The sequence below is a fragment of the Agelaius tricolor genome, unplaced genomic scaffold (assembly GCF_023055355.1).
Source record: "Agelaius tricolor isolate 1412-34295 unplaced genomic scaffold, bAgeTri1.0.p SCAF_30, whole genome shotgun sequence".
NCBI classification, from domain to species: domain Eukaryota; kingdom Metazoa; phylum Chordata; class Aves; order Passeriformes; family Icteridae; genus Agelaius; species Agelaius tricolor.
This window is the reverse complement of record NW_027269290.1, coordinates 2,900,099-2,959,444: the sequence shown is the minus strand read 5'-3', so window position 1 is coordinate 2,959,444 and position 59,346 is coordinate 2,900,099. Positions and strand designations below refer to the sequence as shown.

The following is a 59,346-nucleotide window of genomic DNA, read 5'->3' as shown; positions in this document are numbered from 1 at the left end:
AAAGCAGCCCAAGGGGTTTAAACTGATTTATTCCTGCAGCTCTTCAAAAGGCCACTACGTTAATTTGTAAAAACTTGGAATTTTATCCAGCAGCGGCAAATAAAAAAATGTTCTTTGGATACTGGTTTAAATCTAATAATGTTTAAAGAGGGGGCATTGCATGCTCAGACCCCTCTGTGCAGAGCCAGCCCCTCACAGGATTCTGAAGGAATAATTTTGGGTCCAGGATCACAAGGCAGCATTTCCCACAAATGCAGTTTCCCTGAGCAGGGCTGGAAAATGCAGCTGTGATTAACACCACAAATCCACCACTCCTGCAGCTTTCCAGTGACCAAACAACACATCAACCCCTGCCAAGACACAGAGGTGACATTTCTATCACAGACTCTTTGAAATGAGATTTTCTTGTGAGTCCAGATTTTCACCGTGCCTGGGTAACAAAGTCCTGCCCTGGCAGCAGCAATGACAGCATTAATGTTATTTATGGTCAGTGTTATCCCCTTGTTCTGCTATCTACCATCCCACATCTGGGATCCCCCGGGTTCCTCCCCACCTCCTTTTGCTGCTCACATGCAGCTCATGCCCTCCCACACCTGCAGGTTGTTTTTTCATACACCTGGAGCAAGGAGTGGTGCCCAAGAATGAACTCAAAGTGTTGAAAAACAGCAAATGAAGGGGTAAAACTTAACCTTTCAAATTTCCAGTTAGTTCTTCAGGCCCCTTATTTAGTTCCTTCTCCAAGCCTTTGAATTTCAGATCTTTCCCCTCATTTTGCACACAAACACCCCCAAAGCCAAATCCTCCCCCAGCCAAGCCAAACCTCCAGCCCTGGTGAGCAGAGGAGCAAAATGCAGGAAAAGGGGGAGTGGGGATAAAGAAATCCAAGCTCTGACCCACCCCAGTGCCTGATGCCAAAGCCAGACCCAAGCTGGGATGAGGGGATCCAAACCCTGGGGGTGGAAGCACCAGCAGGGACCAGGGGGAGCAGGGTAGGGCCCCCTTGGGGCTGGGAGCCACCAGGCACAGCAGGGCCTGCTCCAGGGACACTGTGGGATCCTGGGGCCACCATCATCCCTGAACCAGCCTGACCCGGCCCTGGCTTTGGTTTTGGGCAGGGAGAGGCTGCAAAGGGACTCTGTGGAGCTTGTGAAGGGGCAAATAAACCCAGGGAGCGACAGGAAAATGGAAGTTTCTGCCCTGCCTGGTATTTCTTGCTGCTCTCAGCAGTGAGGGATGGAGTTTGGAATCAAAGAAGAGCCCAGGGTGTTCGGTGTAGCTGGAAGACCCTGGGAGAGCGGGGGGGGGCACGGCTCGCCCTGCAGCGCCTGCCCTGGGGGGATGTGACCCACGCGGGACAGGGTCCCCAGCAGGGCAGGGTTTGGGATTAGAGGGTTAACGAGAGCCCGGGAGGACGCACGTGACTGGCTGGGGGTTGGGGGTGTGCGGGCTGGGGGGGCTGCGGGCCGATCCCTCCCTCCCCATCACCCCCGTCCCCCTCCTCCCGGTCCCCCCGCACAAAATCCCGCGGAGCGTCCCCGTCCCCTCCAACCTGCGCCATGGACACACCGGGCTGCCCGGCCTTGCCCCCGCCTCGCCGGCCCGGGGCTCCCCCGGGGCTCCCCCGACCTCCCACCGCCTTCGCCCTCGGTGCTCCGGGGCCCCACCGGCGGCCGCCGCCGCTCAGCCCCCGGCCCGGCCGCTGCCCGCGGTACCCGGGGGTGCCCAGCCCGGGCCCCCCCGCCGTGGCCGTGCATGGGAAGCCCCCGTACCCGGCCGGGGCTGCAGGTACCGGGGAGCGGCGGGTGGATGGGGGGGCCGGGGCCGACCCCTCCAGGCCCCTTCTGCTTCTCTTCCCCCCTCTCGGGCTCCGCCGGGAGCCCCAGCCCTGACCCCCCCTTCCCCCGAGGGTGTCATTGCTCTGACACCAGCAATCCCCCCAGGGCTGCTCCGAGGCGGCGATGTCGCGATATGGCCCCGTCGGGGACAACCAGGGCGTCCCCCGACGGGAGCCGGAGCCGGGAAGGGTCGGTGCTGCCGAGTGTCGGCAGCTGGGGCCGTGTCGCGACAGAACCGGGGTCTCCCGTTCTTCAGAACCAAGGGGGGAAGGGGGAGAAAAAGCGGCGGGAGAGACCCGGCCCGGCTGCCACGACGGCGGGGACCGGCCCGGGCTGGGGAACGGCCGCGCTCCCGGGGGAGGCTGCAAAGTCGCGTCCGGCCGCCGACTCCGCTTTCCGGAGCCACCGGGCAGCACCGGCGGCAGAAACCGCGGTGTGGCCGCACGGACGGGCCCGGGGCTCCGGGACCTGGGGGAGGCCGGATTGCGGGGCTGGCAGCGCTGCCCGGTGCCCGCTCCGGAGCCCCAGCGCTGCCCGGTGCCCGCTCCGGAGCCCCCCGCTCCCGGTGCCCCTCTCCGAGACGGTACCGCTCTCGTTCCCCGGGCTGCGGCGCTCCCGGTTCCCCGGCTCTCCCCGGAGCTCCAGAGCACCCGGTTCCCCTCGGCCCGGGTGTCCCGGGGCTCCGTGGCCGCCCCCAGGCTCGGACAGGACCGAGCTCGTTCCGGGGCTTCTCCCGCCGCTCCTTTGCGCTCTCCCGGCCGGGCCCGTCGGGGGCTGCTCCGGGCTCCCACTTTCGCTTTAATTTTATTCCCCCACTTCTGCTTTAAAAGAAGAAGCAAAAGGCAGAGCCGCGGGGGCGATGGGAACCAGGTGGGATCTGGCAAAGCCGCTTCGGGGAACAGGTAGAAAAAACCCCAAAAAGCCGGGAGGGAGCAGCGGGAGGGCCCCGCTGCAGCGTTTACCTGCTCCAGCCGCGGCAGGGGGATGCTGCCGACCCACGGGTGTTTCCTCCGGTTCCTGGGAGTCCTTTCCATGCCCCCATCCCTTCACTAATGATCCTTTGGAGTTCCTTCCCCTCCCCATTACCCCAGGAATTGTGCAGCTGTTTCCCAGCTGCCGCCTTCCCCAGCGCCGCCAAATCTTTCGGGGGGTGTCAGTTTAGGAAGGAGTGGGAGAAAAATATCTGGATCTTCCCTTTGTCCCCCGGTGCCGCTGTGTTTGTTTAGTTACGTGCCTGTATCCCGCTCCTTCCTGCCTTTTCCTTCTTTCTGGCTCTTTATTTATTTGTCTCCAACACCAAAACCCGTGGGTCACTTGGAAATGCGCCGTGTTGCCTTTGAAAAAAGGGGGGGAAAAACCCCAAACTCGATGCTTTATGCAGCAGGATTTTACTTTGGTCCATTTTTTCTTAGTTTTGGTTATATCTGGGTCTGCTCTTTGGTGAGATTTGGTTTTGAATCATTAAAACCCTCCAGGCCAGCGGCTGAGCCCTTTGGAGGCCAGAGCAGGGAGGAAATGGCAATTCAGCCTCATTCCTTTGCCTTATCCATGACCAGACAGGTCGGTACTGAGAGGGACCAGGAGCAATCACCCCCCAAACCTCCCCCAAATTACAATTCCTGATTAATTCAAAACAGCTGGATCAGAGCTTGGCGGCTCCATAGCCCCCAAATTGCCTTAATTAGAAAAGAATCAAAAATCCAAAGTGAAAGGCTGGAAAAGGCCGTGGTGGGAGCTGCTTTGGGGAGCCCTGGGTGGCTCTGCAGGGATGGGGACCCCATTTCCCTGCTCTGCTGGGATGTGGTGGGGAGGAGGATCCATCCCAAAGGAGGCATTTCCCCTCCTGGCCCTCTGAGGTCTCACCTGCAGGAACCCCAAATCTGCAGCTGGGGACTGGGGTGGGATCAGGGCAAATCCAGCATTTCTATGTTGTCTTCTCCCCAGGTGACACCTCTGTGTCCCCTCAGCAGATGGGGGTACCCAAGGCACCCCTCCCCATCTGCTAATTCCTCGCTCACTTCCCCTTTCCCTGCCTCAGCCCATCGGGGTCCCAACAGCACCCGGAATCTTTTGGAGCTGCCAAGCTCTGGGTGTCCCCATATGGGGACAAACGACCCTCTGGGGGTACAGAGGTGGCCCCCAAAATGTGTGGCAGGGCTTTTCCTCCTTGATCCCATTCCATCACCCACCCCAGCAATGCAGCAGCACCAAAGGGAAGGGAGGACCCCCCCGATTTCTTGCTCTGGTCCCAGAGGAGGGTGAGCAAAGGGAGATTTCTTCAGCAGAAAAAGCAGGGTGGGAATTTTCACTCCTTTCCAAGAGTTTTCCTGGGAGCTGCAGCTCCAGGGAAGGGCTGGCTCAGGGGCACAGAGCCCCCTGAATGATCTGGGGCACGGGGGGCTGGATATGGCCCAGAGCTGGGGTGGGTTTGGGGTCACTGCTGGGCCCTGGGGCTCTGAGCTGGGCTCTGAGCTGGGCTGAGGCACCAGCCTGGGCAGGGAGGGAGTGGGAGGAGAGGAATGAGGAGAATGGAGCAGAACTGTCTGCAAAAAACCCCTGTGCCCCGTCCTCTGCCCCATCCCCAGGCAGTCACAGCATCCCCGTGGGACCCTGAGCACCCACAGCTCCAGCCAGGCTGTCCCCACCCTCCAGGGGCTTTTCCTGCCCACAGCTCCTGCAGCAAGCGGGGATCGTGCCCTTCTCAGGGGCGGATTTTTGCCCTTCTCAGGGGCGGATTTTTGCCCTTCTCGGGGGCGGATTTTTGCCCTTCTCGGGGGCGGATTTTTGCCCTCCTCAGGGGGGATTTTTGCCCTTCTCAGGGACGGATTTTTGCCCTTCTCAAGGGTGGATTTGCCCTCCTCAGGGGTGGATTTTTGCCCTTCCCAGGGGTGGATTTTTGCCCTTCCCAGGGACGGATTTTTGCCTTTTTCAGGGGTGGATGTTTGCCCTTGTCAGGGGTATTTTTCCTTTCTCAGGGGTGGATTTTTGCCGTTCTTAAGGGTGGATTTGCCCTTCTCAGGGACAGATTTTTGCCCTTCTCAGGGACAGATTTTTGCCCTTCTCAGGGGTGGATTTGCCCTGCTGCATGTCCATGCTGAGCCCTTTCTCCTGGGAAACTACTATGACATCCCATGGGATGGGATGGGATGGGATGGGATGAGAACAGGGATGGGATGGGATGGGATGGGATGAGAACAGGGATGGGATGAGAACCGGGATGGGATGGGATGAGAACAGGGATGGGATGAGAACAGGGATGGGATGAGAACAGGGATGGGATGGGATGGGATGCCAGGGCTGTGGCACAGACAGTTCTGGGCTTCCTTGGCACTGTTAACACCCCCTGGTGCTGTGCCTCTCCCCCCCAGGTGAAAAGGGCTGCAAAGGTGGCTTCCAGGCCATTCCCACAGCCTGCAGGATCCCCCCAAAAGCTCCCGAGGACTTGGGGTGTCCACTGGCCGCACCCCTGGGCAGCCTCCGGGATTATGGGATCCCTGAGCTCCCCGAGCCCCTGGGCAAGAGCAAGAGCAAGAAGAGGAGGAACAGGACGACCTTCAGCACGTTCCAGCTGGAGGAGCTGGAGAAGGTTTTCCAGAAGACGCATTATCCCGATGTGTACGCCCGGGAGCAGCTGGCACTGCGCACGGACCTGACCGAGGCCAGGGTGCAGGTATGGGCACAGAGGGATGGGCATGGCCACCCTGGGGGCTGCCAGGAATGGGCAGGTTCTCCTGTCTGCAAGGTGGTGCTGAGATAGAAGCTGATTTCCCATGAAAATGTGAAATCCCAGATGGAAAATCTCAGGCTCTGCACCCTCTGCTGTGGTTGGGTGTTGGTTGTCTCTGAACCCTCTGCACTCCCCCCCTTGGACAAGCACCCAAAGGGTGGAAAGAGCCAAAATTTGGTCAGCCACCCCCCTGAGAATGCCCTAATCATGATGGCCTCCGTGCATTCATCATTCCCAGCTGGGGAGAGGAACCCCGGGAGCTCCCATGGGTGGGGCTGGGGTGGCACATCCTGGACCTGGGGCAGGGTGAGACCGACCCTCCCTCCCCAGCTCCGCTGTCCCCGTGTGGTTTGAGGTTCCAGGTGGGAAGAGGCAGCTGCAGGGGGCTCCCAGCAGGGAGGAAATGAAGGTGGAGGGTGAGGAAGTGAGCAGGGAGCAGCCGCTGGGAGCTGCCATCCCCAGGAGCAGGAATTGGGGACACGGCACAGGCAGGGCGAGTGTCCCCAGGAGCCCACGGGAGCCTCCAAACCCAGATTTGGGGTGGATTGAGATGAACCCACCCGTAGCCATGAGAGCCTCAGGCCAAGTGTCCCGGCAGCGCATCCTCCTCTCCGGGAGGGGCTGCGGGAGCTGTCCCCACCCCAGCACAGAGGGGACACGCAGACGGGACACCAGCACCCAAAAAGCCTCATTCTGCAACAAAACCTGGGATAAACAATCCCAGAAGCAGCAGGGAGGCGAAAGGGGAGCAGGACGGATCATTTTTGGTGCGGGACAAGATATTCCAGGTGTTGGTAAAGGTCAGGGAGCTCCAGCGCAGAGCAGCTTCCCTTGTCCGGCCCCTCCTGCTGCTGGGAGGAGCGCAGAGCTCGGCAGGAGCCGCAGTGGGCAGGGGAAGGGTCCCCACCCCTCAGCCCCCCCCCTCCATCCCCAGGTTTGGTTCCAGAACCGCCGGGCCAAGTGGCGGAAACGGGAACGCTACGGGAAAATCCAGGAGGTGAGAGAGAGATGGCTCGGGAGCTGCTCCGGCCCTGCGTGCCCCCATTGCCGGGGGAGGGGTCCCTCCAAGGCACTGGGGGTGCCCCACATCCCCCATTCCTGCTCCCCCCCACATTCCCATTCCTGCCCCTTCTCCCCCACATCCCCCATTCCTGCTCCCCCCACATCCCCCATTCCTGCTCCCCCCACATCCCCCATTCCTGCCCCTTCTCCCCCACATCCCCCATTCCTGCCCCTTCTCCCCCACATCCCCCATTCCTGCTCCCCCCCCACATTCCCATTCCTGCCCCTTCTCCCCCACATCCCCCATTCCTGCTCCCCCCACATCCCCCATTCCTGCTCCCCCCACATCCCCCATTCCTGCCCTTCTCCCCCACATCCCCCATTCCTGCCCCTTCTCCCCCACATCTCCCATTCCTGCTCCCCCCACATCCCCCATTCCTGCCCTTTCTGCCCCACATCTCCCATTCCTGCCCCTTCTCCCCCACATTCCCCATTCCTGCTCCCCCCCACATTCCCCATTCCTGCTCCCCCCACATCTCCCATTCCTGCCTCTTCTTCCCACATCTCCCATTCCTGCCTCTTCTTCCCCACATCTCCCATTCCTGCCTCTTCTTCCCACACCCCCCATTCCTGCCCTTTCTGCCCCACACCCCCCATTCCTGCCCTTTCTGCCCCACATCTCCCATTCCTGCCCCTTCTCCCCCACATCCCCCATTCCTGCTCCCCCCCATATTCCCATTCCTGCCCTTTCTCCCCCACATCACCCATTCCTGCCTCTTCTTCCCCCCGGTTTTCCCCACCTTTGGGAGAAGTTTGGCCCGGGATGGAAAAGAGGGAGGATTGCATTTTGCCACATGCTGCTTTATGTGCCACTCCATTGCCCTTTGGGGCAGGTTTTGGGGTCCTCCTCCTGAAGATCCCCTTTAGCTCTCTCCGTGCTTCTTGCCCCTTTTTCTGCAAAGCTGCCTTTTCCCCCTTAGTATTGAAAAGCATAAAAATAATTTCAATAATTTAAAACTCAGCTTCATGCACATCCCTGAAGCCAAATTTTCCCGCGGGGGGGGGGGGGGGGGGGGGGGGGGGAAATAATTCAAGCAGGATTCAACCCCCCCAAGGGCAGAAAACAGAGCAAAGGCATCGCTCCCTCTGTACCCTGAAGGGGATGAGGGGAATCCAACAGGGGTGGGATAAGAGGAATCCTGAAGGGGGGCAGAATGGGGGGAAAAACTGGACAGGGTGTGATGTCCCCACCCTCATTTTGCCCTTTTTGTTGTTGTTATTATTTCAGCTACAGAACAACCTGTGGCCGAGCCCTGGGAGCCCCCCGGGGCTGCTGCCCCCCGAGCCCATCCCGTCCCCCTGCATGTCCCCGTACCCCCCCCGCTGCCAGCAACGGCTTCGTGGGCATCCCTGCATCCCCGGGCCCCCACCCTGGCATCAACAGCCTCTACCCCCTGCACGGGCTGCCCCCGCCGGGGCTGGCCCCGCACCCCTTCGAGCCCGCCCAGCACGAGTACAAAGCTGCCCCGCTGATGGCGCTGAGGATGAAGAGCAAAGAGGGCGCCGGGAGCCTCCTGAACTGGGCACATGATCCCCAAGGGGATGGACGCGGATCCCTGCTCCCCCCGGGGTGTGTCCCCCCACCCCAGGCAGGGGGGGTCAGGGTGGTGGGGTCACCTTCAGCCCCTCCTTTGCACCCCCTGAGCTTCCCCCTGCATCCAGCGCTGCCCTCACCCCACTGAGAGGGGCTGGGGGGGCTGTGGGGAGGAAAAGAGGAGCCCCCAAAGCCAGGCTGCCCCACCGGCAGCTCGGAAATGGCTCCCCCAATTTCCTGAGCCCACCCAGCACCTTCAGGACTGGGTTGGATGGAGATTCCCGGTACTTTCCCACCCCTGTGTGTGCCGGGCACTGGGTGGGGCTGTGGAGCACCAGGCGCAGCAGAATTTTGGGGGCAATTCTCCCCTCTCCAGCTGAAATTTGGCCGCTCACCCCCCTGCCCAGCAATGGCAGCAATTGGGCTCTTCCTCTCCCAGTCCCATACTGGGAAGACTGGGCTGGGACAGCTGCTGGTCCTGGGGGTTACTGGGGGCAGGGCCAAGGAGCCCCAAAGCCCCCCCAGAGCATCACAGCTCGTTCTGCTCCCTCTTGGAGGGGAAATAAGGCCCTGGCTCAATAAAGAATCCCAAATTAAGGCTGTTCCTTGGGGGGGGTCACCCTGTTACCCCTCAGGAAGGAGTTTGAATTCCAGCAGTGGGATTAAATTCCAATGGAACCCAGTAATTCCCAGTGGGAACCCTCCCAGGAGCTCCAGCTGAGCTATTGGGGCACAAATGGGCAATTTGGGTGGGAAGGTTTCTGCATTTTGCAGGGTTCTGAATGTTACTGGTGGTACCTGCAAGGCCAGTAATGAGGGGGCACCTCATCTGTTCTGGGGGTCCCCGGGGGGCTCCCCAAGTCCCCCCAAGAGCCAGCGTGTCCTGTCCCCCCCTTCACCCCCTGTGACCTCCCTCACTGCAGGAAACACCAAAAAGTGAAGCCAGGAGCGACCCTGCTCAGCCCAGCACCAGGCACACCCAGGGACACTCTGGGGCCAAGCCTGCAAATTCTGCAATGCCCCCTGCCCCAGCCCCACATCCTGAGGGGGGGACACCCCTGTGGGGCACCTGGATCCCCTCAGGAGGCACCAACCCTGCAGTTCCAGCCCAGGCTGGAGAAGCCCAAGGTTTTCAGGCACAGTGGGTGCCACAGGAGGCAGCCCAGGGCTGCCCACCCTCACCCAGGACAGCTGACACCCCCTCCCACCGGTGGGCGTTTTGTTATTCATTTCTAAACAATAAACCACATTTTTCCTAAGTTAATTATGGCTCCAGCAGCCCTATAAAGCCAGGGGGGATGGGGATGGAGACTCCCAACAGGCTCCTCAGGCCTGTTCTGCTGCTGGGAGTGGGGTTTGGGGGCAGGATGGTGCTGGAGGCACCCAGGTGGGTGCCAGGGGTGGGTGCAGCCCTGACAGGACCCTGGGGGCACATCCAGCAGTGCTCTGTGGTTCAGGAGGGCAGTAAGAAAATTAAAAATAAACAAGTAAAATCCCCATTTGAAACCTCTGTCCTAGGGAGGATAAAATCCATGTGTCCCCACTGAGAGCTGGGCTTTGCCAGGACCTGATGCTCCCTTGCAATGTGGGATGAGGGATGAGGTTTGGGCTGCTGAACAGCCCAGCCACAATCACAGTGCTCAGTCCTTGGGGCTGGAAAAGCCCTCTGGGATCATCCCAGCCCAGCAGCACCACAGTGCTTCCCCCTAAACCACATCCAGGGATTTACTGGGGTGCAAAGTGCTGCTGATGGAGCTCAGGGAGCTTCGCTGGGTGGGTTTGTAGTGTCCTGAGCAGGGTGAGCAGGGATTTCTGGAAGTTTTACTCATCATTAAACCAAGCCAGGGCAGCTTTTCCTCCTCTGGGCTCTCCTGGAGGCACAGCCACACCTGGCTCTGTGCTGCCCACGGGCTCAGGGTGCAGCACTGGGCATCCAGATGGATCCAGAGCTCCAGCTCAGTGTCACTGCTGGCTGAGGGGGAAGAGGGCACGATGGGGACATGGATTAAGGGCATGTTACCATGCTGAGCCCACAGAACTTCTCTGATGGCTCCTAAGGCTGAGTTTGCTGCTTCCAGGGCTGGGGCTGAGCATCCCCACAGCTGGATTCACTCCTGGAGCTGCACAGGCTCACAATCCCAGCAGGTGATGGGGTGGAATTGGTGCTGTCCCAGGCTCCCTCTGCCCACAACCATCTCTGCAAATCCCTGCCTCAAATGAGGGTGAATCCCCTGGGGTTTCATCCCCCAGGGCTGCTGCTGCCCCTCTGCCAGGGAAACTGAGGCCAGGCAATGTGCAAGGCTGAGCTGTGGCAGGATTTGGTGTCAGGATCCTCTGCTGGAAGCAGGGACCAGAGAAAACCCCAGTGGTAACAGGACAGTGGTGTCAGAAACCCCAGCACAGAGCTGGGGGGGGGTTCAGTGAGTGGGACAGGGAAGGAAGGCACAGCCTGTGAGAAGCTGCTCCCCCCAAGCAACAGACAGGGTGCAAGGTAAGAGTAAAGCTGCTGGTGAGGGGCCTTGTACCCCTGGGGTTGGTGGGGACAAGGACATGAGATGAGGAACTCTCATCCCAGCCCAGCTCCAGGCAGCAGGGACAGGGACAGAGCCCAGGCACACTCAGAGCAGAGGTATCACCAAATATATATAATATATGTACAGCTCCTGCACCCCTCGTGGGGTGAAGGGAGGCCACCCCAGCCCCTCAGCCCCCACAGGCCCCCAAACCCCCCAGAGGGGCTGGGCAGGGCCAGCCTGGTGTCCCACCCAAGGACCCCACTCCCACACTGCCACCTGCTCCCCCTTGCTGGCTGGGGGGCACGAGAGGGGGGTGCCTCTGAAAGCATCACATGGGGTGGGCAGAGATCCCCCCAAACAGGAAACCCCCAGGACACCCCCAGCTTTGGGATGAGCCTGGAAGGAGGCTCAGAGAGGGGCAGGATGTGGTCTCAGCTCCTTCCTCTCCCCAAGCCCACCACAACAGCACAGCCACGCAGAAACCCCCCCAAAACCTCGCTGCCCTGCCCCGTGAGCCTCGAGCTCTCCAAGCAACCCATCCTGCCTCCCTGTGTCCATCACTGCAGCAGCTCCTCCCACGAGATGGGCCGGGAGAACACCTCCCTCTCCAGCCAGAGGTCGTAGTTGAGCTGGAAGTCCTCGGGCAGCTCCACCCTCTGGCCCAGCACGCTCTGCAGGCAGTTGTCCACCGGCACGAAGTCGGGGTTGCCGTGGGCGCGGTCGTAGCGCCGCGAGTTGAAGCGCTCGATGCTGGCACGCAGGGCACACTCCTCTGCCTGGAAATCCCAGGGACGGGCATCCAGGTCTGGGAACAGGGATGAGAGGGGTCAGAGCAGAGCTGGGGACTCCTCAGGCAGCCCAAAGGCCTCGGGGTGATGGTGTAACCCCAGCCCCATGCGGCTGCTGCTCATTCCCCCAGCAGCTGGAGCAGAGAAGAATCAGGAGGGCAAAAGCTGGAAAACTGCTGGGTTAGGATAAAGAATAATAAAGCTTTTGCTTCATAAAGAAAGCAAAAAATCTGTGCAGCACAAGGAATGAATTCCCCACTTCCCATGAGCAGGCAGGTGTTCAGCACCTTCAGGACAACAGGGCCCCACCCCAGGGAATGGTGGCTTGGATGACAAACACCATCACTCCCAACATCCCCCAACTGCTCCTTTTTCTCCCCACTTTGTATCCTGAGCATGGTGTTCTAGGGTCTGGAATATCCTTTGGTTCTGTCTCCTCCCAACAATCCATACACCCCCATGTGGGAAAGGCCTTTGTGGGTACTTAAACAAAGCACAGAGCCAGGAGCCACCAACAGCTCCATCACCACTTCCCACCACAGGGAAACAACCAAAGTGAAGCCAGGAATGGGGGCTCCCTTAGGCCCACTGGCCTCAGCACCAGGAAATGCTGGTACACCCCAAAGGACATTCCTGGGCCAAAACAAACCCCCCAAAACTGCAATGCCACCCTGTCCCACCTCCCTCATTCTGATGGTGGGCAGGGCACACCCCTCTGGGGCACCTGGACCCCCCTCAGCCTCAAACCTGCTCTTCCAGCCCAATTTAGGCCAAAAAGGGTTTTCAGCCCAGACTTGACACCCCTGGCAGAGCCCTGATCTCTGCAATGTCACCACCCAAAATCCCTCCACACCCCAGACCTCTGGCTCAGCTGGAATTTGTTTTTTCCCACAGGAGCCCTGCTGGGCTTTGCAGTGGGACCTGGGAAGGTTCTGGGAATCCACCAGAACCCACCCCACCCATTCTGGCTCTACCAGCACTGTCTCCCAACACTCCCACCCCATCAAGTGCATGCAAGTGGGCAAGATCCTGGGAGGGGACATAGGCCAGCTGACCCAAATTAGCCAAGGGAATATTCCAGAGTCTGTGATGTCAGATCAGATATAAAAGCCAAGGAAAGGCGGAGGAATGATGGGGCATTTGTTATTTAAAACAGGTGCTGCAGCCTGGCCTCCCCAGAGTGCCTGAACATCACTTGCTGATGGGAAGTAGAGAACAAACCCATTTTTTTTTCTGCTCCTGCTGTACTAAAGAACCTTATTTCAACCTACAAGTCATTCCCCAGCTGATTTTCTCTGCCCTGTCCAGCTGGGAAAGGACAGAGCAGCTCAGTGGGCACCTGGTCAAGCTCAACCAGCCAAGCTCCACCAAGGTCAACCCAGCAGACCTGCCCAAACCCCAGGCAGCAAAGGGCGAGCTGGGGCACAGACCCTGGAATAGGAGGGCTGGGAATGCCACAGACCCTGGAACAGGAGGGCTGGGAATGCCAGGGATGCCACAGACCCTGAAGCAGCAGGGCTGGGAATGCCACAGACCCTGGAGCAGGAGGGCTGGGAATGCCAGGGATGCCATTCCCTGGGAATGGAGCAGGAAGGCTGGGAATGCCACAGACCCTGGAGCAGCAGGACTGGGAATGGCACAGACCCTGGAGGAGGAGGGCTGGGAATGCCACAGACCCTGGGGAAGGAGGGCTGGGAATGCCAGGGATGCCACAGACCCTGGAGCAAGAGGGCTGGGAATACCACAGACCCTGGGGAAGGAGGGCTGGGAATGCCACAGACCCTGGGGCAGGAGGGCTGGGGATGCCAGGGATGCCACAGACCCTGGAGCAGCAGGACTGGGAATGCCAGGGATGCCATTCCCTGGGAATGGAGCAGGAGGGCTGGGAATGCCACAGACCCTGGAGCAGGAGGGCTGGGAATGCCAGGAATGCCACAGACCCTGGGGAAGGAGGGCTGGGAATGCCAGGGATGCCATTCCCTGGGAATGGAGCAGGAAGGCTGGGAATGCCACAGACCCTGGGGAAGGAGGGCTGGGAATGCCACAGACCCTGGAGCAGGAGGGCTGGGAATGCCAGGGTGCCACAGACCCTGGGGCAGGAGGGCTGGGGATGCCAGGGATGCCACAGACCCTGGAGCAGGAGGGCTGGGGATGCCAGGGATGCCAGGGGTGCCAGGAGGTACCGTTGCCGTAGGCCCAGTCGTCGTTGAGGCGGTGCCTCACTTTCTGGTAGATGGCTGACATGGTTTTCATGTTGCTCTTCCTCCACTGCCTGCCCAGGTACTTGGTCTGCACCTTGAGCAGCTTGAGCACGTAGAGCTGCATCATGGCCTGCTTCACCTTCAGAGCCCGCTTCAGGATCGGCGCCGACTTGAACACCACCAGCATCTGCCAGAACATTCCCAGATCCAGCTGGGATGGACCCCATGGCCAACCCCTCCTCCATTCCCCTGCTCAAGCCCTGGCTTGTCCCAGGTTATCCCCAGTGCAGGGGCCTGGCCATGCTGAGTTCCAGAACAGTCCCAGGGCTCACCATGGTGCGGGAATGCTTCCACTTGGTCAGCTTGTTCAGGATGCGCAGGAGGTTAATGCAGGAGAAGAGGTTCCGCCAGCAGAACTGGTTGTTGTCTCCAGCTTCCTGTGGGGAAGGAGATGCAGGGTCAGGCAAGGGATTGGAGAGGGGATGGGGAGAGGCTGGGGTGATCTGAGGAGCCACTGGACATGGGGACAGCACGGCATGTGGGCATGGGATCCTCCAATCATGGAATTGTTAAGATTGGGAAAGCCCTCTGAGATCAGCAAGTCCAACTGTTCCCCCAGCACTGCCAGGGCCACCAGTAATCCCTGTCCTCAAGGGCCACATCCACACCCACACATGGTCTCAACACTTCCAGGGATGGAGACTCCCAACACTGTCCTGGCCAGCCTGTACCAGTGCCTGACCATCCTTTTCACAAAGAATTTCTCTCCAGTATCCAACCTGAACTTCCCCTGGCACAGCTTAAGGCCATTTTCTCTTGTCCCCTGGGACCAGAACCTGAACCTCCAGCTCCACCCTCCTGTCAGGGAATTGTGCAGAGCCAGAAGGCTCCCTGGAGCATCCTCTTCTCCAGGCTGAGTCCCCCCAGCTCCCTCAGCCACTCCTGGTGCTCCAGCCCCTTCCCCAGCTCCATTCCCTTCTCTGGACACGCTCCACCCCAGCAGACACCTGCCATCCCCATCCCCAGAACCCCAGGGGCTGAGCACAGGAGAGCTGAGGGTGCAGGGGCTGGGTGCTGGAGCCCTGCTGCCTCCTTACACCCCAAATTCCCCCAGGCAGCACCCCAGGTGCCAGGAGTGTCACCAATAGCAGGAGGACTCACCAGGCTCTCAGCTGTCAGCTCTGGCAGCTCATGCACCACACAGTAGGGGTAGTCCAGCACAGAGATGCTGCAGGAAGAGAGGGGTGCTCGTGCTGTTCCCCCAGATCCCCCCTGGCCTGGGGCAATGCAGCCCCCACCTCCCACACACTGAGGATGGGCTCTGGTGGGAACTTTCCAGCTCTGCCTGAGCTTGAGCCACTGCCAGGGAGGGACTGCAGAGAGGCCAAAGAAACAGGGACCCCTCCCCACATCCCCCAGGAATGCAGGTGTGTGTCACAGGCATCTTTTATGGAAAATCCTTTCCTTAGGATTTTTCCTCCTGAGAAGCTGAGAGGCCTCAGGAACAAAATGTAACCAATGGTTATCTGCTGCTGTGGAATGCAACAGGTGCATCTGGGATTGGTCTCATGTGGTTGTTTCTAATTAATGCCCAATCACAGTCAGCTGGCTCTGACTCCCTGTCCTTGTTATTCATTCTTTCTTTTTCTATTCTTAGCCAGCCTTCTGATGAAATCCTTTCTTCTATTCTTTTAGTATAGTTTTAATATAATATATATCATAAAATAATAAATCAGCCTTCTGAAACATGGAGTCAGATCCTTGTCTCTTCTCTCATCCTGGGAGCCCTGCAAACACCACCACAGGTGTGCAGCCTTCTCCTCACCTGTTCTTGGCAGTGATGTAGGACATGATGTTCTGGTTGAAGAACTTGAGGATGAGCGGGATGCAGTTGGCAAAGACCAGGTGCTGAGCCATGTACTCAAACTGGGGAGGAGAAACTTGAGTAAACAGGGACTCACTCGGGGCCCTGCCATGCCCAAAGACCCGTGGGCACTGCTGGATCACCTCACCTGGTAGATGTGGTTGAGCTTGAAGTGTTTGAGCAGGAGCAGGAGCACAGCAGAGATGGCTTTGACAATGATCTCCTTGTGCCGATTGACATCCACGCCCAGCTTCATGCTCTGCAGCACAGTGGTGCTGGGGGACACAGAGGGACAGTGTCAGCAGGAATTCTGCCCTCTCAGGGGGGCACAGGTTGCCCAGGGAAGCTGTGGCTGCCCCACCTCTGGAAGTGTCCAAGCCTAACCTGGTCTAGTGGAAAGTGTCCCTGCCAATGGCAGGGGGTGGAGCTGGATGAGCTTTAAGGTCCCTTCCCACCCAAACCATTCCATGATTCCTCAAACCTTCCCAGAGTGCACTGCAAGGGAGACCACAGCATGCTCAGCATGACACAGGGGGGCTCCAGGGGCATCTACACCTGCCCTTCCCAAACCCACTCTGCAGGATCACAGAATCATTCAGGTTGGAAAAGCCCTCTGAGATCATCAAGTCCAACTGCTCCTGCTGCAGGAGGCCACCAGCTCCTGCAGGGTGCAATCCAGGGCAGAGCAGGGTCACGTCCCCCAAGGAGCCCCAGCTCACAGCAGGTCACTGCCCCAGCTCCCTCCCATCCCTCCTTCCCTCCCCACCCTCAGCCAGCTCCTCTGCTCCACAGCCACTCACGGCATCTCCTCGGGCAGGACATCTGCCAGGATGTTGATGGAGTCTGTCTTGGCTTTGGAGGTGGGGGCTGCAGCCAGGAGGATCTTCAGCAGAGCAATCTGGGAAGGAGGGACAGATGGAGGGGGAATGGGAGCTGCAGGGGACTGGCAACAGGCCCCTTCCCCACTGCAGGAGGGAGGAACAGGGCAGGGCCAGGGAATGAAGACTTGGGATGCATCACTGGAAAGGGACTGATCCAGGGGATCCCAGTGCTCCCCAGCTCACCATGTACTGGGGCAGGCTGGGCAGCAGGCCCTGGTACAGGATCTCTGCAGGGACTTGTTCCACTTCCTCCTCCCCCTGGTGCCAGGAGAGACCAGAAAACCTCATCCCAGGAGCTGCCACCAGCACCCAGGGGCAGGATACCCCCGACCCCTCTGCTCCAGAGAAACCCCTCCCCAGCAAAACAAACCCCTCAGCCCTGCCAAAAAACCAGGCAGGACCAAGTGCCCCCAACTCCCAGCCCAGCATCCCCATCCCTATCCCCATCCCATCCCATCCCATCCCATCCCATCCCATCCATCCCATCCCATCCATCCCATCCCATCCCATCCCATCCATCCCATCCCATCCCATCCCATCCCATCCCATCCCATCCCATCCCATCCCATCCCATCCCATCCCATCCCATCCCATCCCATCCCATCCATCCCATCCCATCCCATCCCATCCCATCCATCCCATCCCATCCCATCCCATCCCATCCCATCCCATCCCATCCATCCCATCCCATCCCATCCCATCCCATCCATCCCATCCCATCCCATCCCATCCCATCCCATCCCATCCCATCCCATCCCATCCCATCCATCCCCACACTCACTCCTGAGAGCGGGGAGCGCAGGTACTCCTCTTCCATGTGCACCTGCACCTCAGCAATGGACGTGTACTTGTGCTGCAGGGGGACAGGGTGGGGTCACCACAGTTCTCCAGTGCTGCCCCCAGCCCCAGCCTGCTCCCACCACCCTGTTCCATCCCTCCCAGATCCCTGTCCCAGGGGTGACCACGGTAGATGTGCAGGGTGGGAGCTGCTGGGCTCAGGTCTGGGACAAGGCCAGTAGGAAAGGGATGAAGACATGAAGAGAGGGATAAAACCTCCTAGGAAAGGGATGGAACCTCTTAAGAAAGGGATGGAGCCCCCTAAGAAAGGGATGAAGCCCCCTAAGGAAGGGGTGGAGTCCCCTAAGGAAGGGATGAAACCCCCTAAGAGATGGAGCCTCCTAAGGAAGGGATGGAGCACCCGAAGGAAGGGATGGAGAACTTTAAGGAAGGGATGGAGCTCCTTGAAGAAGGGATGGAGTCCCCTAAGGAAGGGATGGAACCCCCCTAAGAAAGGAATGGAGTCCCCTAAGGAAGGGGCTCAGAAAAGCTGTGAGTCCAAGATGAGATGAAAGCTTAAGGCTGCTCTCCCATCACTAGGTGGAGGAAGGGGAAAATGGTCAGGAAAATCCACCCTGAGCTGTGATGGGAGCAGGGAGATGGGCAAGGGGCACCCACACAGCAGCAGGGGCTGCAGGAATTCCTCAACTCACCAGCTTCAGGGTGCGGATGCTCTCATGGATGGGCCTGGGCAAGCCCACCACGGTGTTGGTGTCACTGGAGGAGGGAAAGAGCCAGGCTGGGAGCAGGGCTGAGCACCCAGGGGTGGGGTAGAGACCACCCAGGGATGAAGCTACAGATCAGCCAGCCAAGGCCTTCCCTGCTGCCACATAGAGACAAAAGCAGCCCCCAAATTGGCCTCTTCCACAGGCCCCCATGATGGCAGCACTGGGCTGGCTCTGCACCCACCTGCCCAGCGTGTAGCCGATGAATTTGCTGCGGCTGGACTCCAGGAACATCTCAATGTCCTTCTCCCTGCAGCAAAGGGAGAGGGGAACAGTCACACCCTCCAGAGCATCTGGAAGATGCCCAGCCAGGCACAGAGAAAGGCACAGCCCAGGCACAGGGAAAAGCCTTGTGGTCAGATAAAGGGTACCCAGCCAACCCTATAAGAAAACAGCCAACAAAGCAACCATCCCCATCCCAAACACCTTCCCTACATCCCTGCTGAGATTCCCAACATCCAACAGCCTCCATTTCCCTGACCCTGCTCCAGTTCTCCCAGCAGGGAGACCCCAGACTCACCGGACCTTGGGGGCCCAGGGCAGCCCTTTGGGGCAGGTGATGCGGTCGCTGGGGGGGTGCTGGGTAGGGGGGGGCATCACTTCATCCCGTTCCAGGGGGAAGGTCTCTCCCTCCAGGCTGTTGTCATCATCATTCTCCTCTTCTTCCTCGCGGGAATCATCAGCTTTGTACGGATCCCGCTCGTTGAAGGCATCCAGGTTATCCTGCTTAATGAGGGCCTGGAGGGGAGAGCAGGAAGGGAATGTCCCAAAAACAAGCCCAGAGCCTTCTTGGAATCTCTGCTGGTCACAGTGACCCCAAGATGCGTTGGAAAGTCTCTTTTCCCAGCTCAGCAGTCGAAGAAGGGGTCAGAACTCTTCTATTCTCCTTCTCAAGGTTATTTATTGTATCTTATCTATAAAATTCTTTCTCCTGGGCTGCCGAGGTCTGTCTGGCAGGTTGGGTTGAGGCACACTGACCACCCTTGGGGTGGTGTTATCTTTTTATACTAAAAACCACGTGTACATTATTTACAGTAACTTCCCAATACCTATCACCTATGTTAGACAGTGAGCTTCTACTCTAAACCAATCTAAAAATGCCAACATCACCCAGAAGATGGAGGCCAAGAAAAAGAAGGAGAAAGACTGGACATGCCCAGATTCTTCCATCTTACCTCCTGAACTCCCATTCTAAAAACCCCAAAATTCTATTTTTCACCCCATGACAAACTAACTATCATTCTACTTAAACTTTTTTGACTTGTAATTTTTCATAGAAGGTTGCTAATTGTTTTTTCCAAGGGCTAAATCAAAGGCACAGGGGTCCTGGGCTCTGTGCAAAGGTCTCTGAGCCCCCTGGGCAGGGGCTCAAGCCCTTTAGGACAGCCAGAAGAATTTCCTGGGTTCTGACAGAGCCTGGCAGTGCCCTCCCTGATGTCCCTGTCCCCACCTTGTGCTCCCTCCGGCCGCGCTTCTGCTGCTGCTCGATGAGGTCGGAGGCGGAGGCGGGCGGGGAGGCCGCCCGCATGTTGCGGATCACCTGGATGCTGTCCTCGGGCAGGGGGGGCAGGCCCAGCATCTCCCTCTTCTCTGCCTTCATGCTCTGCAGCTCCTCAAACCCTCCCAGGGTGCACTGCAAGGGACACCACAGCATGCTCAGCATGACACAGCAGGCTCCAGGGGCATCTACACCTGCCTTTCCCAAACCCGCTTTGTAGGATCACAGAATTGGTCAGGTTGGAAAAGCCCTCTGAGATCATCGAGTCCCACTGCTCCCACAGCACTGTCAAGGTCACCAGTAATCCATGTCACCAGGTGCCACATCTGCGTGTCCTGGAGGTGGTGACTCCAACACTGTCCTGGCCAGCCTGTGCCAATGCCTGACCACTCCTTCCATGAGAAAAACTTCCCAATATCCAACCTAAACCTCCACTGGCACAGCTTAATGTCATTTTCTCTGCCCTGTCACTGTTCCCTGGGACCAGAGCCTGATCTCCACCTGGCTGCCTCCTCCTGTCAGGGAGTTGTGCAGAGCCAAAAGGTCCCTCCTGAGCCTCCTTTTCTCTAGACTGAGCCCCTCCAGCTCCCTCAGCCACTCCAGACCCTTCCCCAGTGACATTCCCCTCCCTGGACACACTCCAGCCACTCTAAGTCTCTCTTGTCCTGAGGGGTCCAAATAATTCCCCAGTTTCAAATAGGAGCTGCCTGTCCTGTGCTCCTCTTGTCATTGAGAGAGGCAGGAGGGACAGGAGGTGTCCAGGCTTCCACAACTGTTCAGAACTTTCCTTTCCCCAGCCAGGGACCTTGCTTTGGGTCTATCCTCAGTATCCAGCTCCACACACCAATATGCAATGCTTCCCTGTGGGGAAAAACTTGGGATTGGGTTTAAAGGAAAACTGAACACCAGAAAAAGAGGATAGAGCAGTTACAGCCAACTCTGAGAGCAGAATTCCCTCCTCTGCCAAGTATCAAACCACACATCCCATGGCCTCTCCTTACCAGCACAGTCTTCCAGAGCAGAAGCAGCACCTTCTTCATGGGGAAGTGTGGAGCATGGCCACTGCAGAATTTGGTCACCATCCCAAAGAGCATGACAGAGAAGGGCTCATTGTTGTACAAGGGGGCTCCTGGAACCAAACAGCACCATCAGCCAGGAACTCCTCATCCCTGACCTGATCCCAATCACCACCATCACCAGCTCCTACACCCTCCTCCCCATTAGCTCCAAGATCCTCACCTCACCCCAGACAACTCCCTCTCCCCTTCCAAGGCCTCATAAACACCATCATTTCTTACCTCTATGTTTAAGAGGAAACAAGAGCTCAAACATTCCAGTTTTCTCCCAGGGAGAGAGCACCCAGCAGCAGCAAAGGCTGGAAGGCTTCCCCTGCTCACCTCCCTCTGCCCCACAAGTTGAGCAGAAACCAACCCAGTGCTGCCAGTCCCTAGAGCCAAATGCCATGTCACTGTCTCCAGCCTGGCAGCTCTATCCTGGCTCCTGGTCCTCACCCAGCTCTGCTCTGAAGGTTTGCCTCATGCTCTTCCACTCAGGCTTGTCCCCCTCAGCCTCCTGGCGCACAGTCTCCACAATCAGGTACATGATGTTCAGCAGCACCCTGCAAAAACCAGGGCAGCTGAATCCCTGCCAGGGATAAATTATGGAACCACTGCCAGCACCCAAGGAGAAGCTGGAGCAACCCAGACCACATCCACAATTCATCTGCTCCAAACCAGCACACAGGCACTGGGGGAAAAGTCTCTACAAGTCCCAACAGGAAAAAAAAATCTGCTTTCCCAAATTTTAGTGCTTTCATATCCCCAATCTGTTCCATTCCTGCTGTGCAGGCTGAGCACAATGGACACCTGCAGAAACTCTCAGAGCTGGGACAGCTGGGACCCCTTCCAGTGCCTGCCTCAGGCTCCCAAAGCCCCCAGAAAACCCTGGAGCCCCTCCTGGTGCCCCCATTCCCACTGCCTACCTGAGGTCGGTGCTGTCAGCCAGGGAAATGGCAGGTTTCCTCACGGCACTGGAACAGGCTGCACTGTTGCTGCAGAGGGAGAACAGCTCAGAGAGAATTTGGGGGAATTCAGACTCTGCCATGGGCACTCCACGTGCCAGCTCCAAACCCTGAGTCAGACACTGCTGCCATGAACTCCCTGTACCCAGCACAGCCACATAAAGAGGAGCAGAGCTGCCTGTTTGCTGCCAGGCACTTCGATTCATGGGGAATTTCAGGAGAAATCAGGTAAAATCCTACATTACACATCCACCCAGAACGTGTAATGTGGGATTATACCTGGACAATGGGAGCCACTGTGGTGAATTTCAGAGCCACTCCTGAAGTGTTTTCCCACAGTACTCACTCAATCTCCATGTTGAGCAGCTCCACCAAGGCGTTGAAGGTTCCCACTTCCAGCAGGAGGAAGATGTTGTACCTCATCCAGGCCTGGACCTCGGCCTCGGAGCTGCACTCGCCAAAGGTGCCTGTGAGGAGACCCTGCTGATGCCAGCCCCAGGGGCCCTCCCACAGCACCTCGTATGGAAAACACACCCACAGCACCTCATATGGAAAACACACCCACAGCACCTCGTATGGAAAACACACCCACAGCACCTCGTATGGAAAACACACCCACAGCACCTCGTATGGAAAACACACCCACAGCACCTCATATGGAAAACACACCCACAGCACCTCGTATGGAAAACACACCCACAGCACCTCGTATGGAAAACACACCCACAGCACCTCGTATGGAAAACACACCCACAGCACCTCATATGGAAAACACACCCACAGCACCTCGTATGGAAAACACACCCTCCCAACTGAGGGAAAAATCAGCATGCAGAGCATGGAGCTGCCCTCTTTGGATAATGAATTCCAGGTCTGCAGAACTGGGGTAACATGGGGAAATCAGCCACATTTTGGGCCAAACTGCTCTAAACTATCTGGTCTCATGAGATTCAGCCTGGTTCCAGACATCCCAGGCTGAATGAAATCCAAAAGGGATGAAAATTCTTCTAAATGTTATATATTAAAAATAATTTGTAAGTATCGTATCATATTAATACTATATATTCATTATATTATAGATTGATGTTACATATAATATATATAACATATTGTGTATAATGTATAATATATATATTATATATAATATATATTATATATTATATATATAATAATATATAATATGAATAACATAAACTATATATTACATATAATATATAATAAAATATATACTTATATTACATATTATAAATATATATTTTATATTATATATTATACATATTATACTTGTGATTCATTATGTTATTCAGCATTTCATATATAATGTATAAATATATTAAATACACAATACATTATATATAAGACATAACATGTAACATAATATATGTAATATATAATATACAATATACAGTATATTATATAATATGTATTGTAGAGTATATTGGATTATGTATTACATGTAGTATACATATTAATTATTTTTATATATATACTATATATGAGATTATATTGTACTATGTCTCACACATACATAAAAATGTTACATATCGTATACATAATAATATATTTTTATGTATATGTATGACATTATATTGTGCTATGTCTCATATATATAGTATACACATATAATTATAATATGTATTCTACATGTAACAGCACAATAGAATTTACAACACATATTATAATACAATATACATTATACTATACATAATACAAAACTCTATATTACCTATAGTATTATATACAATTGTATTATTGCATATATTGTATTATATATTATATACATATATAATTCTATTATATAGTACATATATTGTATATAATACCATTGTATTATACAGCATACATACTATATACACTATATAAAATGTATCAAACATTTATAAGATACATATTTATATATAAAGACATATATATCTTGTATCTTATATATTTAAAAGATGCCTTATATCTTTCATATGTCTTATATATATCTTTTATCTATATCTTATATATATCTTATATACAACTTATATATACATCTTATATATATCTTACATATACCTTATTATCTATATATCTTATGTCTATATCCTATATATCTTATATCTATATCTTATATATAACATATATATTATATATAACTTATATATATCTCTTAGATACATCTTACATATATCTTATATATCCTATATATATTTTATATATCTTATATATATCTTATATATAACTTATATCTATATATCTTATCTATATCTTACATATATGTTATATCTATATATCTTTATATATATACCCTATATATATCTTTTACATCTTATATCTTATATATATATAAACGTTATGAACATAAAAGAGTTTATATTAAATATTTAAATATACACACTATATAAAACAGTTAACATACACAACATAACACATACAACTGTCTATCTAACTGTACAACTCTACTGTACAATATATATAATATATTATATATATAATATATATAATATTAGATATATATATATTAGATATTGTACAGTAATATATATTATATATACATAACTGTACAATATCTATAGTATATATAACATACACATTACAGCATAACCCATTTCCTGGAGCCAGCAGGGAGGAAGCAGGGGCAGTGTCACCTTGTGCCACGTAGAGGATGGCGCGTGCCACGCGCAGGCGCCTCTCGCGCGCTGTCACCTCCAGCCCGTCCAGCAGGCGCATGGCGTGCGTGCGGTGCTGCGTCCGCTCCAGCTCCGGCCACTTCTTGTCCCGCACTGCAAAGCACAGCAGGGCTCTGGGCACAGCCTCAGCGGGGCACAGCAGAGCCAGGGAGAGCTGGGGATGGCTGAGGGCTGAGGGATGGCTCTGCTGTCCAGCAGGGGATTACAGCAGTTGTGGTAGCATGGAAGGTTCTGAGCTGCACAGCACCCTGAGGTGTTTGGAATGTCCTGAGCTGCACAAGGATCATAGAGGGCAACTCCTGACACTGCACAGGACACCCCAAAATCTCACACCGGGTCACTGAGAGAACTGTCCAAACACTCCTGGAGCTCTGGCAGCCTCAGGGCCATGCCCATTCCCTGGGGAGCCTGGGCAGTGCCAGCACCCTCTGGAGGAAGAACCTTTCCCTGATCTCCTCCCCTGACACAGCCCCAGCCATTCCCTTGGGTCCTGTCCCTGCTCACACAGCACAGAGATCAAAGCTGCCCCTCGGGAGTAGCTGCAGAGCCCAGTGAGCTCTGACATCAGGCTCCTCTTCTCTAGAGAAATCCCTGTGCCTCCCCAGGGGAGGGGAATGCAGAAAAAGATCCAGCTCTTACTGTGGATCCTGAAGTCCTCCTCGAAGCATTTTCGGTTGAGCAGGAACTCTGGCCCCTCTGTGTAGCTGTACAGTTCTGTCAAAAGAAAAGAAGCTCCAAAAACCTGCACCGAGCTGCAACTCAGCCCTGGGAACTGCAGTTTTAGCAAAATATCAAAACTTAATAAAACCCCACCCAGTGTAAGGCCAAAAATATGAACTACACATATCCTGTCCCTTTTAACATCAATATAGCTTTTAAATATAATAATAAAGCAATACTGGAATTGACAGAGTTCATTTAATTCTACCAGGAGAGGAAATGATGGTTGATTAATTGACCCATCACAGAATTATTCCTTACCTGATAGCTCTGCAGTCCATTTATCTGTGTCTGCATATTCAAACTCCAGGTCTGGTGACTCTGAATAGCCCTGAAAACACGGGGGAAAAATCAATTCCATTACAGCATATTTTAGGAAAACCAAACCCCCTGAAAACACTCACAATTCACCTCATCCTCCTGCAAATCCAGGGCTGGTCTTCCTGGTTTAGGGACCAAAAACATTCCTGCAGCAGCACAAACGTTACCCAGGCAACTCCAGCCCACCTCCTGCGTCTGCACGGGCTGTGCTGCATCCACTGCAGCACCCCCAAAGCACGGGGGGAGCCCCCAAGGCACAACAAACACGGCAGGACACAGGGAGAGGGTTCTCTGAGATCAAGCAGCACTCAAAGCTCACCCATTTCACACAAAATTGGGAAAATTTGGGCTATCCCGTTGTGCTATCCCAGCAGATGGGATTAGTGAGGATGAAATAACTCCAAACAGCTTTGGAGAGGCTGCAAAAACAGCCAGGAAAACCTTTAGTGCACAAAATAACAGTTCCCTTTACAGAAGTCAAGAACATCAACCCACAGCATTTCAGGGTACCCAGCCCTGAGTGGGGCAGGTGCACAGCAAGACTCACAAATTTCAGGATCCTGAAATCCACACCAGAACTCTCTTGAATTATGAGGCTCCCACTCCTGAGCACAGGGAGGATCCAGAACAGAATCCTCACCCACCCCTGAGTGAGGACAAGCCCATACAAGAACCATCCCAAATTTTGGGGCACCCACTCCAGAATGAGGGGCAGAACCAGAGCACAATTCTCCTGAATTAGGGAACTCCCACTCCTGAATGAGGGGCAGACCCAGAGCAGAATTCTCCTCAATTATGGGACTCCCACTCCTGAGTAAGGGGCAGATCCACACCAGAACTCTCCCAAATTTTGGGGCACCCACTTGTGAGTGAGGAGCAGACGCTGAGCAGAATTTTGGGACACATGTACACCTGAGCACAGGGCAGACCCACACCAGAACCCTCTCAGGACACCCAGCCCTGAGCAGGGGGCAGAACCACAGCAGAACCATCCCAAATTTTGGGGCACACATTCCTGAAGATAAGGAACCAAACCCACACAAATCCTGGGGCACCCACCCCTGAATGAATCCACAAGCAGGACTCTCCTAAATTTGGGGGCTCCCACTCCACTCCACATCAGAACAATCCCAAATTCCAGGAGTCTGAGAGAGAGGTAGCTCCAACCACCTCAGCTTCTCCAAGATTCCCCCTCACATCCCTCCCCTGGCATTCCAGGGACTTTTCTGAGGAACCGTGGGAGAGAACGGCTCTGGGGCCATCCCAGGAATGAAAGGCTTTGGAAAAGCCCCGGGACACCTCAGCTGCACACAATGCTCCGACCCCAAGGCTCAGGGTGATCCCAGCACCGCGGGGTGGCCCTGGGGGAGTTGGTCACCTCTGGCTGGAACCATCCCTGGTCCGAGCACGGCAGCGGGACCCGGACCCCACCCCGGGCTGGAACCGACCGGCAACACCGAGAAAACCCCCGGATGGGCTGGAGACTCCCGGGCCAGCCCTGTCACTCCCGTTTGGGACCGGCCGACCGAGCCACCCTCCCGGCCCAGCCCGGTCACAGCGGCCCGGACCCGGGGAAGGGATGGATGGACGGAGGGAAAATCGGCACCGACCGGCTCCGGGCAGCCCAAGGGCCGAGCAGGGAGAGGCCTCTCGGCTCCACAGCCCAGGGAACCGGTACCGAGGGAGGGGCCAGTCCAGGACGGGCCCTAGAACCCGTACGGGGACACCGGAGCCACCGGCCGAGCCGGTCCGGGCTGATCCCGGGGAAGGCGGTGCCCGAGCAGGGCTGGAAGGGCCGGACACTGGCACCCCTGGGCACCGGCACTACGGGCACTGGCACCCACAGGAACCCACGAGCACCGGCACCGACCGAACACCGGCACCGCCCCCGGGCACCGGCACCCATGGGCAGGCCCTGGACGAGGCCCGGCGCGGCCCGCCCCGCCCGGGAAGGCCGCCCCACTCCCGGCGGCGGCGGCGCTGACCTCGGAGTCCTTGCGCGGCGGCCGGGCCAAGTCGCGGCCCCTCCCGGGCGCGGCCGCCCCGCCGCGGCCCTTGTTGTTCCCCGGGACCGGGACAGGGCCCGGCCCGGGGCCGCCACTCGGCTCCATGTCGGCCGCTCCGCCGCGCCGAGCTCTCGCGAGGACTCACCCCCTCCTCTCGCGGGAGCGGCAGGGAGAGCCGGGGCAGCGCCGCCGCCATGTTGGGAGTGGCACCAGGGGGAGCGCCGGTGTCTCCGGTGGGTGCGATGCGGCTCCGCCCGCCGGCCCCGCCGCTCCGCCGTGGCGGCCGCGTCACGGCCGGCGCTGCCCGCCCCCGGCGGCCACGGACGGCGCGACACACGGCCGAGCGGCCGGCCCCGCCCCCGCGCGGCCATCTTGGGTGCGGCGCAACCCTGGGCGCGGCCATGCTGGGTGTGGCACTTCCGCCTCGCCCCAGGGCGGGCCCAGGCGCTGGAGGCCGCCATGTTGGGAGTGGCGGAACAGGCAGGTCCCAAATTGAGGGACCTGGAACAAAGGAACGCTCCAGTGAAGGGGCTGGGGGGGCTCAGATCCCAAATTGAGGGGTCGGGAACAAAGGAACGCTCCAGTGAAGGGGCTGGGGGGGCTCAGATCCCAAATTGAGGGGCCGGGAACAAAGGAACGCTCCAGTGCAGGGGCTGGGGGGGCTCAGATCCCAAATTGAGGGGCCGGGAACAAAGGAACGCTCCAGTGAAGGGGCTGGGGGGCTTAGACCCCAAACTGGAGTGACCTGATGGGCTCAGAGGGGAGTCGGACCCCGACAAAGGAACCCGACAGGGTTTAAACCCCAAACTAAGATGCCCTGTTGAGCTTTAAAGAGGATAAGACCCCAAAATCCAGAGTTGTGGCAATGCTCAGAAAATTCTGGCAGGACCCAATCCCAACCCTGAGGTGACCAAAGGGAGATTCCAGCCCTGCCCTTGAGACCAAACAAACCACCCACAACCACAAGCACTTCATTTTTCCTAATAGTTTAATTAGACTTTAATGATTTATTGCTCATCTGCAAGGATTAATATTGCATTCATTAAAAATCATTCCTATACAAAATAAACCTCTCGCTCCCGGCCCGCCGCTGCCGTCGCCCCCGGGCTCCCCCAGCATGGCTTATACAGACACAGAGCCCTTGGCCGAGATTCCACCCGGGATGGGTGGGAACGGGGACCCCCGGGCGTGGGGGGCTCACAGGGAAGGGGGGATGCTCCCCCTCCTTCCCACAAACGCCCATCCCAGCTCGCTAAGCTGTCCCCAGGGAGGTCTGGGGGATGGTGGAAGGGACCCAGGGGATCCCTGGGATCTGTGGGGGAGCGAGGCAGGTGATCCCCAAAATCTATCCAGGAGGAGACCAGGCAGGGTGGGAGAGAGGAACAGTCAGAGGATGTGGAGGGGGATGATCTCAGCACCTCTCCCATCCCCTGGCGCCCCAAGGAGCTCTGCACAACCCAAAACCTGCAAATTCCCTGGGAAGGACCCGTCCAGGTGGATCCCTGCAAAGGGGGGAAGGAGCAGCTCCACCATCCAGGAGGTGCCAGCAGCTCCTTCCCTCCCCTGGGTGGGGAAAGGAACAGGAGCCAGAGACACCTCGGTGGCTTGGAAGGAGCTGCCCACACCCCAGCAGAAGCTGGGAAAGGGAAATGTCAGCAGGGAGGGCATGGAGGAGGTGATGGGAGCATCCAGGACACACCAGGAGAGAGTGAGGAAAACAGTGACAGGGAGCAGAGGGGCCGGGCTGGGGTAGGGGGAAGGCTCATCTCTGCATCCAGCTCAAAAGAAAAATAGTGAAACACCCCCAAAACCCACCCCAGACACCCTCAACACCACCCAGCACTTCCCAGTGGGAGATGGGAAGGCGGCCACGTCCCCAATGCTTCCTTTTTAAAACATCTAATAACAATCCCTGCCCTCTAAAACATCTCTGTAAGGATCAAAAAGGAAAAGAGGAAGAAAAAAAAACAAATAAACAAACGGAAAAAAATGTTTAAAACTCAATTAAGGTGCAGTTTGGCTAAAAAAAAAAAAAAAAAAAACAACAACAAAAAAAAAAAAACCTAGGAGAGATGAGGATAATGCTGGGAAAGCGACCCCCATCCAGATTCAGATTAGCACCCTGAAACACTGAACTCCCCTGGACCCAGGTGGCCACCAAACCCAGGCCAGTGGTCACCAAACCTGGGCCACCTCATCACAGGGACCTGGGCTTGGGCACAGTCACCCCCTTTGCCAGGTGTCCTGCAGGCCACTCTGCTCCCAGGAAACACCTGGAGCAGGGATCTAGCAGCTAAAACTGGGCTCTTTAAGGCAATTTAGAAGTTGCAGATAATCCACACAAAGAAATAGAAGATAAGGTAGAAGAGCATCTCCGGATCCACAGGGAGCCCGGCTGAGACCGACGTGGGCTGGAAAGGTGGGAAAAAATACAAAAGAAAAGCCAAAATAAACCATTGCTGCAGGAATGAATTGCCCTTGGCCCAGCAGGAAAGGGAAAGCCCCTCCTGGAGCCAGGGCTGGGAATCAGCAGCTTCAGCCACATGAAAGCAAGAAGCAAATCCCAGGTTGTCTGGCAAGATCAGACAGGGATGCGATCATGGAAAAGGGGGAGAAAAGAAAACCTGACCTTAAAATCACAGATAAAATGTAAAAACAGGTTCTGGTGGTGGTTAACAAAAAAAAAAAAAAAAAAAAAAAAAGTAAACCAAAATAAAAATGATTTTTAAAAATAATCTCTCAAATGTTGCCTTGTGTGGTCTGGTCCTTCATGGAAATGGTCCCGTCAGTATCTAGGAGAGAAGGAAGGGACAGTGAGGGACAAGGGAGGTGCTGCTGTGCCAGGGCAAGGGGATCCCACAGGCATGGGATGCCAGAGTGCTTTGGGCTGGCAGGGACTTCAGAGCTCATCTCATTCCATGGGCAAGGACACCTTCCACTATCCCAGATTGCCCCAAGCCCTGTCCAGCCTGGCCTTGGACACTTCCAGGGATCCAGGGACAGCCACAGCTGCTCTGGGCACCCTCACAGCCAAGAATCCCTTCCCAATATCCCATCCAACCCTGCTCTCTTCAGGCACTGGAAGGGACTCTAAGCTCTCTTGGGAGCCTTCCTGCTCTCCCAGAGGGGCTCCAGCCCTCAAAGCATCTCCGTGGCCTCCCCTGGACACGCTCCAGCAGCTCCACATCCTTCTGCTGTTGGAGACCCTGGAGGCAGAACTCCAAACCAAGAGTGAGCTGGGAGCTGCTGCCCCAGCATCTCTCACCTGTAGTAGTTGGGTTTGAAAGGCCCATTTTTGTTGAGTCCCAGGTATTTGGCCTGATCGTCCGTCAGCTCCGTCAGGTGGGCATCGAACGATGGCAGGTGCAAACTGGCCACATACTCATCTGGAAATGGGACAGGGAACAGGGGATCAGGGCTCCACACCCCACCACAACATGGGCAGTGATGACTGGAGGGTCTGGCTGGGCAGCACCTCGGGTTCACCATCACCCAAAGCAGGGCTGAGCCCAAGCCTGGGCTGGATATGCCCCTAAAGGCACAAGGAGGGCATGGAAAATCCCAGAGAAGGGAGGCTGCAGGATGTGGGATGCCTCCCACGCTGCAGAACACTAACAAAGATAAAGCAAATAACCCCAATGGATTTTAAGGTCACTGCCTGTGGCTTTCCTGAGCTTGCTGTCCCTCTGGAAGTGTTTCCCAGCCCAGGTTTGAGCTCTTCTGACACTGCTGGCACATGGATTCCCCAGGGAAAGTCAGTTCCTTCACTCACCCATCTTCTTTGGCAGCAGGTAAACGTCCTGCTTGTACCGGCCCTCGGGAGCATTGTAGAGCTCAATCAGAGCCAGAGCCTGTGGAGAGCACAGGGATAAGCTGGGAACAGTCAGGGATGGCCACCAGCCTGGGCAGCACAAAGCTCACAAAGGCAGAGAAGGATCTGGGAGTTTGAGGGACACTGCAACCATTTCCAACATGCCTTGAGGGAAAGGCTCCCACCCCGGGTACATCCCTGTCTGGGTCTGCACAATCCCACTGGAGGGATGAGATGTCACCCAGCTGTTTGAGCATCTGGGCTCAACACCCCAGGGAAAAACATGAGGATGGTTTAGGGTTAGCAGCTCTTCTCCTCTTAAACCACCCAGCTGCTGCAGCACATGGAAAGGGAGAGGCAGCTCCTCAGAAACTGGCAGCATCCAAAAACCAGGAGAGATTCCTTCAGGACACATGAAACTGCATCTGAGAGCTGGCTTCCACTGTTGGGAACCAAGTCCAAAACACAGGCCTGTTCCCTGTCCCCTTGGGCTGACAGGAGTGAGGGTAAGGGAATTCCCCACTGTCAGCCTGGCTGTCCTTCCCCACAAGCACCAGTGCCACCAGACCCTCCATGTTCCAGTCCCATCAATCCCCTCCCATGCTCCCAGTCCCATCAATCCCCTCTGTGTTCCCAGTGTCACCAGCCCCCTCCATGTTCCCAGCCCAAACAAAGCCTTGAGGTAAGCTCAAACCTAGGTGGGCTTAAACACATGCTGGGGGAGCTTAAATCAGTGCTAGAGGGGCTTAAACCTGTGCTGGGGAAGGTTAAACCCGTGCTAGGGGGTCTCAAACCTGTCATAGGAGGGCTCAAACCTGTCTGGGGGAAAGTTAAACCTGTATTCCAGCCCAGCAGGATCTGTGCCATGAAACCACTCATTTAAAAGCTCTCCCAAAACTCGCTGTACCCAAAATACTGGGTCCATGCCAGCAATAACTCCAGCCCAGAAAAAATGGTATTTCTGGCAGTGGTGCCACCTCAAGGACCAATCCCAGCACGTTCCCAGCTCCTTCCAAAGCATCCCCACCCCTAGGCTTGTGCAGGGCCCCACCCATGTACGGACCTGCGTGGTGGCTGTGATGGAGAGAACGAAGGTGGGAACCGTGGAGCAGCTGAGGTTGAGCAGACGGCCCTGGGAGAAAGCAGGAGTCAGCACAGAGCTGGACATGCTCCCAGATCCAAACCAAACTGAGTTCCCAGATGGGATTCACCCCCATCCCCTCCCTGCACAGAGAACCAGAGCATTTCAATTCTGCTCCAGTTTCCACTTTAACCCTTCATTTCAAAGCAGGGGAATGTTGTGGTCCCTAGAAAAGCCAGTCCTTCCTCCTGCCAGAACAGCTCCTGTGGGAGGAAGAGCCACCCAGCACTTGGGAAACCCTGCACAGATGGGGTTTGCCTGAGTGGGATGAACCCAGCTCTGAAGAACGGAGTCACATGGCACCTCTGTGGCTGCATGTGGAATATGACACACCCGCCCTCAAGAAAAGAAAACAAAAAATAAATTAAATAAATAAATAAAAAAACCTTTTTTGAGCCCTGAAGCTTCTCTTAGCACTTTTCCACCTGGCTAACTCTGACAGAGGCCCAAAGCACCATGGCCCAGCTCTCCACACACCTCGGCCAGCAGCACCACCCGCTTCCCATCAGGCCAGATGACGTGATCCACCTGGGAGCGCACCCGCTCCCACGTCAGCTCCGGCATCCGCAGGCTGGTCTGCAACGGGAGAGCACAGGCTGGTCAGGGCAGGAGCCAGCAGGTGGGCACAGAGGGAGAGCACAGGTTGGGTCAGGGCAGGAGCCAGCAGGTGGGCACAGAGGGAGAGCACAGGCTGGGTCAGGGCAGGAGCCAGCAGGTGGGCACAGAGGGAGAGCACAGACTGGGGCAGGGCAGGAGCTGGCAGGTGGGCACAGCCAGGGAAGCACAGGCTGGGTCAGGGCAGCAGCTGGCAGGTGGGCACAGAGGAGGAGCACAGGCTGGGTCAGGGCAGCAGCTGGCAGGTGGGCACAGAGGGGACACACAGGCTGGGTCAGGGCAGGAGCCAGCAGGTGGGCACAGAGGGGAAGCACAGGCTGGGTCAGGGCAGGAGCTGGCAGGTGGGCACAGAGGGGAAGCACAGGCTGGGTCAGGACAGGAGCTGGCAGGTGGGCACAGCCAGGGAAGCACAGGCTGGGTCAGGGCAGGAGCTGGCAGGTGGGCACAGAGGGAGAGCACAGGCTGGGGCAGGGCAGGAGCTGGCAGGTGGGCACAGAGGGAGAGCACAGGCTGGTCAGTGCAGGAGCTGGCAGGTGGGCACAGAGGGGAAGCACAGGCTGGGTCAGGGCAGCAGCTGGCAGGTGGGCACAGAGGAGGAGCACAGGCTGGGTCAGGGCAGCAGCTGGCAGGTGGGCACAGAGGGGAAGCACAGGCTGGGTCAGGGCAGGAGCTGGCAGGTGGGCACAGAGGGGAAGCACAGGCTGGGTCAGGACAGGAGCTGGCAGGTGGGCACAGCCAGGGAAGCACAGGCTGGGTCAGGGCAGCAGCTGGCAGGTGGGCACAGAGGGAGAGCACAGGCTGGGTCAGGGCAGCAGCTGGCACGTGGGCACAGAGGGAGAGCACAGGCTGGGTCAGGGCAGCAGCTGGCACGTGGGCACAGCCAGAGGTGCCACCAGGCGGGCACAGCCAGAGGAGAGGCACAGGCTGGGTCAGGGCAGGAGCTGGCAGATGGGCACAGCCAGGGGTGCCATGCTGGCAGGCACAGCCAGGGGTGCCAGCACTCACAGCCAGGGGTGGCAGCAGAGGGACACAGCCAGGGGTGGCAGCAGAGGGACATAGCCAGGGGTGGCAGCAGAGGGGCACAGCCAGGGGTGGCAGCACTCACCACGTCAATCTCAGTGTTGGAGTGGCCCATGTTGCACACAATGCAGCTGTTCTTCATCCGGTCCAGGTGCTCCCTGGTCACCACGTTCTTGTTCCCTGCAGGCACAGAGGGCACAGCTGACCCCACAGCAGGAGGAACACAAACCCTCTGGTTTCTCCTTCCCTGAACTCGAGTCAGAGAAGCTCAGTTTGGGGCAACATCAGAGGAGCTTCCCTGGGATATGAACCCTTGTGGCTGTGAGAGCAGAGAACATGTGGGACAAGAGCTGTCATGGAATACCCTGAGCTGGAAGGGATCCACAAGGGCCATCGAGTTCAACTCCTGGACCCTGCACAGGACACTCCAACAATCCCACCCTGTGCCTGAGAGCATTGTCCAAACACCCCTTAAGCTCTGACAGGACTGGGCCCGTGACCATTCCCTGGGGAGCCTGGGCAGTGCCCAAATCTTTGATCTTTGCTCCAATGAATTAACCAGGCTCTAGGAGATCCCAAAATACCCTGAGAACATGTGGCCAAGATGTCCCTCTGCTCTGGGCCAGGACTGTGGTCATACAGCAAATCAGGGTGAAAAGCTCCTGGCAGAGCTCAGCTGTTGTGGAAAATCAGGAGCACACAGCAGTGAAATGTCCTCCATTCCCAGCTCCCTTGAGAACCCACTGGGCAATGATGCTCCTCAGCCTGCTCCAGCCTTGTCTGTCCCTACCTGTGCAGGTGATGACGACATCCACCTGACGGATTACTTCACTCAGCTTCACCACCCGAAATCCATCCATGCTGCCAAAAAAAGGGGAATAGGGACCACAGTGAGGAGGACAAGCTTGTTCCTTCTCTGCCCCAGGCCATGAGGGATCTCGGCAGCTCCAAACTGCTCTGGCAGCAGCCAGACTCTCCTCTACCCCTCCAGGGACACCTGGGCCACAAGGGAAGGCTGTGCAACAGTTGGGGTGTCCAACCCACTCTTGGAAATGTTGGATGAGCCAGGAATGTGTGGCACAGAGGCCTGAGCAGCCTCCCCAAACCAGCCAGTGAACACCTTCTGCCTGTGTTCCCATCCCTGAAAGCTGCCCAAGCCCTTTCCTATCACACCCCAACAAGGTGCATGTTCTTCAAAATGCACCACAGATCCCTGGCTTCACTCCAGCCTCTGGCAGGGTTTGGAAGAGCAGAGAGAGACACTCCTGAGCAGATGGGAGCACCTTACCAGGCTTGGAGAGCGCAGATGGGGTCGATCTCGGTGACGTACACGATGGCTCCCAGGGCTTTCAGGGCAGCACAGCATCCCTTGCCAACCTGCCAAGGCAGAAGGAGCAGTGAGGCAGGACACAGACCCACCAGTGCCACAGCCCCTGCCCTAAACAGGCTGGAAGATCCTCATCTCACCCACTTGCTCAATGCCAGGAGCAGCTCAGGATGTACCTGGGGAGTGGCAAAACTGCCACAAGCCCAGCTCCCCCTCCAAGGCCACCAGCCTCCCACTGCCAGAGGGCAGGATTAGACAGGATACTGGGAAGGAATTCTCCCCTTTGGGAGTGCTAAGACCCTGGCACAGGTTGTCCAGAGAAGCTGTAGCTGCCCCAGCTGGAAATATCCATGGCAGGAGCTTTCCCAACCCAACTCTCACAGCTTGTGCAGCCCCAGCATTGCAGGAGCCTTTCTCCAAGCAGGAATTAAAAACAGCCTAGAGGAGCACACACTGCCCCCTTGCCTTTAAGCTGCAGGATTTCAGAGCCATCCTGCACTCCTCAGGGGCAGATCCTCCATCCCATGCTGCCCACATCAGCATAGGGAGCACAGGGTTCCTGCAACAGCATCTCAGACTTGCTCCCTCTCCTCAGAGGAAAATTAAAACAGAGTCCAGCTCTCCACATCACCAACCCCCACCAACAGCTGGCTCTGCTGCACAGATTCTACTCAGCCCTGTTTTGTGGACCAAAAACATTCCCAGAGCAACCCTCACTTATCAGCCAGCTCCAACCTCGGGTCTACTGAACACACCCAGACAGGGCCAGCTGGGACTCAACTCACACCCAAAGGGGAAACCATTCAGGGTGAACAGGCTGGGGGAGCTAAGGGTGCTCAGCCTGGAGCAGAGCAGGCTACAGCAAGACCTTAGAGCCCCTTCCAGTGCCTAAAGGGGCTTCTGGAGAGCTGAAGAGGGGCTTTGGACAAGGGACAGAGTGACAGGGCAAGGAGGAATGGCTCCCCACTGCCAGAGGGCAGGGATAGATGGGATAGTGGGAAGGAATTCTTCTCTGTGACAGTGATGAGGCACTGGATGGAACATTTCAGAAAAGCTGTGGTTCCCCACCCCTGGAAGTGTTCAAGGTTGGGTGGGGCTTGGAGCAACCTGCTCTAGTGGAAGGTGTCCCTGTCCATGGCAGGGGGTGGAACTGGACGAGCTTGAAGTTCCCTTCCAACCCAAATATGGGTTGGAAATCTGGGATTCTTTGACTCTCCTATTGTTAAGAAGTCCAGTAAAGCTTAGGACAGACCCTGGAGACAACAATGTCCAGCACAACTCCTGCCTGGAGAACCAGGCCCCAGCCCAGAGCACTCAGTGAGAGCCAGCACAGTCTCTTGGTCAAGCAAAGCTGGACTCCACTGGTGCCTAAATGAATTAGGGAGCAAATTCCTGCTGGGAAGAGCCTTTGCAGCTCCTGCCAGTCCCTGCACAGGGCTGGAAGATAAACACCCACACAGACGTGCACAGATGGAGGGAAGGTGGCAGCTCCCAGCTCCAGCTCTTCCAGGGTAGAATCAGTTACAAGTTCATGATACAATTTCCCTCTGCCAGAGTATTATTCCCAGGGAGAAGCTGCCTGCCCTGCTCAGTGACAGCCAGGCTGGATGCTGAACCTGGGCCAGGGACAGCAGATGGGAGTACCCATGGGTAGTTATAATTCAGGCCAGTGTTCCCAGCAACTGTCAGCTGTGCAGCCCAGTTCATCTGCAGCAAACTGGGAAATCTGATCCCTGATCTCCATCCTCCCAGCAGATTCCAGCAAGATTTTCCTGGTCATCGCTCACCAGGTTGGATCTACTCCTTACAGCAAGGGCAAGTGGCCTTTGCACAGGGAATTGCAGGATGCTGAGCTTGGGGGAGGCCAGCCCAGCTCACAGAACTCACCTCCCCATAACCACAAACCACCACTTGCTTCCCTCCAAACATCACATCCGTGGTCCTCTTCAGGCTGGGGGACAGAGAGAGACCTGTGTTGGGATCAGTCAAGCCCAAAACCAGGTCAAAGCAGCAGAGCCTGATCTCTGCTTAAGAAGCAGCTGCAGCCAAACCCACCCATGTGGAAGTCTCATGGGGAAAAGAGCTGGACTCACCCATCCAGGATGGATTCCCGGCAGCAATAGAGGTTATCAAACTTCTGCTTGGTGACAGAGTCATTCACATTCATGGCTGGGACACAGAGCTTCCCAGCCTTGGAGAGCTGGTACAGCCTGGGAGAGGGCAGAGGCAGGTCAGAGCAGAAAGCAGCAACTCCCTGAGATCTCTGGCTGTGCCTTCCCAAAGCTCCCACCTGTGCACGCCTGTCACGCTCTCCTCCACGATCCCTCGGATCTTCTTGAACACGCTGGGGTATTTCTTATAAACCCAATGGGTCAGGTCCCCACCATCATCCAGGATCTAGAAACAGGCAAGGAACAACAGGGAGCAGTCAGGCCTCCTACTGGGAAATGCACTGGCTGAGGACAGGATGGGGAAAAGGATTTGGAGAAGCATCTTCAGGCACTGCTGGAGGGACTGTTGGGGCAGAGACCTCTGGGTTCCCAGGTGTCTGCAACTCGGGGTCTCCTCTGAACACTGAGATTCCTTAACCCTGTGTGGAGCTGCTGGATCCTAACAGGATTTCCTGCCTCTGCAGCCTGGGAAGATGACCACAGGCAGCACTAACTAACCAGGCTGAGCTCAGGACACCACACTGATGCCCAGAAAGCAAACAGGAGAGGACAGGCTGTGGGGGGTGTCATGGCCCACACACACCACTGGTGACCACAGACCATGCACCAAGGGGGGACATGGGCTTTGACAAGGGAAAGGTCCCCACTATGAGCCCAGCTTTGTGAGGGAGAGGGCAGATGGCACCTGTGCAGAGAGAGGAGTGGCTGGGGCAGCTCCTGCAGGGGAAACAGGTCCCATTCCTTGGCTCATGGCAGCTCCAGCAGGAGCTGTTCCCTTGCCATTGGGGTGTGCCAACTCAGGACATCCTCTCTGCAGCTCCTGACATTCCCATGGCTGCTCCCAGCTGCTCTCCAAGAGGTCAAATTCAAGGTCAGCAGGCACCCAGGAACAGCCCCAGGGTGGAAGGGAGGAGAGGAAGGGCAGGAGAAGGCTCCTTACCATGTTGGCCTGCCAGCCATCTACATTAACACAGCGGTCAATGCACCACCAGAAATCATCCTCTGACTCCCCTTTCCAGGCAAACACAGCAACACCTGCAAGAACAGGAGCATCCTGGAGTTTGCTGGGCGTGGCAGAGCTCTCTCCTGCTTGGCCAGCTCCAGAAACACACAGACACAAGAGCCAGGGGGGCATGCAGAGATCACATCACTGCCCACAGCAGGATCAGACCTGCCTATCCCTCCCTAGAAGATATTCCCCCAAAATATTAATTCCCTAAAACAGAAATACAAAATTTAAAAAAAATTAAATAAATAATAAAAACCAAAGAAATTATAATCAATAAATAATACGAAAACAATACTACTAACAATAACTTGTAGTAGTTTTTATTGTAGTATTACTTCTATTAGTACTAATTAATGTAGTAATACTACTATTAACTGTTAAATTTTAAATGGCATAAAGCTAAATAAAATAGAATTAAAATATGGTTAAATATAAAATTAAATTCTATTTTATGTTTTTATAATTTTGTATTCATTCCTATTTATTTCATTTGTTTCTACTTTATACCTATTTTATTTATATTCTATAGAAAATATATTTATAACCCTTTTATAAGTATCTATACATGTATTCATATTATATTGTACATTTCATGTGAATGTATATATATTTATAATATACAATGGATATATATCTATAATATATATTATTTAAATATTTATTTATAAATGTTTATAATTTAGAATTTAATATAAATATATTAATATATTAATATATTTATGATATACTATATTTATAAAAATATATTTATATATTTATATTATATCAATATATTCATATAATATAAATATATAAATGTAAATATATTTAATATAAATATATTTTATATATATATAAATTATAATTTTATACATTTAACATAAAATTTTTATATTATCATATATTATAGTAAATATAACATTGCCATAAATATAGAATAAAACATATATAATATAAAATGGAATATATACAATGAAATATGAAGTTCCCTGGAAGGTTTTCCCTGGGGGAGGCCAGGGAGGCTCTGGCCCAGCTGCACTCACCAGCCTCTGCCAAGGCGGCGGCCACCTCGTTCTGGGTGGAGTAGATGTTGCAGGCGGACCAGCGGCACTGCGCCCCCAGGGCACACAGCGTCTCGATCAGCACCTGCGGGACAGGAGAGGGCCGGCTCAGGGGGAACCCGGGGGACAGGGGTGCCCCGAGGGACAGGGGTGTCTGTCTGGGGTGTTCTAGGGGTCAGGGATAACCTGGGGGTCAGGGGAGCCCCAGGGCTCAGAGCTGTCCGGAGGGCCAGGGGTTAGGGCCAGGAGTCAGGGGTGCCCCAGGGATCAGGAGCGTTCCAGAGATCAGGGATAACCTGGGGGTCAGGGGTGTTCCAGAGATCAGGGGAGCTCCAGCCCCAGGGATCAGGGATAACCTGGGGGTCAGGGGTGTTCCAGAGATCAGGGGAGCTCCAGGGATCCGAGTTGTCCTGGGGGTCAGGGGTGCCCCAGGGATCAGGGACAACCTGGGGGTCAGGGGTGTTCCAGGGATCAGGGATAACCTGGGGGTCAGCGGTGCCCCAGAGGTCAGGGGTGTTCCAGGGATCCAGCTTGTGCTGGGGGTCAGGGGTGTCCCAGGGATCAGGGGTGTTCCAAGGGTGAGGGTGTCTCAGGGATCAGGGATAACCTGGGGGTCAGGGGTGCCCCAGAGATCAGGGGAGTTCCAGGGATCCAGGTTGTCCTGGGGGTCAGGGGTGTCCCAGGGATCAGGGATAACCTGGGGGTCAGAGATGCCCCAGGTGCCAGCAGTGCCCCAGGGGGTCAGGAGTGCCCCAGGGGGTCAGGAGTGTTCCAGGGATCAGCAGTGCCCTGGGGATCAGAGATAGCCCAGGGGACAGGAGTGTTCCAGGGATCATGGGTGCCCCAAGGGACAGGGATGTCCTGGGGGTCAGGGGTGCCCCGGGGGACAGGGATAACCCAGGGATCAGAGGTGACGCAGGGGTCAGGAGTGCCCCACAGGTCAGGGGTGGCCCAGGGGGTCAGGGGCACCCCAAGCACCAGCAGTGCCCTGGGGGCCAGGGATAACCCAGGGGTCAGAGGTGCCCCAGGTGCCTGCAGTGCCCCGGGGATGAGGAGTGCCCCAGATGTCAGGGTTGTCCCAGGGGTCAGGGGATGACCCTGGCACAAGAGCAGACTCCCAGGGTGCCCCTGACCCTGGCCTTGGGCAGCAGTGATGGGCAAAGGAATCAAATGCTGCCCTGGGGAAATGCCACCAGCACATCCTTTCCAAAACACGTCCAGACTCAACTGAACGGTGCCTTCTCCCATTCAAAGAGATAAAGAACTTTGTTCCCCATGGAAAAGCTGATGTCCCAGCCCAGGTCCCCCAGATAAGCAGCCACTCACTGCAGTCTGTGCTGTGATGTGGGTACAGCCCACAATTTTAGCTCCAGCCAAAGGCTTCTCCCCCTGGGCTCGTTTCCTGAGCGAAATCAGAGCAGACATGTCTGCAAAAGGAAAAGAGGTTTTAATGCTGGTTCAGTCTGCAGGGTCCCCTCTCTGCCACAGCTCCCCTCCTTTCAGGGCCTCCCAGGATACCTCCAGCCCCCAAAATTTCTGCTGAAGCTGTTACACAGGCAGGGAGAAAACTCCTCATCCCTGGCCTGGCAGGTCTGTGCAAAACAGGACCAAAACACCAGTGTCATTTGTCACTTGACCAAGGGACTGGCACTGCCTGGGTAAGGTTCCCAAGGACAATCACCAGTCCTGTGGCAGCAGGTGAAGCACCTGAACTTGAAAACAGAGCTGCCACATCTCAGAAGAGCTGCTCTAGATGTGTCTGGATTATCTTCCCCTTCTAAAAGGAGAGTTACCCAATCACCCCAATGGAAATGGTAACTCAGCTTCCTACCACCCCCATAGGAAGGGGTGGAATTTTCAGCTTTGATATCTCTGAAAGTGTTACAAAATCCTTGTCCATCCAAAGCCAACAAAACATTAAACCCTGCAAGAGCTCTGCTCCTGCTAGAAAAAGGGAGGGGCACAGCATCAGTGCCTGCTGGCACATCTCACTCCTCCCTAACTGATTCTGGGGGGAGGAAACAGGACATCCAAGGCTGCAGCAGGAGTGGGATTTGCCATTCCTCAGCTCCTGGTGTCCAGAGCCTGCCCCAGGCCCCCGAAGCCCCAGCCTCCCCTCTGTACCTTGCTCGGCGATCTCAATCTCGCGGCGCCCGAACTCGGCCTGTTTGATGTTCTTCACACAGAAATTGCTGCTGCCCTTGGAGTTGGTTTGCTGCTTCTCTCGGGGGGACACCTCATCGTCAGAGCTGTCTGTGTACGAGGCAGCTGAACCAAAAGAGCAATGAATGAGTGTTATGCCAGGCTTATGGAGCCAGGAACCTCCTACCCTTCAGGTTTCTGCTCTGTTTCCCTTCCCAGCTTTCACTCCTGGCTCAAACTACCAATCTCCTAAGGAAATCTGATGCCCTGAAGGAATTTTGCACTCTTTTTCTCTAGAACAGCCCAGAGGTAACGATTATCAACTGGCAATCAATCAATGCCTGAGCTTCGGGAATGCCTGGAATCATTCCCTCAGCATCCAAGTACAAACAGCAGCACAAATCCTGCCTCAGGGTGTGAGCAGCACCTTCAGTGCAGCACCCACGCTGGGTTTTTGAGAGGAACACACGAGGACAAGGAGCTGGCACCTACCAGAGCTGTAGCTGTCAGTGGAAGACTGGGAGATGGAGCGGGACAGGGACCTTCGGCCCGTCTTGGTCGGGAATTTGGTGAACTCCTGCATGTCATCTGCAAACTGGATTTGCTGGGAGCAAAGGAAAGAAATGCTAAATCAGGATGTGATCCTTAGGGTATGGCACCTCCCCAGGCTACAGGGACCCGTGGATCCCTTCAGTCCACAAAAATAAACATCACCAAATACGAGGCTAAAATGCCAAAAATTAAATCCCTTCCTCTGCCTGAAAAGCTGCCACCAGGTTTTTGTCACCCTGCAAATTTGACACACCTGAAGATAAAAGGAGCACCCTGAAACATCCCCTTTAATCCCTTCCCAGCTCCCTAAGGCTCCTTCAGGAATTACACTCCTTGTACAACCCACATCCCATGTGGAGGCAGAGCCCCTGCCCCAACCAATCCCAGCAGATTTCTGCCCAAAAATGCAGCAGTAAGAAAGCTGGGGTGGTCCAAACAGATCCCTGGTGCTTCCAGGCTCTTCCCCAGGAGCAGAGCATCCCACAGGTTAAAAACACTGCACATCCTTCCAAAACTGACACTAAAAGTACAGGAAAAAACCTCAGCAAGAGAGAACATTTCAACAAAAAGAAGTTGACATTGCATTGGCTTTCAACCTCCTCTGCAGGACAAGATGTTTCCATTGGAAGAGAACCCCCAAAACAGCCACCTCTCTCAGCCAGAGGCAACTCAAAGCTCCAGCACCTTCCACCAGATCATCAAATTTAACTGTGTTGGGCCAAAAAGAGAGGAAAAATAACCCAAAACTGTTCAGCTGCTGTGCTCACCCTGAGTGAGCAGCCAGCAAAGGCCCTATTGCCACTCCTGCCAGTGAAAGGGAATTGGGGAAAGCAGCAGCAAGCCCAGCCTGCAGCCCCCTCCCTGCTGCCATGCAGGAGACCCTGACAAAGAACCCCAGCAGGGCCCCTTCACTCAGATCATGTCACTGCAGGATTTAATTTTGCCATTTAACAGGGATGAGACGTCATGGCAGGGAGTGGGGTTAACAAAGCATCCCCGGGACCCAGGAGACCTTGAGAGGAGTCCTAGAGAAATCAAGATGATGGAAAGAGACAGCCCAGAGCAGCCACAAGGAGGGGCTTTCAGTGCCACAGCCATCCCAAAAGCTCCCTGAAAGCTTTGATGCAGCAAACAGCCTTCAGAGGGGACAAGAATGAAACTATTTCGTTGAAATGATCCATTCCAGAAAGGAGGAATCTGCACAGGCTGGAGCTGGGGTGGCTGCAGCACCAGGACAGCTTTTTGGGCTGGAAAATGTTGCCACAATCCTACAGAATCCCAGCAGATGGGCCAAAACCAGCATGGTATTCCACCTGGGAAGGGACAGGGGGTATGAAACCCATGGCTCACTCCAAGGGAGGGCAGGAGGGATGATGTGGGACCCCAGCATCCCTTCCAAGAACTGACTGGCACAGAGAGATCCATCACCACACCCAGCCAAGCATGCCAGGCATTCCTGTGGGTGCTGCTGCTGCAAGGTTTCCAGCCAGCTCCTCCATCCTGGACACATCACAGGCCAGCACCTGCTTCTCTCACTAGACTGCCCAGCAGACTCCAGTCAGATTCTGATGCAAACTGCTTTAGTTTGTATTAGTGGAAGGAATAGGAAGGATAAATGGAGATAGAAGGTTTGGTTTTGCAATTGTTCGAGGTCATTTGGTGCAGAGGGAGGATTTGGAGGGCACCACAACCTCCATCCCATGGGAGAGCAGAGGGAGGATGAGGAGGGCAGGATCCAGAGGGCATCCAACCCTATCCCCACAGGAGAGCAGAGGGAGGATGAGGGCAGAATCCAGAGGGCACCACAACCTCCATCCCATGGGAGAGCAGAGGGAGGTTGAGGAGGGCAGGATCCAGAGGGCATCCCAACCCCTATCCCCACAGGAGAGCAGAGGGAGGATGAGGAGGGCAGGATCCAGAGGGCATCCAACCCTATCCCCACAGGAGAGCAGAGGGAGGATGAGGAGGGCAGGATCCAGAGGGCATCCCAACCCCTATCCCCACAGGAGAGCAGAGGGAGGATGAGGAGGGCAGGATCCAGAGGGCATCCCAACCCCTATCCCCACAGGAGAGCAGAGGGAGGATGCAGAGGAGACCACAACCCTCAGCCCTGTGGGAGATCAGAGGGAGGACCTGGAGGGCATTGAAAGCTCCATCCCCATGGGGGAGCAGAGGGAGGATGCAGAGGACACCACAACCCCATCCCCACAGGGAAGCTGGTTCTGGGATAGAAGCACTTCCAGGCAGGTACCAATGTTGTGCTCAGGGCATTTGGCAGGAGCTGGCAGGATTCCCAACAAGGAATGATGTGGCTGGAATTTGTTCAAGGTCTGTTCCTGGGAACAATCTTCCCCACACAGCCTGGGATAGGCTTGTGCTACTTCCATGCCAGTGTATTGCTCATGGGCACATCCATGGAGGAAAAAGCATCAGCAATTTCAGGACACAAGATTTCCATGCCTTCACATCAAGCTCTTCCTCTGGCAGCTCATCAAACCAGAGGGTATAAAAAAAACATTCCCCATAAAACAGCTGCTGGCATTAAAACAGCTTAAAGTGTTAGCTGAGGAATTTTCTATATCTCAGGGAAAGGTTTCCAGGGAAGAGGTGACCCAGGAGGGAAAAAACAAAGCACAGTGCTCCAGCCCAGGGTGCAGGTCTGTCCTGGCCTGCAGCATCCAGGATGTGTGTGCTCTGGGACAGGGTAATTCCCTTCAGGGAATTGCTGCCTGGATGGTCTCATGGAGCAAAGTTCCTTTGGGATGCAGTGGAAAAGAGAGGATGGGACAGAGGAATGCTGCACTGCCCAGTCCCACAACGCCCCACACCACAATCCACCTCCCCTTCAGGGCTCCAGCTGTGAGTGCTGAGCCAGCTCTGAGGCACAACCCCACCCTGCAAGAGAAAGAGCAGGTTTAGAAACACGGGAATGAGGGGATTGAATCCAAGGGGAGAGAAAAAGCAAGTGCTAAGCAAAGCAAGTGCTGAATTACCCCCAGTAATCCCTGCCGTGGCTTTACCAGGGCTCAGCTGAACTCCCCCAGCTTAGCAAAATCTGTCCTGGCTAAAATTATCATCAAACACCACGAACAGCACCCAAACCTGAGGAAGCATGGCAACATCCAAGCCCTCCTTGCCCGGGGAATCGGCGGCGTGACCGCAGCGCGAGGGGCAGCACCGGGAGCTGGGCTGAGGAACCGCAGCAGAGGTGCGTGACCAGAGCCCTCCACGTGCCCAGCTCGAGCTGCATTAAGGAGACAGAGAAAATCTCCTAATCCCTGGGCCTGTCATGGGAGCTGGAATGAACAGCATTCCCAGCTGGGGGGCTGTGGGTTAGTGCTCCCTGGCTCAGCAGGATTGGGGCTGTCCAGCTCTCCAGAACAGGGTGATGAATTGTATCCCAAATTTCATCCTGCTGGAAGCAGCTTTTCCAAGCGGGTGGAGCACAAGGGTTTAAGAGCAAGGAAAATATTTTTTTATCCCAGAAATTCGTGGTCAAGTAGGGAAAACAAGACAGCACCCATTTCACTGCATAGGAATGAAGCCAGGGGTTTTCAGCATCACTGCCTGGAAAAGGAGAAGAAGGGGCTGGAGATCTAAGGGGCCAAATGAGCAGTTCCCCACTTGGAGCAGCAGGGATTTTGGGATATGTTCTGCAGGAAAACAGCAGGATCCACCATCTCCTGCCAAGTTCTTGCAGGGCATTGCTGGGCACTGCCTGCTCCCAGTGACACCAGCCAAGTCAGGAGGACATTTTCTCCCTTTGGGAAATCCACTGCCACTGTGCCCATTCCCAAACAGATCTGACATTTCCCAACAACAGCCGCTCATGTTCAGCCCAAACCACCCTTGCCAGGCCTGGAGCTGAGGGAGCACTGTCCACCCTCTTTGGCCACACTGCCCAGAGCACCCCAAACCACCAGGAAGCTGAAGACCAGCCTGAACAAGCTTCTCTGCAGGGCATAAGGATAAATCCACTGAGAACATTGGTGGGGCAGCACCAAAGCCAGCAGCTCAAGTGTCCCCAGCACACACAGCTTCATTTGTTTAATTATTACGACACAGGGAGGACAAACAGATTGCAGGTCTGGATTGGTACCACCTCACCAAACTGGCAGCTCATGACTGCAGGGTGTGCCATCCTCCATGGCTGATCCCAAGCACTTTCCCAGTGGTCAGCCAGGAGAGCAGTGTTTGGAGCTGACACAGTAAGAAAATTCCACTCCCTGGCTCCAGGATGAGCCCAGCATGTCCCTCTCACACAGGACAATCCCACTTTTCATTTTAACACTTCTTCTATTCCCAGAACAACTCCAGAGAGGTCATTTAAGTTCCTTTGTTGTGCTACACATCCCTGACTGCATCCCATGCAGCCTTGGGGGAGAGCAAGAGCAGATTGTGGAAGGAACAGAGATTTTGGAAAGCATCCACCAACTCACAGCTGACATGGCTCATCAATGCACAGGCTCCACAGGGGAAAGGACACAGGCTGGGAAGCAGCTCCAGGCTCTATTCCTAGCACCCCCAGGTTTGCTTCAGCAGTCCTTTTATTATTATTATTAATTTATTATTAGGGACAATGTGAGCATCAGCACATATACAGCCATGGGAAAAGTGTCCTCCCAGCCAATTCTGTCCTGGATAAGTGAAGTGGGGACAGAAGCAGGCTCCACACATCACCCAAGATAAGCAGGAAGCAATGAACCATCTAAAAAACCCTCCAGACTTCTGAGTCTGACATCCGTGGATGTGAGGACACAGCACAGTTGCCCAGGGAGGAACAGCAAAATGGGAGCAGAGCACGTTCCTACAGCCACACAACCACCTCTAAAGCAGAAGAGTTTCTGCAACCCACTTCTGTCCTCCCAGGAGAAAGCCTGGAAGGATCCAGAGTCCTGGGACCCTTCCTTTGGCTGCAGAAAACCAGAAGCAGGGATCAGGACTATTCAGTGCAGCCAGTTCCCCTTATTTTGTGTGTTCTCCTAAACAAAAACTCCCTGGCAGAGGCTGGGAGGGCACTGCTGGATGCCAAGGCAGCCCTGACGTGATCTGTCTCTTAAGTTCATCATTTCTTTGTCATTCCTGGAAATTCAGCCAGACAAGGAATGTTTTACAGCTCAAACAAGCATCCTCCTCCTCACCAGCCCTGCTCCCACATGAGACAGGAGCAGCAGCTCGGAGCAGGGCTGGGATTTGCCCACCTGGAGATGGGCACCTTCAGGTTTCAGTCTCCAAGGATTCCTTATCTGCAGAAGGACAGAGAGCTGCTGGTTTTCCTGAGGAGGAGCTGGGTCAGGCATTTCTAAAGTACAAATTGTTCTAATCCAATGATTTACAGAAGCATCCAGGGAGGGCAGAGGCATCCCAGGGAATGAGGCCCTTCAGCCTCATCAGCAGAGGGGAAAAAAGTCAGATAACCAGTGTTCACCTTCATTCCAGGTGCAAAGGAAGAGAGGAGCAGCTTTGCTAGAGCAGGGAAGGGACAGAGCTGTCCCATGCTGTTTTCACAGCCACCCAGATCAGAGGGGACCCGAGTTTCCTGACTGGGAGAAAAGAGCTATTGCCACGTTTGCTTCCCTGAGGCCATCCCAAACCCTGCAGCTGCAGGTTCCCAATGCTCCCAGTGTGTGCCCCTGTGCTGGCCCCTGCAGCTGGCCCCATGCCCACTGTGGCCATGCCAGGGCACTGGGTTTGTTTAGAGCACTTGGCTGCCCTGGCCTCAGGCCCCCTCTGCTCTGCTACCAGGCTGGGAGAGCCAGGCCCTGTTCCCACAGGACAGTGTCTAGACATGAGCCTGGCAACAGGGGACACCCAGGAGGCCACAGCTCCTGCTCCACAATCCAACAGGACAGGGATTTTTGGGGTGGGAATCAGCAAGGCAGACAGGGATGGTTTTAGGGTTCTTTTCCTGGGAGGTTATCCAGCCTGGAAGGGTATTTCTGGATCACAGCACTTCTTAAGGATGGAAGGGAAGGAAAAACAAGGTGCTTGGAGAAGAGAGATGGGGGATCAGGACCAGCAAGACTCTCACCCTGACAACTCAGCATCCTCATCCCCAAACCACTGGGCAGGGGAGGGTTTGGAGGTGGATTTGGCTCTGTCACTCCAACCATCCCATTTTGCCACCTCCAAGCTCTGGTCACACATGCCAGTGCAAACCTGGATGGCAAAGGGCTGCACAAATTTACATCAGGCTATGGCCAACCCATGGGAAAACCACCAGATTCCCAGTTCAAATCCTCCCAGCAGCAAACAAAACCCCAGCCAGAGCCCATGGCCAGTGAAGGTGGGGGATTTTCCCCAGCAGTGCCCATTGCTTCACCCCACCATTCCACAGGCCTGCTGGAAGAGCAGGAGAGCTGCTCAGCAAGCATCTCCTGGTCCTCCACAGCCTGAGCACCAAGGGCTCTGTGAGAGCTGGAAGTGAAACAACCTTCAGGAAAAAGGACCTGTTTCTACTCCAGGTGTGGCCTTGGCAAGAGGAGAACTTTCTCCTGGTGGTTTCCCCAACTTTGATAAGAAATCCCAAGTGCTCCATTGAGACATGACAGCTAGAAGAGCTTCCTGAGTGTGCTGCTCTGTGCATGGAAGCACAGCCATGTGGAATTTGGTGCTCCTGGATGTGTATTTCTCACTCCCAGAGGGCTCACAGGGCAGGCTGTTCTCCCTAGAGGCACAGACCTGCCTGGCACTCTCCCCACCAACTCCCCAAGCAGGAATCCCAGCCAAATCTCCACCTGGAAACCTTTACACTGTTCCCACTGAAGAAGTAAAAGGGCACTGAGATTCTGGCAAAACAAACCAGCCAAGCCCTGAGCCCAACATTCATCTTCCACCGCCAGAGAAAAGCTGGTTGGGTAAAGCACTGAGGGAAAAAAAAAACCAAACCAAGTTTCTGTGAGTCCAAGAGGAGAATTAAGGACTTCCACATGAATCTCAAAATTCAGCAGAGAAAAAGAAACACCAGGAAAGAAAGAGACCCATTCCAAAGGTTACTAGGCTGGAAATCACCACGAGATTTCAGTCATGATAGGAATCACTGTAAATGCCAGTTAAAGGAAAAATAAACGGAAGGAGGGATTCAATAAAAGAAATGTCATTTTGAGTGTTAAATAGTAACTGGGGATAAATCTGCCTCATAAACACCTGGAGGTCAAAGGTGTGCTCCAGCAGGAGCAGAGGGAAAGCTCCCCACCAGCAGATAAGGAAGCAACTAGCCCTTGGACTGCAGGAATTGAGGCAAAGGCTTGGGCCTGGCTTTGATGGAGTGAGATAGCTCCTGAAACACACGGGGAGAGCTCCTGAAATGCACGGGGACATCTCCTGAAACGCACGGGCAGAGCTCCTGAAACGCGAGGGCAGAGCTCCCGAAACGCGCGGGGACACCTCCCCAAACGCGCGGGGACACCTCCCCAAACACACAGGGGTAGCTCCTCAAACACACGGGGGTAGCTCCTTCCTGGCAGGAACAGCACAAGTCCAATGTCTGGATCCCTAAGGGCAGTGAACTCGGGTCATGCCTCACAGGTTAACCCCATAATCCCCATGAATGGGCAAACAGCAATGGGTCTAAAGCCATCCCAGATTTCCCATCTCTGGATTTCTCACTTCATGATTCCTATCATGACTGAAATCTCGTGGTGATTTCCGGCCTAGTAACCTTTGGAATGGGTCTCTTTCTTTCCTGGTGTTTCTTTTTCTCTGCTGAATTTTGAGATTCATGTGGCATCCCCAGTGCCCAGCCAGACTATGGCACAGCACATGTTTGGGCAGCAGGGAAATCAGTATTAACTGGAGTTGCCACACTGGAAGAACTGCACAAGCAACACAAGGTCATGTCCTTGCAAGGACAAGGGGATGGATTCCCACTGCCACAGGGCAGGGATAGATGGGATATTGGGAAGGAATTGTTCCCATTGAGGGTGCTGAGGCCCTGGCTCAGGGTGCCCAGAGCAGCTGTGGCTGCTCAATCCCTGTGAGTGTCCAAGGCCAGGCTGGATGGGGCTCAGGAGCCACAGCAGAGGGAGGAACTGGGTGAGCTTTAGGGACCCTTCCAACCCAAACCATTCCCTATTCCATGACTGTGGGTTAAATCACTCCCAGCAGCTTATGGGGCAATCTGGGGACTGCTGGCCTCCAACAGGCCAGCTGCCAGAGCTGGAAGCCCATGGAAATGTGTTTGTGTGTCAGAGCTGAGAGGGAATCAGCTTTAATTAGCATCAATTTTTAAACTAATTAGAAAATGCCTCTCCAAGCACAGTTTCATGAGACCAAGGGAACACTTGGAAACACTGTCAAACAGCTCCTTCAGCAACACCTCATGGTCTGAAGGGAAGGCTTGCCACAAAAAAAAACCAAATTGAGAAGGCCAAACTTCTGCTCCACAATCCTAAAGCAGTCCCTGTGTTTTGGGGGAGGAATCACTCCCCTTGGCACTCTGGGCACCCCACCTGCCTCCTCTTCTCCCCCCAAACTGCCTTGGAGAATCTCAGCATTCCAAGACTTCTACTGCTCTTTCAAAAACCAAAACAGCAAATCCATTCAGGAGAGGCTCCAGCTATTCTCAGGTACTCTTAGCTGATCCTCCACCCCTGTGTCACAGTTTTAAGGGAAAACACCCCTCAGGATCAGCATGGAAACAGGAGCAGCTTATTCTGGAAAACTGGAAATCCATCCTCCCCCTGCCCTGACTCCCAAAGCCTCTCACAGTGCTATTTCCACCAGAGCTGCCCATTCCTCATTTACCAATAGACTTTTTTCAGCCCTGGAAATTATTTGGATTTTGATACATCTGATGAGAGACAAAGCAGGAGAAACCTCAGGCTTCAGCATGGGCTCTTCCCTGCTCAGGAGTCTGAGGGATCACCACCAGGATGGACAAACATCAGACTTGTGTCAGAGCAAAGCCAACCTTTTCCTGCAAACAGGGCTGATTCCATGCAGCCCCTTGCTTTTGAAGGAGGCAGCAGGGATGAAAGTGATTTCCTTGTGGAGATGGCAAGCTCAGAGAGTATCTGGAGAAGGAGTTAGTTACTGTAGGAGACACTGTGCTGCCTGCAAGATGCTGACAGCTCCAAGGTCAACAGGGATCAGCCAGATGTTCTTGCTCCAAAACATGCCCAGGTTGGATGCAAAACTCTCCCCACAGTGCAGGAATGTATGAAATCTGGAGCTCCCTGTTGGGAGGTGAAAGGAGGAGAGGCAGCAAACAGCAGACACAGGCTGAACCTCACCCTCATCTGGAAGGAGGACACTAAAACATGAATTTCAGGAAGGCAAAGGCCCAAGGAGCCTCCTTTTCCAGGCTGCCCACTTTTTCTGGCTGCAAAAGGCCAGGAGAAGTGCTCCCCTCCACCCACAGCACACAGATAAAGCAGGCTCCAGCAGCTCCCACCCCAAGCCTGGCTCCTGAGTGCAGGCAGCTCCTCAGGCAGGCAGGAACGGGCGCTGCCAGGCAGCTCCAGCTCTGTGGGGGCAGCCAAGGGGAAGCTGCACCCAGCTCTGAGGGCTGCAGGAGCCTCACCCCAATTACAATGCAGCCTGTTCAAGGAGCTGGAACATCATGTCCTCGGCCACCTCAGCCCTTTGGCTGTCACCAACCTGAAGTAAACAGATTCTGCAGCAGCAATAAGCTCGTTACCAAGGCCACCGTATTGATCCCACAGTGCAATTAAAATTCACAGTTCAAGCAGCCCAAGTCAACAAGGCAATGAGGGCAGCTCCAAAAGGCAGGACCGGCCTCAGCTTCCGCATCCTGCTGGCTCAGAGGCACAGAACCCATGGGGAGAGAAAAACAGCCCAAATTCTTCCCTGTCAGAGTGGGGAGGACCTGGCACAGGGGGCCCAGAGCAGCTGTGGCTGCCCCATCCCTGGAAGTGTCCAAGGCCAGGCTGGACAGGGCTTGGAGCAGACTGGGATAGTGGAAGGTGTCCCTGCCTGTTGGAATCCTGGATACTGAGAATTTTAAACTTTCTGGGCTGAAAGAGAATTTTCAACTTCCTGTGCAAGAGAACATTGCATTTGACCTGAGGCTGGGATTACGGGTTGTAATGACAGGGGTGGAACTGGGTGATCTTCAAGGTCCCTTCCAACCAAACCATTTCCAAACCAGCAGCTTCCTCTTTGGACCATCAACCCAAGATGTCCCAGAGCACCCAAGGGTTAACCATGCCAGGGAAGGCTGCAGGGATGATGTGGGCAGAGAGGGATGGGGCAGAGTGGATTCCAGCACTGCTCAGGGTGCCCAAGCCCCTGGAATTATGCAGTGCCCTGGGCAGGGGCTCCACACAACCTGCTGAGGTGTCACCATGATGCTCCTCCTTGGTGGGGCTCCCTGACTCTTCTCCCAGCCCCTTACAGACTCAACCCCTGGTTTCACAGAGTCTCACTCTGGGGGAGGTTCTGGCACAAAGTCCTTCACACTGAGGGCCCTTGGGGCCACCAGCAGGTCTCAGGACAGTCACCTGGAATGTCACCACCGTGTGCTGAGTGAAGGTGAGCCAGAGGCCCCAGATAAGCAGCTCTGATCAAAGGGCTCAGCAGGAAACATAACTGAGCCCTCTGCAAATGCGACTGTCACCTGCAGGAAACTCCTGGTGACAAAACCACAGCCAGGCACAAGCAAACCCCTCAGCATGAGTGCTGAAGTTCCACACATTTCCTGCTCCAAAATCTGGGATGAGGCACCCACCAACTCCTCAGAGCAGCAACACAGACAGGATCCCCACTTGCAAAGGATTAACTCCAACCTGCCCTTGAAAACCTGATTTCCAGAGTGAAATAGCCCAGCCTCAGCATCTAGGAGGGAGCACAGGAACTCATTCCAACATTTGCACAGGCTGGAAAGCACAGAGAAAACTGTTCCCAGAGAAAGTATTGTGCTAGGCCAGTCCCCAGCAGAAGATAACCTGGCACCTCAGGGAAGGTCAAAACCAAACACGGAGCTCCTGCCTCCAGCACTCTTCCCACACTCCAGACCTGGGTCCTCATGTGGGAAGGGGGCTCCCAGGATGGGTGGTCTCCACCCCCACACCATTAAAAGATGACAAGAGATGCTTCTGAAGACTGGGAAGAATGGATATCAAACTCTTCTCTCATCTCCAGAGGACCGACATAAGAGTGGAAACCCAGCCTCCTTCAGCGATGCAGGAAGAAAAGGGGAAAGCAAAAGCAACAGGTTCTGGCACATCATTTTGAAGACAGTTTGTGCTCATCAAACCCCAAAAACCTCCTTTCTTCCCCCTCCCTGGTTCAACAATTCAATTAAGTGTCTTCTGGCCTTGCCCAGTGCTGGGGCACTGGCACAAGCCTCCCCTCTGGACATCAGGGAGACCCTCCAAAACACCAAAACAATGGGAAGGTCCCAAGAGCAACTTAAATGATAGAATCCTAATTTTTTTCTAACACAGCACCAGGAGTGAATTACCAAGCCCTGGTAATTCATCTCTACTCCAAACACCTCTGCTTTTTCCCCCCCACTTATTAGGGTTTTCCTGCACCCCAGGGAAGGCCAGACTCATCTCAGGACATCCATACAAAGGACAATGAGCTGTTCAACTCATCCCAGCCCAGGCACCTCATTATGAGAGGAAAAAAAGCCCAGACAGAGCAAAGAATCAAAGAAGTGAAGATCTGGGCAAAGGAATGAGGAGAGCCAGGTGCACGGTGCCTGCAGAACAGCAGGACAGGAGGTGGTAGCCATGGCCCCAGACAGGCTCACAAAGGCACAGAGGATTTATGAGCAGCCACTCTAAGGAATTAAATTAAAGGAACAGGGAAAACGAATGGCTACAGGAGCTCTGTCAGGACAAACAAGGGCAGTCTCGTCCCCCTGACAGCCCCAAGGGGAAGGAAGGTATCACCCAGCCTGACAAAGCTGCAGGGACCTGGGATAAGTCATGACAGAGCAAAGTGGGGCAGAGCAGGTCTTTGGGAAGGGGCTGTGCAGGGCAGGGATGCAGGCGGCTGCAGCAAGGTCAGCGGTGCGCAGGCCACTGCAGACAGCAGCAGCGGCAAGGATGCTCTGAGAGGGCACCCAGCCCTCCCCAGGGCCAGCAGCTCCCCACAGCCCCCATCCCCCTCTCCCCAGCTTCTCCGTGCTCCATCTCTGCCGCCCCCACAGCAGGCAGCAGCCGGCTGGCTGCCACCGCAGAGCTGCAGCGCTGTGCATTAGCATTCCCTGCCACGGGCACGGGCTCGGGCGGGATCCCGCCGGAGCCGCAGGGCTCAGCGCCGCCCCCACGCACCCACACCGGCTCCAGGGGCACGGGGATGCCACCGACCTCACCTCCCCAGAGCCAAACCGGAGCCTTCAGCCCATCTCAGAGCCCAGCAATGCTGCAGGACAAAGATCTGTCTGCAGTGTCCGTCTGTCTGCCAGCAGGCAGCAATGCCAGCGGGACAAGGACACAGCGGGGTGAGGTGACAGACGGGGACAGCAAGGGCCAAGCCCCCCGCCCTGCCACAAGCACAGTGCCCCTCACCGTGTCCTTCCCACTCCGGGGCACCCCCAGCTGGGCTCGCTGGGAGTTGAAGGCTCCGCCGCCCGGCTGACGTGGACTGGGAAAGCGACGCTGCCAAGGGCACCTGCAGTCTCCAGGGAGGCAGGAGAGCAGATGCCCAGATGCAGCAGTGATGGCACACAGGGATCTGGAGGAGCACAACCTGCCCTTGAGCTCTGCCATCATCATCTCCACGTCCATGCTCACTAAACTGGGTAAGCCACCAGCATCAGCAGTTCCAATCTTCCCCAGCCAGCACCACAGCAGTGGCTGGAGAAGGTGCAAAATTCAGCTTCACTCACCTCTGCCTGCAAACCACTCCTGGCCAAACTGGGGTCATTATGCTGACAAATCACCACAAACTGCAGTGAAAAGGGAGCTCTGGCAGAACCAGGAAATCCAGCTCTTGGGGGAAAACATCCCTATTCCTCCTTTCACCTCCACTGAGTCAGCTCCTACTTCAGCCTGGAGTTGATCGTATTTAATCTCTTAATCCCTTACCCCTTGCTTGTTTCACTTTTTCACTTTAAACAAGTCCCTGACCAGAGGAAACAGCAATGCCAGAGGCTGACTCCCAGCTCCAGGTGACCCCAAGAAGGAGACACCAACTTCTCCACATCACCCACAGGCCCAACGTGCTTCCAGCTGCATCCAAGATGCTCCTGCAGGTCCTGGGCTGGATGCTGTGGGCTCACACTGGCACTTTCCCCAAGCTCCAGCACAAGTTAAGGATCCTCTGAAAAGCCATTCACAGACAGAGACAGAACCTGCACTGAGCTTGGCCACATTCCCACCCTCCCCATCTCCAAACACCTCACACAAACTGCATCAGCAAAGTTCAAGGAGCTCGAATACCCAGGAGGGACGTGCTTCAGCAGCACAGCACTATCTTGCCCACATCCATGCTGGTAAATCATCTCTCTCCACTATCTCCACTGGCCTCTGACCATGCCAGGAGGTCCAGGGCAGCTGGCACAAAAACCACTTGGACTTGCAGAGAATCAGAAGGACGTTTTAATGGCTTAATTGCAATCCTGCTCTGAGACATCAGAGCTGAGGGCACTCAACAGCTTATCTCAGGAGAGCAATTCTCCCTTCCTTGGTCTTTCATCCTCCTGCCAAGGCCTCTGCCTTTCCCCAGCACTATTTGCAGGAACTAGCCAGGCAAGGAAAACAGGAGCCCGGAGCAATTTGTTCCCTGAGCTCAGCTCAGCTCTCTCCCCATCTCTGATGTTATCAGCCTCAAATGTCGTGTGTCGCTCTGGGCACCTTCAGTATCCTCACCCAGCCAGGAAAAGCTGCAGCAGCCAGCAAGTCCAACCAAGGCTCCTCACGCTGCACAGCCAAGTCTGCAGCAGAAAATTCTGGGGATCCAACATCTCATCCTCCTGAGAGGATGGCAAACTTGCCTCTGAGGATGCTCAATGGATTCCGGTTTACCACAGGTATTTTGGTTCCATGGGATGCTCTGGGATTAGCAGCCTGCTGTCCCCTTGGAGCAGCCTTGTGCTGTTCTCTCTGACAGAGATGATGGTTATGAAAAGGTAAAAACAATCTCTGAGCTGGAGCTGTGCTGAGCCACTGCTGGAAGAGGCAGATCCCAGCCCCACATTCCTCTGCTCGTTCCTCCAGGCCATGTCCACAGTCCAGAATAAACAGGGCCTATTCTCCAACCCCTGCTCCCTGGGAGAGAAGACACCTCAAATCCAGCTGACCTTCCCCAGGGGTCAGACACCCCCCAATCCCAGCCGTGGCCAGAGCAGGCAGGAGAGATTCCCCCGAAGAATGAGGATGTTCCCATTCTCTGTGACTGCTCCACCTTCACATCCACCGCTTCCAGGCAGCTGCAGCCCCGAGGGGAACACAATGTTCAGCTGCACAGATCTGTGCAGGGCTTGGAACATGGATCTGCCTCCCTGACAGCACTGAGAGTTCAGCACTGAGCCCAGAGCACAGGGCCAGATCCCGAGGTCACTGGGGTCCTGCACCCTGCTGCAGTGGCAGGACCAGGGCTCAGCCACCCTCAGTGCCATCTGAGCACCCCACAGGGATGTGGGGGCAGCACTGAGAGATCTCAGAGCTCCTGGGAGGCCTTCAGGGATGGAGGGGGACTGAGGTGACTCGACAGCCTCTTCCTGAGCCCAAAGGTGCTCCCACCCACACCTCCAACAGAACCCCTGTCCCCAAAAAAGTCAACACTCCGAAATCTCTTGGCTACCCTTCTGAGTGACCCACAGCTGATTCCAGGTTGCTGCTTCTGCCTCTTCCCATGTAACAGATCTCCCTTGCTTTGTCCCCACCACCAAGCCCTGTCACCCCACAGTCCCACACAAGGAGCCCACCCTGCCTGTCCCCTTCTCGGGGCCACCCTGTCCCCCTGCACCCCTATACCACAGCCGAGGTCCCTGCTGTGGCCCCAGTCCCCCAGAACCTGCCCTGCAGGTCCTGCTCCTCCCCTCACCCCCATGCAGGCCAGGGCTGTACCCCAGCACAGACCCCTCTGGCCCCAGTACCCAAGCCCTTCCCTCCCGCCCCAAACTGGGCTAGCAGCCCCCTGGCCCATACCTGTCACCCCCAGACCGGACCAGCCCCTCACCAGTACCAATCTCCCTCTCTGCCACTGAATGGGGACAAGCCCCGCTTCCCAGTCACCGTCAAACTGGATCAATTCCAGCTTTCCCAGCACAAACCCCCACCTGTGGGGCTGCTCCTCTCAGAGCCGGGTCATGGTCATGTTCCCCCCACAACCGAGAGCTTCTCCCCCCAGCTGAAGGCTGCTCCCCGAACCTGAGGCTGCATCCCCCCCCCCAACCGGGGCTGCGCCCCCGACCAGGAGGTACTGCCGCCCCCAGACCGGGGGGGCTCTCACCCCACAGCCGGGAGCTGCTCTCCAGAACCACGGGCTGCGCTCCCCCAGCACCACGGGCTGCGCCCCCCCAGAACCACGGGCTGCGCCCCCCCCAGAACCACGGGCTGCGCCCCCCCCAGAACCACGGGCTGCGCCCCCCCCAGAACCACGGGCTGCGCCCCCCCCAGAACCACGGGCTGCGCCCCCCCCAGAACCACGGGCTGCGCCCCCCCCAGAACCACGGGCTGCGCTCCCCCAGAACCACGGGCTGCGCTCCCCCAGCACCACGGGCTGCGCCCCCCCCAGAACCACGGGCTGTGCTCCCCCAGAACCACGGGCTGCGCCCCCCCTGAACCACGGGCTGTGCTCCCCCAGAACCCCGGGCTGCGCTCCCCCTGAACCACGGGCTGCGCCCCCCCTGAACCCCGGGCTGTGCTCCCCCAGCACCACGGGCTCTTCTCCCCCTGAACCCCGGGCTGTGCTCCCCCTGAACCCCGGGCTTTCTCCCCCAGCCGGGAGCTGCTCCCACCACAGGCTATGCCCCTGCAGGGGAGGGCTCCTGCCGGCAACCGGGGGCTGCCTCCCCCCTAACCGAGGGGCCTCTCCCACCACAGCCAGGGGCTGCTTCCCCGAGCACGGATCTGATTCCACGCTCCCCTCGCTACCTTCTTGGGTGCCTTGGTGACGGTGGCCATGAAGGAATATTTCTCGGCGTCCTCCACCTCCTTGGCCTGCTTCTCCTCGCCGCCGGCGGGCTCCGGCACCGACATCCTGATGCGGCGGGGAACGCGGGGCGGGCCGCGGCCGCCGGCGGGACGAAAGGGGCACGGTCCGGCGGGGCGGACGGGGGAGACCGCGGGCGGCTCCGGCTCGGTTCGGTCCGGCCCGGCCGGTCCCGCACGCTCGCTGCGCTGCCGCCGGCGCGGTGCCTGCGGCGGGTCTGCGGCCGCCGCGCCAGGGGCGGGGCCTCGTACGTCACTGCGCCGTGACGTCACCGCGCACCCGCCGGGCTGCTGAGGCCGCGGGGAGAGGGCGAGGGGCAGGGCGCCCCCTGACGGACAAGGAGGGAAGGTCGCTGAGGGGGCGGGGCTAGATGTGGGGGCGTGGTCATAATGTGGGGGCGTGGTCAAACTGGGGCGTGGAACCTCAGCGCGAGCCAAATCCCAATTAACCACAATAATTACATTACTTAAATAAATTTATATATAAATGTTTATATAGGCATTATATTTAAACATTAAAACTAATTAAATTAATTACTGAGACTAAATGAAATCATTATAAAGATTGATTTTATACATTCAATAGCAACCATATCAATGAAAAATTAATTATATATAAATGTGTAAAAATATGTTAATTTATTTATAAGTTATCTATGTTATATATGTTAATTTATAACATATATAGATTATATACGTTATATAATATATACATATATATATGTTAATTTATAACATATATGTTATAAATGTTATATATTAATTTATTTATAAGTTATATACATTTACATTTATAAGTTATTTGAAAGCTACAAAATTTGTATAAATTCATTCTATGCATATGTATAATGTGCATAAATTTATATGTTAAATAACCGAATTATATATATTTAATTAATAAATTACATTAATTTGTATATTTTTTTCTAATAAACAGAGAAACTAAATAAGTTACAGAAATTAATTGATTCATTAATTGGGAAATAAAAGCTGAAGCTAAAGAATGAGAGTTTTTGGAGTAAAAAAATTGTGTTTTTTCAGAAGGAAGAAGTAAAGCAGAAGGAAAAAACATGATTAAATTAGGAAAAAAATAGTTTAAATAAAACAGAGATAAAAGTAAATTGGTGAAAAAATAAAATATCAAGGAGTGTGTCTGGTTCCAGAGGTGTGTGTGCCCATCCCCAGGTGTGTGTGTGTGCCCATCCCAGGTGTGTGTGTACCCATCCCAGGTGTGTATGTGCCCATCCCCAGGTGTGTGT

General features: G+C 55.1%; 3 protein-coding genes across 8 annotated transcripts; 1 reads left to right on the top strand and 2 right to left on the bottom strand.

The window, feature by feature from the left end:
* Window positions 1–1,556: 1,556 nt before the first annotated feature.
* Window positions 1,557–8,306, top strand: ALX3 (ALX homeobox 3). Its single transcript, XM_071449925.1, is given in 5 exon segments — window positions 1,557–1,785; window positions 5,204–5,505; window positions 6,497–6,559; window positions 7,853–7,939; window positions 7,941–8,306. Coding segments are annotated over 5 exon segments (1,047 nt in total).
* A 2,477-nt stretch (window positions 8,307–10,783) lies between these two features.
* On the bottom strand, window positions 10,784–27,607 carry STRIP1 (striatin interacting protein 1). 4 transcript variants are annotated; one of them, XM_071450425.1, is made up of 21 exons: window positions 27,335–27,607; window positions 25,124–25,193; window positions 24,782–24,856; window positions 24,101–24,235; window positions 21,835–21,955; window positions 21,450–21,518; window positions 20,980–21,086; window positions 20,470–20,597; window positions 19,421–19,603; window positions 18,491–18,708; window positions 18,155–18,220; window positions 17,899–17,962; window positions 17,190–17,261; window positions 16,592–16,666; window positions 16,328–16,425; window positions 15,676–15,802; window positions 15,489–15,589; window positions 14,825–14,891; window positions 13,996–14,100; window positions 13,646–13,850; window positions 10,784–11,479 (listed from the first exon to the last, which is right to left on the bottom strand). In XM_071450425.1, exons 1-21 carry the CDS (start codon window positions 27,590–27,592, stop codon window positions 11,232–11,234), a joined length of 2,592 nt encoding a protein of 863 aa, XP_071306526.1. In that variant the 5' UTR covers window positions 27,593–27,607; the 3' UTR covers window positions 10,784–11,231. The 4 variants fall into 4 exon arrangements, with proteins under 4 accessions (XP_071306526.1, XP_071306527.1, XP_071306528.1 ...); XM_071450426.1 differs by lacking the exon at window positions 27,335–27,607 and adding an exon at window positions 27,169–27,328; XM_071450427.1 differs by lacking the exon at window positions 27,335–27,607 and adding an exon at window positions 25,274–26,965.
* Window positions 27,608–28,159: 552 nt separating this feature from the next.
* Window positions 28,160–58,341, bottom strand: AHCYL1 (adenosylhomocysteinase like 1). Of its 3 annotated transcripts, none has more exons than XM_071450430.1 (17): window positions 58,031–58,339; window positions 41,958–42,069; window positions 41,448–41,591; window positions 40,650–40,750; window positions 39,306–39,408; window positions 38,215–38,309; window positions 37,394–37,500; window positions 37,197–37,313; window positions 36,991–37,054; window positions 35,065–35,153; window positions 34,567–34,637; window positions 33,862–33,956; window positions 32,619–32,717; window positions 32,064–32,132; window positions 30,962–31,040; window positions 30,455–30,575; window positions 28,160–29,981 (listed from the first exon to the last, which is right to left on the bottom strand). In XM_071450430.1, the coding sequence occupies exons 1-17, from the start codon at window positions 58,133–58,135 to the stop codon at window positions 29,975–29,977; spliced, it is 1,578 nt and encodes a 525-aa protein (XP_071306531.1). In that variant the 5' UTR covers window positions 58,136–58,339; the 3' UTR covers window positions 28,160–29,974. The 3 variants fall into 3 exon arrangements, with proteins under 3 accessions (XP_071306531.1, XP_071306533.1, XP_071306532.1); XM_071450432.1 differs by lacking the exon at window positions 58,031–58,339 and adding an exon at window positions 54,304–54,453; XM_071450431.1 differs by lacking the exon at window positions 28,160–29,981 and having other exon boundaries at window positions 30,451–30,575; window positions 58,031–58,341.
* Window positions 58,342–59,346: the final 1,005 nt, after the last annotated feature.

What these genes read in the sequence shown, in the direction of transcription:
- STRIP1 (XM_071450425.1), bottom strand. Translation starts at nt 27,592, where the DNA reads ATGGCCGCGCCCAGGGTTGCGCCGCACCCAAGATGGCCGCGCGGGGGC. An exon ending in GCGGCCGGAGGGAGCACAAG is followed by an intron (nt 18,709 to 19,420) that starts GTGGGGACAGGG and finishes TCTCCCCTCCAG; the next exon opens with GCCCTCATTAAGCAGGATAA. An exon ending in CGACTGGGCCTACGGCAACG is followed by an intron (nt 11,480 to 13,645) that starts GTACCTCCTGGC and finishes CCCTGTTCCCAG; the next exon opens with ACCTGGATGCCCGTCCCTGG.
- AHCYL1 (XM_071450430.1), bottom strand. Translation starts at nt 58,135, where the DNA reads ATGTCGGTGCCGGAGCCCGCCGGCGGCGAGGAGAAGCAGGCCAAGGAG. An exon ending in CGGGAATCCATCCTGGATGG is followed by an intron (nt 37,055 to 37,196) that starts GTGAGTCCAGCT and finishes TCTGTCCCCCAG; the next exon opens with CCTGAAGAGGACCACGGATG. An exon ending in ATCTGCGCTCTCCAAGCCTG is followed by an intron (nt 34,638 to 35,064) that starts GTAAGGTGCTCC and finishes TTTTTTTGGCAG; the next exon opens with CATGGATGGATTTCGGGTGG.